Consider the following 65,117-nt stretch of genomic DNA (forward strand, 5'->3'; position numbering starts at 1 on the left):
TCATCCACCCTCTGCAAGGTCCTGGCAGGTTCGAATAAAAACGCCACTTACGCCGTCCCGAAAGCGCCGAACTGCGCCTTCCTTTCCGAGCCGCCCCCTTGAGAGCGGCACGCGGCCGGCTCTATTCCGACCGTGCTCGCCCTGTGCCCCTCGCCCCGTGTCGCGCTGCGACCGCGCCTCTGCTGCCCGGCAAAACCGGCCCCGCCGGGCCGCCCCCCGCGCTGTCATTCGTCGCGGTCACCGCCCCGCACGGCGCCCGCTCCTTTGCAGCGCTCTGGCCCCGCTCATGCACGCCCGTGTCCCTTGGCGCTCCGAACCGTCCTTCGCCCCTCCCCTCCGCTGCCAGACGCGGCCCCGCTCGCTCCTTGCCCTTGCCACGCTCGGCAGCCACCGAGGCCGCCGCCCTCTCGGCTCCCCCGGCCCCGGGCGGCAGCAGCGCCGGGGCGCCGTGCCGGGGCCGGCAGTGCCGCGCTCTCGCCACCAGGCGGCAGCAGCGCCGCCCAGCTCAGCCCGGGGCCGGGCCGCGCTGCGGGGCACGGACAGAGCAGAGGCAAAAGCCGGCTCAGAGGAGTTTTTTTAAAAGAAAAATTAGCTGGAATTAAAGACTAAAATGCACTAAGATTCAAGGAGGCAGAAAAAATTACAGTGAAAAAGAGTTTTGTATTGACTGAGCTGGCAACTTTTGTTCATATGCTGAATAAATTAAGATGCTAAATCCCAGTGGCAGAAGTTTCTATTTCAGAGAAACAAGTTGTTAAAAGCTAAGACTGAGAATAATGTAACAATAACTGAAATTCCAAAGAGTTCTCTTGTCTAATAAAGTATTTCCTGATACCATTCAGACTGAAACACTGAAGCTCTGCAATAGGATTCTATAAATCCAGACTGAACCTCACTGAATAGTACTAATCCATTTTTGTTACCTAGTTTGAAGAACTTGTAGAAAAAAACCCCAGTCCTAGATAAGGCAGAACACACGTGTTTTAATTTTTAAAGTCACTACGACAGACTTGTTAAGAAATGCACGTGCTTTTAGATGCACAGGGCTGCTGGAAGGAAAGGCTGAAGTTTTTTACAAATGCCTGTAGCTCATAGGTTAAGATTACCGTCACACCGATATCCTTCAACATTCCAACTTCAATACCAAAATTGTAAGAACCTCCTGCATTCCATTCCCTAGTACGGTAACAAGACAAAGTCCTCACCCACCCTGGATCGTCCAAACAATAGAATACAAGGTTGAAACGAGCCTTGTGGTTTGAGGGGCACCGTCTGCCCAAAAAGCCCAACTGTGCATCCAGATAAAAATAAACACCACAAATAGATCAATGAACAGCAGATACACGGGACACCGTCAGCCTGGACCTGCAATTAACTCCACCCCTGCCGCCGGATTGACACAGCAATGGAAAAAAGGGGGCACGGAGGTCTCATGAGAGAGCGCAAAATACACGGAACACCGCTTCCAGCAGGCGCCCTCGTCGGTCTTTAAAGGCGTGGCTCAGTTAAAGAGCAATACCACAAAGCCCCCAGGCAAAAAGCCTGGGGGGTCGGGATTGGGTTTTTTTCCATTCTTCCTTTCAGTGACTTTTGCAAGCCAGCTCTGAAGCGGACAAGCCACACGTGTCCCCCAGCACCCCTTGCCGGAGCTGGCGCCGTTCCACGGCACTCGGCAGGACCGGAGAAGCCACGCGACCCACGGCACCGGCGGCACTCGGCAGGACCGGCAAGGAAGCGGCACCGGGCCGAGGGGCACCCGGCGGCGCCCGAGCCCCGCGCACGGACGGCACGGAGCGGGCGGGACGGCCGGGAGCGGCGCGGCTCCGTGCCTCGCCTCCCGCCTGCGCTCGCCTCGGCTCCGCACGGCTCGGACCGGCGCGGCTCCGTCGGTCCCTGTCGGCAGCCCAGCCCCCAAATTGCCATTCCTCCTCAGAAAATCCCCGGGGGCCGGGAGTGCTCCCACGCAAGACATTCGGTGCCAGGGCACAGCCAGAAGCGCCCTCAAATGCAGCGGCACGCCACGATTTAAACCCTTCAAATACTGGAAGAGCTGGAGTTTCCTTCAATTTAACCCCTGGAACTGAGGCAACGGGGGGTGTTTACCACAATTTAAACCAATACAATGGCAAATAAATGGGTTCTCCCCTTCAGCTTAATCCCCTGAAATATCAGAAAGAGAGGGGCTTTCCTCAAATTAAATCTTTCAAATAATGGGAAAAGGGCGATTTTTTACCTCAATTAAAACCCTTAAAAAGCAGGGACAACAGGGCTTCCCCCTCAACGTAAACCTCAGGATGATGAAAACGCAGAGGAATTACCCGCAGTTCAAACCCCTAAAATGGCAAGACCCGTGCTCTCCTCTTCCATTTAAAGTGGAACGTGGGAACTCCCTGTCAACTGATAGCCCTAACACCGTGGAAAAGGCAGGTTTTCCTTCAATCAATACCCTTAAAGTTACAAATGAAGGGGCATCCCCCCAGTTTAAACAGACAAAAACGAAAGAGGAATTTCTTCCGTCAATTTACACCCCTTTTGTCCTCGCAACCCCCTTTTTTTTCTGGGGGTACTGGCGTGACTGGGGGGGGGGAGGCGGGGGTCAAAAGGAAAAAGGGGAAAGGAGAAAGATCCCCCTTGCAAATCCACACCGCGACTCACCTGCTGCTGCCTGGCACAAAGGTTCGTCCCTCGGCACCTCCTTTAAGCAACGCTCCACATCCAAGTGCTCCCCCAGACCCTGGGAGACGCTCTCACCGTCCTTCCGTGAGAGACAGCCCCCACCCGCCCCCCGGGAGCCCGGCATAAGCGCCTCTCCTCCAGCATCGCCACGCAAAAGTGAGCTGAGGAAACCCCTCCTAGAACAGCCCCCGGCAGGAGCTGCCCTCTCCTCACTGTCACAGCTCACACCTGGGGCTGTTCTGGGCCCTCATCATCCTCACAGCTCCTACCAGGGGTTGTTGCCGGTCCCAGGGTGAGGGCAGGTGCAGAAAGGATTTGCTGCTCCTTCCCTGGACAGCTCATCCTCTGCACCTGACACACTGGGGCACCGGGCTTTCCTTTCCATGGATAAGGACACCTCTTCTCCTCCAGGTACCCAAGGATTGGGATTCCACCTCCAAAATTCCATATGTCTGAGGTTAATAATTCCCAAGGTAATTCCCCACTGATCATAAGCAATCACCTACATTTTTTCCTCTGTTCCAGACTGCGCGTGAGGTCCTGGACATGTCTTCCCAAATCCAGACTGCACGTGGCCTCCCAGACACCTGTTCCAGACTGTGCATTCAGTCCTGGACAAGGTTCCCAAATCTGGACTGCATGTACAGTCCTGGACATGCGTTCCCGATTCCAGACTCTGCGTGCAACCCTGGATTCATTTTCACAGGTGCAGACCGTATGTTTGGTCATGGACGATTTTTCCCAATTCTGGACTGCATGTGCGGTCCTGGACGTCTCTTCCCAAATTTTCTGCACGTGCAGTCCCGGACATGCTCTCCCACTGCCAGACTGTGCATTCGGTCCCAGACATGTTTCCCAATTCCGGACTGCAGGTTTCGTCCTGGACAGGTGTTCCCAATTCCGGACAGTGTGTGCAACCCCGGATCCATTTTCCCAAATCAGAACCATACATTTGGTCATGGACGACTTTTCCCCATTCTGGACTGCATGTGCGGTCCTGGACGTCTCTTCCCAAATCTGGACTGCATGTGCAGTCTTGGATATGTTTTCCCTGATTCCAGATTGTGCGTGCAACCCTGGATCCATTTTCCCAGATCCAGACTCTTTGTTTGGTCATGGACATGTTTTCCTGTTCTGGACAGCCTGTACGGTTCCAAACGCATTTTCCCAAATCCAGACTGCATGTGAGGTCCCGGACATGTTTTTCAGTTCTGGACTGCATGGGTAATCCCGGATGCCTCTTCCCAAATCTGGACTGTATGTTCAACCCTGGATTTTTTTAATTGATTCCACAATCCCAGTCACATTTTCCAAGATCCAGACCGTGTGTTCGGTTCTGGACAATTTGTCCTCATACCGGGTAGCGCATATTGTCCCAGATGCATTTTCCCAAATCTGGACTGCACGTTCAGTCCCAGACATATATTCCCAGTTTTGAACTGCACGTGCTATTAAAGAGCTATTCAATAGATTTTTCTGTCTGATATGTCACAGGCTGGTTTAAATTTGAACGGAAATCTCAGGCAACTTTTCCCTAAAATTGGGTTAAAGGCAGATTCCCTCACAGAGACACATTTTTGCAGCACTTTGTTAGGAAGCCTGGAGAGAGATAGGATTTGAGCTGCCTTAGACTTGGAAACAGGTCCCTGTTTAGAAGCTTTCAGCAAATTCCTGAAGTTCTCCTGAGATCCAGCCTGTCAGTAGCAGCTCCCCATCCAGCCTGGGGAAATGGGCAGGGACTCCTCTGCGCTAGGCACAGCTTTTTTTTCCCGGAGAGATGCTCCAGCAGCACTTGGTGGTGAGTGTTGGGGATCAATGTATAGGAAGGCTTAAATCCATGAACATTGCTGGGCTCTTGGCAGCACTGAATTCCCAGCTAAGGGGAGAGGAGCCACTGAAATTGCCCCTTCCAGCACAGCACCTGCTTTGTGCCAGTACCTGTAACCTAGGATTGATCCTGATTGTCTGACTCTGGAGTCACTGAAGTGCTGGGCTACGGAAAACAGACGAGACAGTGGATCAACCACTTGTGTCATCCGATGGGTTTTGAGCAGGGCACAGCAATTGGCAGTGGGTGTGTTTAGGGGGAGGAGACACCGCTTCCCTTCCCAGCGAGGTGTGGAACAGGCAGCCCAGAGGATGAGGCTTGGGAAGTAATTGTGAGATGAGAAGTAGCTCAAATCCACCTTAAACTCCTGGAATGATCCCTGTTGGAAAGGACCTTACAGATCATCCTGTTCAATCCCTGCCACACCTTCCTGGGGTGTCCATGGAATATGCTCCGTGCCAGGCTGGTGGAACGGGCAGGATTTTCTCCCTGAGCCTAGTCCCGGGCAAGATTGGGGTTTCCATTGGAAGAGCTGCATTTCTGGAGCTGAGAGGCTCCATGCCTGGCAGTGTTTCCAGTACCGCTCTTTGGTTTTTTCCATAACTGGGCACTATGCTTCTCCCCAGAGTGAGGTGGGTTTCCCTGGATTGTTGGGGTTACACACTGGGTGTTGAACGGCTCTTTCTCCTGAATGGAAGAGCAAGGAAAAGGGGATGCTCCCAGCTGTCACAGAGATGTGGGAACAGCCCACTTCCAGTAAGGAATGTGACACCCAGCTCGTGGTGTGTGCCCTGAGATGGTCTTTCCTGCTGTTTTGTCCTTAGAGCCTATTGGAGTGCTGGCCTGGATTTGGGAGGAGCCAAGTAGCCTGGAGCAGTGAGGTTTTTCCTGTCAGAAATCCATGCTGGGGATGTTTTCCCTGGCTGTCCCAAGGGGCAGGAACAGCTCTGGAGTTTTTGCGGCCACAGGCTGGGGATGCATCCCCTGAAAACCAGTTCAGGATCGTTCATCTGACTCTGTCCCTGACCTGTGGCTTCCAGGGAGCCTTCTGGTCTTCTGGATATTCCCAGGAGAGGATATTCCACCACCTGACTTTTAAGCCAGGAATTGCAAACCCAGTAAGTCAGTCACATTCTATGGGAGCTGCCCCAATGGTGGGATGGCAGAGGGCACAGCCCACGCTGCTGTTTGGGACATTCCCAACTTGGAACGGGAGCCAGCTGGGCATTTTGGAGCGCTGAGGCCATAAGGGCAGACTTGAGTGGCATCCCCAGGGAATGCTGAGGCATCCCATGCCTGTGGCACTTGGGAACATATCCCTGATGTGGAGCAGAGAGAGGAGGGGAGAAATTCTGTGTTAGTGGGAGGAATGGAACTGGGCTTTCTGGAATAGAATTGGGATAGGTGCTGATCATACCATGGAATCATGGGGTGGCTTGGAAGGAACACAAAGACCCTCTGGGCTCTGTTATCCCATCCCATGGCAAAGAACACATCCAAAACTGCCTCCTCACCCTCATGGAATGGCAATGGGTGTTGGGAGCTCTGGCAGGAGCACCTGGAGACCAGGTAAGAATAGCAATGGGATTGTTTTGGCTGCTGCTGGATGTGGTTTTCTCTTTTCAAGATGTTCCTCTGATTGATGTTTTCACAGTAGTTTTTTAGGCCTCATTTGAGGGTAATTCCAAGAATTTGGAAGTAGTAGGAAAACAGTGAGGAAAAAAGGTGAACCTGATCCATTTCTAGTAGTTCTGAACTTCTCCCACAATACTGTTCTGTGGGAAAGCTGGTTAAAGGATAAAGATGCAGAGGAACAAGTGTTGTAGACCCCCCTGGCTCTCTGACAGAGCAAACCTTCCAGTAATCCCAGTAGATCTCTCAGAGGAGCTCACGGATCATACGGTTTTCCAGGAAAGACAAAAAAGGACAGAGATGAGGGAATAGGCTTCCAATGAATAATGATTTGATGGCTGTAGGAATGATTTTTGTATGTTTGACCCACCCCTTTTTATTCCTGGAATAATTTTAAAAATTACTCCTTTAACAAATCATCTAAATTTGGGGATTTGAATTTGAGATTAAATGATGCAAAATAAACTCAAGAAGAGATCATAGAATTATCCTGGAATCGCGGAAGGGTTTGGGTGGGAATGGACCTTATGGGTCATCCAGTCCCACGCCCTGCCATAGGCAGGGACACCGTCCACTATCCCAGGTTGCTCCAAGCCCCATGCAACCTTTCCTGGAATATTTCCAAGGATGGGGCAGCCACAGCTTCTCTGGGCAACCTGTGCCAGGGCCTCAGCCAGTTGCATGGAAGAAGTCCTGCCTAATACCCAATCTTTCCCATTTTTCTGCAGGAACTGGGCCATGACAAGGGAATTGGCTCCAGCAAGGCCAAAGGTCAGTGTGGGCTCTGCGGTGGGAACAACTCCGAAAGCCGAACAGGGAAGAGGACCTTCACCCACACTCCCAAAAAGCTGGGAAGGAAAAACACCTGCCTGCAGCGGGCTGTAGCTTCTGGTCCTCTGGGGTTTCTGGCACACTCAGGGACATGAGGGGATAATGCCAGAATCATTCAAACCTTGAGAATAATGCACTTAATACCACCCCTCAAGACTGTTCTGGGCAGGTATGTACTAGTGAATTGTCCCAGCCAGAGACTTTTTTGCTGATCTAAAAGTAGCTTTTAAACCCCAGATCCAGGGCTTGCAGTATTTTCCTGTAGCAGAGTGAGACATGATGGATGATCCTGTTCAGTGATGCAGCTGCCCACGAGGGCCAGGTCAGCTGGGACAGCCCTTGCTGTTGTTTTTTTCCTCTCTCAGCGAAAGAAAAATCACTTAGCTTTCCCATGTGGCATTGACTGAGGCTGTGAAGTGCAATCCAGAGCATCACCATGCTGCTGGTGCTCGGGGCTGTGGTGTTTGGTGTGCAGACAACATTCCAGCCTGTCTTCTGGGGTTGGATGTGTATTTCCTCAGTTACTCGGACTAGAAAAAGGCCAAGAGGGTGGTGGGAAGGGCTTTCTCCCAGGCCTGGACACCCTTGAGGCAGGGATGATTTTTTGAATGGTTTTTGTCTTTCATTTCCCAGCCCAGGGCTAAGTTGGTGTTGCCTGAATGGGACGTGGAATGAGGAGGTCTCTGTTGGGAGAGTGGGAGAAAGGGACACACCTGGCTGGTGTGTCCTGGGTGGGCAGAGAAATCTGATATTACCAGTATGTGTTTGTGCATATTTAGTCAACGCAGTGGTGCCAACATACCTCAGATGCCAGTGGTTCAGGGCAGAGGGGAGCAGGGACTGACCGACACTGGCACTGGATGTTCAGACATGGCTGGAAGTGAGCAGCTGGACCTCGCCCCAGGTTATTCTGGGTGTGGATTTGGGTTCTATCTGACCACAGAAGCGTGTGGCAGCTGGAGACTGGGCAGGTTTGGGGGCTGTGCTGCCCCAGCCTCTTTAGTTCTTGTCCCTGTTTGCTCCCTTTCAGTGGAAAAGCATCCTCGCTTGGCTGGCTGTTCCCTGCAAACAGGAACTCTGAGGTTCCTTGGCATTGGTGTGACCCACTGGCATTGTCACCTACCCTTGGAACAGTCAGCGGAGATGCCTTTGCCATCTCCCTGCCTGAAGGGATCTGCCCGGAGGCAGGAGCGCTCAGCAAGGATGGAGCTGCTCTTTCCCAGGAGGTGAGAGCTGGGGGGGCCGGAGCTGGAGGCAGGGTTTCCCAGGAAGGGGGAGCAGGGAGAATTTCAGCTCCCAGCGGCTCTCGGTGAGTGCTGGATGGACTCTGGGCTGAGCAGGGTGGAAGATGTGGGTCGTGCTCATGTTCCCAGGAACTCTTTCCCTCTCTGCTGGGATGAACTGCCTAGGGAATGCCGTTTCTGACAGCCCGGTCCTAGCCGTGGCTGCTGGAAAAGGGCAGAGGTAAAGAGGCGACTGCCAGAGTTCCTTGGGGACGATGGGGTTGTGGTGTCTGGCTGTGCCGCCCAGAGGGGCGGGAATTTAGAGAGATGACGCTGGCCAGAACATTCATGCAAGAACCTAAGGAAGATGGAAGTGGGATGTCCATGGATAATCCAGCCATGAGAGGGCAGTGAGACACAGCTCATGGTGAAAGCCATGCATTCAGAAATGACTTCAAAATTCCCCTGACCTTGCTCCACCGTGGAACAAATAAATACAAAGGTTTGCTCCTGCTCATGCTGGGAGGAGAAATTAATCCAGACCCAAGATGCTTTTACAGCACAGGTGGGAAAGATTCTAAAGATAAACAGCACTGCTCTGTGTGCGTCTTGTAATTGCAGTCATAATAGATACATAATATAGTGCACATGTAGCCTATGTAATATGCATTAAATATATCACATATTTATAATAAATATAATACATAATAAAGTTATAATATATGTTATTTATAAAGGATTATCAATTCAAGTTATCCTATCACACCTGATGCTTGCATTTAACATACAATAATATTGCATATATAATAATTCCCTGCTAATTACTGAAGGAAAACATCACTCTGGAGTTGGGTAACCACTGCAACAGGGACTCAGAGAGGTTGAGGGATCCTTGGATATATTCCAAACTGAAAGACCCTGGGAGCACAGGGCCCTGCAGAGGTCCTGGCCCAAGTATGTGACTGATCTTTGACCACTGGGAGCACTGCAACCACCCATTAAATTCTAATTAGTCCTAAACTGCAAGTGCCAAGCAGGTTGCAGAAGTCTTCTGCCATCCGTGTCTCTCTGATGCATCTCAGGTAGTTTGTGACCTGAGTTGTGAACAAAAGGAGGGAGAATGGAGACAAATAATCATCGAGGATCTGGTGTTAAATCCTCTGTGTTTATTCCATGCTTGTGCATTCCCCATTAATCATAAATACAAATTCGTGCTCCTCTACTCTGTAAGCAAATTATCAGAGTGGTTAAATTCAGCTGAGGTGACAATATTTAGAATTTCCCAGGTCTTATCCTCCCGGCCATACCCAGCTATGTCTCCAGACAGACTTTGTAAGGCTGAATCCAAGATGAGCCCCCGCATGGGCTGGACTTACCAAGCAATGAGGTCAAGGTAGGATAATGGGGCAAACTGTGCTCTGCTACAGGGAAATGTCATGTTCATAAATGCAACTGCAACATTTTTAATAAACAAAATTAATTCATTTGCTTCACAGTAGCTAATGTGCCGTTAATTCAAACCCCACAGAAGAACTCACTGGACACAGTTAATAGTCAGCAGAGCAGATAGGCCAGGCTTTGAAAGCATTTAATATTCACTGAAGTGCTGCTTGTATCCAATTATAACTCACTACTTGCCATCTTAATAATTTAAATCTGTCCACTCTTTAGAGAGGAAAAAAATGCACTAATCAAAGACATGAATGCACCTTTTGCTTTTGACAGCATTAAATTAAAACTAAATGGTAGATCTTGAATGAGTTACTCTGAAAGAATAAAAGCATTAATGAGGTAATTTCATTATAGAGGCTCATCCAAGCCTATGTGAAAACAAGGGAAGTAAATGGAGAGGAAAGCCGCCGAGGAAATTAGGGTTCCTTCCACACTAATTAATGTTTGGGGGCATTTAGTACAGGCACCAAATTAACTGCTCCAAAGAACTCCATTGACAAAAAAAAGACATTGTTGCCCTGCCGTGTAATTAGAAGACAGTACAAGCAGAACACTTAATGAGTATAAAGCCAGCCTTTAACTTATTCTGCCCAGCTTCTGAAAACATGCCTTTGTGGAGGCCTAAGTTTAAGGAAGCACTGGGCGTACAATATAGGATTGTTTAGGTCCTTCTGGTCGCTGAGCTGTAAACAGGTAGTCCTGAATGAGAGACTCTGAGACTCCTGGGAGGCCCGGCTTCCCAGAAAAAAAAAAAAAAAAAAAAAAAAGTCTTAAATGCACCCAGAAAGAAGCAAAAAAAGGTGAATAGGCCCGGCAGAGCCAGCACAGTGAATGCTCACCGCTGTCTTAAGTGATTACATGATGTTGTGCCACCCCCTCTCATTGAGTTATCTTTACACTGCTTTTGTCTCCTCTAATTGAAGCTGATGAGGTGCTAATTGGTTGCTTTTTTAAAAAAGCACTACTTAAGCACTGGCAAACAGAGTAAGACAGCGTGAGTGGAGTTAATGAGGGCTTAGCAAAAAAAAGAAAAAAAAAAAAAGCAGCCACCAAAACTAACCAACCTCAAAACCCAAACCTAAACCAACTGCTGTTGTTCGAAACTAAACCGAGAAGGGAGATGACTGTATGAGGGAAATGGCTGTGAGGGTCTGAGTTTTGAGAGAGAGAAAGGGGCAATTCCAGCACTAAATGAATGCCCCCACACTTTGGCCAGCATCCCTGGTATTCTCTTCTTTTTTATTTAAAGTGCTGCCATCAGAATATTAAACCTGTTGTCACTGCAGCTGGAGCCAGAGGTCCTGGCTTTGCCATACCCAAATGCATTTATTTAAAAAGTGTTTGCATAACATTAAATACTCTACATTTTCCATGTATTCTGTAGGTGCATTGAGATTGGCTCCTGGTTTTCAAGACCAATTATGAAGTTCCCAGCTACTGGGAGTATTCTGAGTGCTAAAGGAGAGTACAGAAAGGCTTTGCTGTATTGCTGATGTTGCCTGGCAAGACACAGAAATAATTCTGTGAGCTTTTTGAAGGTGGCATTGCAAATCCCTGTGTTAAACACAATCCTCTGCTGTTTCAGAATTTGTTTATATCCAATCTAGGCACACATGTGCGCACAGGATGCTTTTTCAGGCTGTTTGTCCAAGTAAGCAATACTTTTAGGGCTCCAGGAAGAGGCTGCCCAATGATGATGGGTTCAGAGTCTTCGGCACAGGATCAGGACTAACAGTCAACTCTCAAAATTCTTCAAAATCCAGCGGCTAAGTAGATTTTTTATTGGACTAAAGGAGGAAAGTGGAGATGAAACCTCTCCAGTCAGCTCAAGAAGTCGATGAACTTTTCAGTAAGACAATTTTGATTGTCTATTTATGTAAGCGAGCAATAAAGTGTCAGGGCTCCTCCTTTCCTCACTTCTTTTTTTTTTTTTTTTGCCTGTGTATAGAAAACCCAATCAGTTTACAAACAGTTTCTTGGGTTTGTGTTTATGCTTGGTAATTTGTAGCTCTATTCACATTCCAAATGGATTCTTTTCACTTTAACGCATGGTCACTTGCTTTTCCTTTGGTTGACATGAAAACGAGGGATTTCTTGCTGGCTGCTAGAAAGAAATTTCCTAGAGAACAAAGTTAAAACCAGTTCCTCCAAACGTGTTCCCAGAGCCATCTAACTATAAAGCAGCCAAGAAAGATGCAAAACTGGAAATCCTGCTTTTTTCTGCAGAGGCAGAGAGTAGTTCAGTGGCGGCAAAGCTCCTGGAGTGTTACGTGCCAAATCACCTTTGTAAGCAGCATTGCACTTACTAGAGCAGAGCATCTTTTAGTTTGTTTCTGGTGGGACCTGAGTGCATTTTCAGGCCATCTCATCCGTGGCTCCTACCATCAGGGGCCAATAAATCTCATTTTTGACCTCAGAGGGAATTTGGCAGCTATCCCCGCAGGAGAGGTGGCAGGTGGCAGCATATCCATCAATTGCTGACATCAATAAAGCTGGAGAAAGCAAGCAGCAGAGGAGAGGCTGGGAAGTGAAACTCCCCTGCTTTTCCCCGTCTTCCTTCCTGCTGCTTTGTCTCATAGTCTGAAATTGGCTTTTCCTCAATTTTGGTCACTCTGGAAATGTTAGTTCAGTAAGAATTCACTTGGGGTAATGTTTAATAGGTTTACAAATTTCATTTGAAGGCAAAAAGCACGAGGGGTGACAGCAAAGGACTTAGTGTGAGTGTCTGTGGGTGTGTCTATTTTCCCCTGAGTTCCACAGGTTTCCTCATGGTATTTCTGAGAGCTCGTCTCAATAAAACTCAATTGAAGGGGACTTTTCTCTGACTGGTTATTCCTTTGGGTACCAAACCCACTGAGAACTCCTTCCTGCTCCCATACAGAAATAGAGAAAAGTGGCAGTTATGTGCTCGCACTGAAAATTATCTGGATGGTTCTCTGTTCATCAAGAGATGCATTAGGAATCATGCCCTATATTGCCCTCCCCATGGAGGCTGGGACTTGTACTGCTTTAGAGAAACAATAAGATCATGGAAACATGGTCAAAGCTGAGGGAAGGCCTATGGTTAGTAGAGAGAGAAATGTGCTGGAGAAAGCAAACAGCAAAGGAAGGGAGGGGAGATAAAACAAGGGAGAGAACAGAAGAGTAGCAGAGGCGAGGCTCAGAGTCTGGGGGAGACATCTGACAAGTGACATGGACTTCTCACACAGCCGGAAGAGAGGCAGCAGTGAGAAATTGGGGTGGTTCAAGCTGTGCTGAGAATCACATGAGCAGCTCACCCAGAGCCTGCACTCCAGAAGCCAAAGTTCAAAGGCAGGGATGCTTCCATGGTTTTTATGGTTCACTTCTGGGTCATTAGATTGAAGAGATTCTAAATTTGACAACTCCTAATGTTCAAAGAGGTTTAGATGCTTTTAAATCTGTTCAGCTCATCCCTATTTGAGATAAACATGAATGTCTCAATTGTTCATTTTAATAAAATTCAAATAAAAAAAGAGCCATCCAGCACCACAGAAGGACAGGTTAGGAGGGGGTCTCTCCCTGAAGAGCAAAGTGAGGTTGGTGCAGCTTCATTCCATCTCATGATGGCCTAACTCTGGTCACTATCAAAGCAGTAATTGCCACCATGAGGCTTCTACATGCCAAATTTGGATTATGGCATTTGATTTTCCCAAGCATGTTAAGCCCTTTGCAGTTCCTTTAGTGGATTTAGCCACCCAATTGATGCATTCTTTTGAAATCTAGCCTCTTATATTAAGTGGCTATGGAAGGCATGATGGCCTTTATTAATTGATGCCCACTCATTATTTGTAAGATTTAGCCTCAATCCAGGAATAATAATTATCAAATTGTGTCTCAAAAAAAAAAAACCAAACCAACAAAAAACCTGTGATGGCATCCTCAAAAATCTTGTGTAGAGAGGCTATGGCTTTGTTGGGCCTCTCTCCAGGTATTTGGCAGTTGGAAGAAAAGCAAAATATCCCCTAGTATTTTACATAAATTCTCCTTGCCACTGTTCAAACCTGTAACTTATTTAAGGCCATTACTTTTTTTTTCTTCTGGCTACCTGTGGGCGAAGAAGGGAAATTCCCTCGTGGGTGTTTGTTAACTTGGTTTGTGGGGTTTTTTTTTTTGGTTGATGGCTTTTTTGTGCTTGGTTTGTTTTTGAATATTGTGAGGGGCTCAGGTTTTGCCAGCTCACCTGCAGCACAGTCTTATCCTTTACTGAAAGTCCTACAGTTCATATTTGAGAGAACCGGGCATTTCAATTCCCCCTGGGCAGACAGCTGGCCTAATGTAAAACCACCTGCTTTTATGCCAAGGCTACACAGAAAAAACCCCAGAGATTAGCTGGCCTCTAAAATTGCCCTGATTTATACATCCACATATTTCCAAAAAGCATGGCACCAAGTTCCTGTCACAAGAATGCCCCAGCTGTTACAGAATATCCTGTGATTGTCCCAAAAAGCAGAGAATGCCTGTTTGTTTCAAAGAAAGCTTTGAAAAATGCCTGTGCAACTTTTTTCTCTCACAGAGCAATGGTCCAAGTGAACTGAGAAAGCAGCAGATATTTAATGGGTCATTCCCACTTTCTGTACTTTCTAATATTCTTCAAGCACAATAATCTCATTCCCAACTGTTCCTTACGTCATACAGAACAAAACAATGCAAGATTCCATTTTGAAAATATTACTGTGTTTTACTAAATCCATCTATTTTGCTACAGATGAGCTGCTTGGCTATTTTATCCATGTCCATGGCATTTGTGTGTTTGCCCTGTCAAATCTCCCATGGGATTAATTCCCAGAGCCTAAAGCCCCAGGAGTGGGTTACGTCCTGAGCTCTTGGAAGAGCTGTCTTGCTTTTCAGTGTGCTAAATCCCCCAGGGTGATCTTACAGGTAGCAACCTCCGGGCAGGACTAACCTCGGGAGGAAAAGAGCACCCAGCACAGGGTGAGTGTGTCAGCAACGACAGCTGACGCAAACAGCGACACCTTCACACTGGGAAGCCACGAAATCCATCAGTACTGACTGAAGTACTTTGGGCTTGTCAAGCGTCATTGTTTTGGACTTCTCCTGACCTCACTTAGCAGAACGGTGCCACCGCCTGTAAGCTTTGTCTGCAATATTTGCGGTGGTAAGTAGCTCTGTAGGCATTTGTTTTCTCTCATCAAATCATTAAATGGTAATGCAATTGTTAGTTTGCATTGCCCAGTTCGAATACATTTTGCAGCCAGTAATCATTCCCAGTTCATTAAGTGCCTGACCTCAGTATTAACACCCCCTCTGCTCGGGTTGCCTTGGAAACAAAGCTTCCTGTGCGTAATCCAAGCTTATCTAGCTCTTTATCCTACATGTGACCCTTAATTACTTGCTAAATTAGAATGGTTTTCTGAAAATCACAAGAGGAGGTTAATATGTTCTTCCAGAGCTGGTCAAGCTAAGATGACACTAAATTCACAGGGAATTCAAATTCCATGATCCCTGAAGGCGTCTCTTTCAGGAGGAAGATGAACTTTCCCAATGGGAGGCAGTGCGCCATGATAATGCTCCTGTCACTCACTTTCCTTGCCCTGCTTGTCCAGACCCAGCTTAATCCAGTGTGAACAACGGAGTAAGTAAATATCAGGTTGATTAATTATGGTGCAAAGTTCAGTAACCACTTGTCTTCTGTAATTAACATTGTAATTGAAATTCAATAATACACTTCATACACAGATTGCTGGCCTAGGAGGAGGAACAAGGGAGAATCCTCAAGGTTGTGACAGGGAGATGAAGCATAGAAAAACAGGGCTCAAAATATTAATTGTCTCTTTAAAATTGTGGTACATTTTAAGAAATTCTTCAGTGAAAAAAAAAAAAGGCTGGATTGATGATCTTAGAGGTCTTTTCCAACCTTAATAATTCTATTATTCTAAAAAGAAAAATTGTTACTTCCAGATGTCTTGGAGTAGAGATGAAATGGGGTTGGATTGTTGAAATATGGCTTACAATTTCTGAAAACCCACCTTCCCTTCACTGATTTGATAAACAGACATCATGAGAAAAGGTAATGCTCTCTAAGATGCCCAGTGCTTTTCCTATCGATTTTTTCCAGTGGCATCTCAAGGACAGTGAGTCTTTGGCTTCTGTGAGTGGCTTTATAAAGCTGTGCTAAGGCTCAAATGCTAAGGCATGGTCTCAGGAAAAACCAGAACTAAAATCCTCTGTGACTTCCACACAGCATTTAATTAACTGCATATAAATTCAAGCACAGCCAGTGCAAAAATCCCAGTCTGCTTCAGCATTCCCATCTATTGTGACACAGAAAATAATTCTGCCTGTGTGCAAAAGCTTGTTTTCAGGGATATTTATAAAAATCATGGACTGATCACTGAGATGGGAAGAGATCAGACAGGTCCTCTGGATACAGATACAGCCACCTGCATTTCTGCTCAAAATCCTCAAGTTCAACACAAGATACCTCGGAAGTTTATTAGCACAAGCTGTGGTTCTCCCCACACTTTTTAGAAGAGTTCACTCACTGGAGCCTCATTTGTTTTCCTTTTCTCTCTTCTGCCCTTTCCAGTGTGGGCTTGTTAATGTGTCCAAAAGCTGAGAGCTCTGGAGGTTGAAGGAGAGATTTATAGTTACTGTGTGTTCAAGGGGGTTTGACTTCCCTGACAAGACCTATGGAAAATATCATGGAAGTTTTATAAGAATAATGACAGAAATGATACCAACTATTTCCAGGCAGAATTTAAGAAAATGAAGGTATTTCATTTGTTATGATGGTACAGAATTATGATTATACAGATAATCATCCTGCCGGTGCTCTCAGTCCCTGCCAATCCAAGTGGGTTTCAGGCCACTGAGCCATTTTCTGTTCTCTTTGCTCAGCCTTCCTTCCCCTATTACTGGGTTTGAATTCAAATGTAATTTTCAGGACAGAATTCAAGAAAGTTCTTACAAAGAGGAAACATTTTTTGTTTCCTCTAGTGAGCTCATGTAGCAAAACAACTTGAAGAGACTTAACTGGAAGAGACACAACTGCTAATATCTATAATTTTGGGAGTCTATGGATATTTTTCTGCATGTCACAGTGGATTGGAGGGCAGCTTTCCATGCCTGGGAAGAAGACTTTTAAAGGAATTTCCATTTTCAAAGGAGGTTTTACAAATCCTCCATGCACAATTGCTAATACAGCTTCTATGCCAGTGCCTCTAAGTGGCAAAATTTCAGCCTGCTTTCACTTATGTGGGTAAGAGGGAATTGTTTCAAGGCTTGTGCTTTCGGGTTCTAGTCTCCTTCAGCATGGTTCTGGTATTTTATTGGCATAAATTCTGAGGTTAATGCCATATGTAGGAAACAGACAGGAGAGGGCCTTGTGCTGCTCTGTTTGGATCTCTGGTACACACCATTTTATCCTCCAGAAGTAATTTCAGAATTTTACCTCAAAAATTACTTTCTAGATCTTTTAAGGACAGAAAAACAGCTGAGTTTTCTGTGTCTAGAAAGCTGTCAAGAAGAGACTCCCAATTCCCTTGACATCTCCCACATATATGCTCTAAAAAAGCAAAATAGATTCATAAATCGAGGATGTTTTAGAATATTGTTGGATGGAAGACACTATTAAAAAAAAGAAATCAAGCACTTCTTTCTCTATAGAAACAAGTGTTAACTGATCAAGAATACTCAGTATATTTATATATAGAAATTCTTCTAAAATTTATCTCAGAAATATTTTGCTTGCCAAGTCCCATCTGGTCCTGATATATTTGCTTACTCCTTTGTGTGGCTGAAAAAGAAGTGAGAATGTGAGGTTTTACTTTCATCCATGCTGAGGGAAATGTGTACCATTTAAAAAAAATAACTTAATCTCTCCTGAATGCCACCAAGATCATCCTCTTCTTTAGTAGGCTCTGAACCTACTTACAGAGTCTTAGATTGCTCATACTCACAGATTAAGAGGAAAAGAAGGGATGTCAGAATCAAATGGGTATGAAAAATGTAGAACAAAACCCAAGGGTGTAAAGAAGCTGAAAAAACCACAACCCACTCCTGATAATTATTTTTTCTCCAATAAGGCTGTATGATAGGCTGCTAAATTAAAATGGAGAGAATGAAAAAGGAAGCTCTTAACTGTTGGTTCAGTGCTTGATTTAATTCTGAGCCAAGCCCTGCCCCTGCTCCGTGATGCTGCACACTTAAAACAGCCGTGTTTCTCATCTTGGCAGTGTCGGGGGCCATCCCCACCTGTCACCACTGTCACCTGGCCTGCCTGCCACCCGAGGTTTGCTTTGCTCACCTCTGTGGAAGGCTGGCCTCGCATGTTGAGAGAAACAGTGTGGATTTTCCTGCGGGAGACTTCCGACTACCCTGCAAATGAACTGAAAAGAGCCCGCGGAAGTGCAGTCTTTGCTAAGAAAGTAATATCGAGGGGAAAGAACAGATTATTTATCCTTCAGACACTCTGTGCACTGTTAGCGGCTCGCAGCTGTCCGAGAGGCCGCACAAATGCGGCGGACCCGCGCACCCGCCCACAGCACGAGGCCCCTCGGACCCGGGGGAGCTCGGAAATTCGCCGGGAGAGACCGCAACCGGGGCCAGCCTCAGGCTCCCACGTGGCCACTGGGCACATTGGGAGCCCGCTGCCCGCCCCCGCTGCCCGCCCCCACGGCGGCCTCGCCCCCGCTGCCCGCCCCCGCTGCCCGCCCCCACGGCGGCCTCGCCCCCGCTGCCCGCCCCCGCTGCCCGCCCCCGCTGTCCGCCCCCGCTGCCCGCCCCCGCTGCCCGCCCCCGCTGCCCGCCCCCACGGCGGCCTCGCCCCCGCTGCCCGCCCCCGCTGCCCGCCCCCACGGCGGCCTCGCCCCCGCTGCCCGCCCCCGCTGCCCGCCCCCGCTGCCCGCCCCCGCTGCCCGCCCCCGCTGCCCGCCCCCACGGCGGCCTCGCCCCGCCCCCAGCCCGGCCCAGTTCCCGCCCCTCTCCCCGCCCCCCGCGCGCCCGCCCCCGCGCTCGTCCAATCAGGGGTCGCCCCGCTGGCCCTGTGCATAGCCCCGCAGCTCGGCCAAGATGGCGGCGCCGCTCGCCCCGCTGCTGCTCTTTCTCGCCCTCGGCGGCCCGGCGCTCGCCGCCGCGCAGGCCACGGAGGGCGCGGCGGCTGCGCCGCATCGGCGCTTCGAGTACAAGTACAGCTTCAAGGGGCCGCACCTGGTGCAGGCGGACGGCACGGTGCCGTTCTGGGTACACACGGGCAGTAAGTGCCGGACGGGGGTGGCGGGGCCGGGCCAGTGGCGTTCCTGAGGCGGAGGCAGCAGTGTCCGGTCGGGGGGTGCGGGGTCTCGGGGAGAAGCCGCGGGCGAAGCTGGCCGTGGGTGCCAGCCGTGCCCTCGGGCTCCACGTGGTATCAGAGGCGCAGAGGAGATGCTGCGGTGGCGGGGAAGTGCCCGGGCACACCCGGGCTCCCACCCGCGGTGCCAAGGTACCTATGGCCTCCTGGTGTGGCGGCTGCGGGCCCTGCGGAGGGGACTCGTGGCGCTGCCGGGAAGTGCTGATGTGTCACTGCTGCCGCGCTCGAGGTCGGCCCTGGCCGTGCTGCCAGAAAAACTGTTCGGTTTGATCGTCTCGAAGCTCGAAATGCAAAGTGTGCCTTGGCAAATAGGCTTTGGTTCAACAATGTTTGTACAGTTTCTGTGCCCTTTGGGTTAAGGGTTCCGTTGTGCTCAGAAAGGCTTGTCGTCCTTCCCGAGTGTCCCCCCTTATGAAAGGTGTTGACGTTTACAGTTCCACCTTCACATAGTTTCTCTGCAGTACCTTCTGCTGGGTTTTTTTCAGACTTTAATTTAGTTGCTACTGCTTAATGTAACTTTTTTACTTGACATTATTCTCCAAGTAACATGGAGGAAACTGTCCATAGATGAGGTTTTTTTTCTCCTGCTTTTTCAAGAAAATGATCCCCAAAAGAAATGTTACTTAATGCAAGCGAGTTTCTCTCTGAATGTATTCCTATTGTTCTGTTACACTGCTAAACAGAAAGTTAGAACATCTTGTTTGCTTTCTAGATGCCATCCCAAGTGCAGATCAGATCCGCATAACAACCTCCTTGAAAAGCCAGAAAGGCTCAGTGTGGACAAAAAACAAATCAATATTTGAATATTGGGAAGTGGAAGTGACCTTTCGAGTTACAGGAAGAGGCCGCATTGGAGCTGATGGATTGGTAGGAGCAGTTTGACCTAACTGAGAAAAACAAATGTGCTTTAAAAGTGAATCTTGACCTATGACTTTTTGCTTTCTTCATAGGCAATCTGGTTTACAGAAGAGCAAGGCTTGGAAGGTCCTGTTTTCGGGGCAGCTGATAAATGGAACGGTGTTGGAATTTTCTTTGATTCCTTTGACAATGATGGAAAGGTTGGTTGGAAGGAAACTCTTCTAGAAAAGATGATAAATTAATTTCCTGACTGTTGAGGAAAAAGCAACGATGTTGTTTTTCTACTCTTCCCCTGTTTCACTTCAAAGGGATAAAATAAAGTAGTCAAGTTTCCCTTATAGTGGAAACAGCAATTTCTATGTGTGTCTTCAGAGATGCTCTTTTTCTTGGAAGAAATCTGCCTTGAGTAACTCAGCAGCAAAGATTTTGTATCAGATGAGGATGACAATTGCTGTTTTCAGTTCTCAGTTTCCCAGTCCAGAATGATCCTGAAGCTTAAACAGTACATAATAGGTCTGCTTTGCTGCTTTTGCTTTCCCTGCACAATTTTGGCTTGCTTTTAGACATTTTAGACAGATTTTAGTAGAAGACTGTCAGGGATGTTGCTGATGCTTCCCTTCAAATTAAACTAATCCATTTGTGTGCCGTTTCTTTCCCTAGAAAAACAATCCTGGAGTGATTGTTGTAGGCAATAATGGAAAGCTTCTGTATGACCATCAGAAGTAAGTTTATTTTCAGTGTTATTGCTGAATGCTTGCTTTTAATTGATGAAATGTTCCATGGAGAAGCATTATAAAGGCTTCTTTCATACGAAACTTTGTTGTTTCCTTTACATTTGAGGGTTTCTACTTGTTAAAACACTGCTTTGGCAGTAACAGCAGAGAAATTGGCAACTGATCGATATTTAAGTGGCATATGCCCTTTGGGATGGATGAACTCAGATAAATAGAGGTACAGTACAGACTTTATTGCTTATGGGGATCCTCCACACACAGCTAATAACTGGCAGAAGTGACTAACTGAAAGCTAATGGCTGTTACTAAAATTAGTTGGATTAATTTTGATTTCTGATTGTTTATCAACAGCACAATGGACACCTTCTTGGATTTCAAAGAGGACAGGTGTCTAGCTCACTTGGTGCAGTCACTGCATCTTATTTCCATCTAGGTTCCCACGTGCAGGAATATATCTGAGAATTATATCTTAGAAAACAGATTTCCCCATTCCTGCATTCCCTCTGCGTTGTGTCCTGTGTACAGCATGCAGTACTGGAGATCCCAGGCTTGAGAAAGCTCAGTGCAATTACAGAACAGCCTTGGAAAAGCTTGCAGATTGAAAAACTGGGATGAGGTTGCTTAGTGAGAGTCAGACACCTTTTTGGCCCAGCTGATAAACCATAACACCTATTTTTATTGATGTTCCCTTTTTGCACAGTGATGGATCCACGCAAGCACTGGCATCCTGTCAGAGGGACTTTCGGAACAAGCCCTATCCTGTGCGAGTCAAGATCACATACTACCAAAAAACACTGACTGTAAGTCTGAAATAACAGAATTACTTGTGTTTCTCAACTTCTTAAATGTGAAACTGGTTTTCACAGAGTTGCAACAAGCGTCAGTTCCGGTGTTAGAAATATGGAGCTTGGCTGCAGAGGTTGGAAGGAGGTGTTGTGTTTTAATGCTACACAGGTTCTTTTGGCTACATTAGAATGCAGGTATTGCTCATTTTTCTGATGTGACTTAGGAGGCAGTCGTGCAAACACACTCATAATGTGCTCAAACCCTTCTGTTGCTCTTGATTTGCCTGGAGAGGTGTCCCAAAGTCAGGATTTGTTTAAGCTTCAAGTGATTGAGCAGCTCCTGAGCTTGGTATTTCTTAAGCTGATCTAAGAGTTGCAGAGGGTTTTGTAGCTTATTTTTTGAACCAGAGGTTCTGAGGTGTGGCTAAAAAAATGAAACTATTTAACAGTAGATTTAAATTTGCTACTTGAGGCTTCTCACCTCCAAAAAATAGTAGGGCTTTGAAGACTAAAGGTTAAAAACCACTGGTATAAGGGAGTCTTTAAGACTTCTTAAATACTATTCAGCTGATTGTGAATTCCTTCTAGGTAAGGAGAGAAAAATACTAATGCGGTGCTGGGTTGTGATAACTACAAAGTGTCTGTGTGTTGTCTTCTGATTCCTTCTGGAAAGGTGCTGTTCATATATTCACAGGTAGCAGCCATAAAGTGCAGAGCTGTCATTTTGTAGTAGAAGTTTCTCTAAAAGTAAACGTGACTGCACCTAAAAGAGGGCAGACCTTGTACTGTGTTGTTATGGGAAAAGCTGCCTGTCACTCTTGAATGAAAGTTAAATTTCAGCCTCCAAGGCTGCTCTGTTTTCACCTGGGCCCTGATGCCTCCTCTAGGAACTTCTCTGTCCCAGATGTTGCTGTTAAACTTAACAGTTCTCTCTTTCTCCGGGGATGCATTTGCAGAGTCTCCCTAAGCTTTGAATCAGAACTGCAAGGGATGACTGGTGTAGATCAGGTCTGTGTTGCCCAAAACCTTTTTAGGATGTGGACTTTTGCAAGTAGAATGCTTATGTAAAATGTTGGTAAAATGCCTCTTTCAGAAAAGAAATAGTTTTTGGTTTCCGGTTTGAGCTTCTGAGTTACCCAATAAGTTGTATTTTGTGAGCATTACTGCAAACTGACAAAACAATTAACACAGATGTGGTGAAAATCCTAAGTGTTTGTCCTTTTAGGTATTAATTAATAATGGCTTTACTCCGGATAAAGAGGACTATGAATTTTGTGCCAAAGTGGAAGATATGGTGTTGCCATCACAGGGGTACTTTGGAATATCTGCAGCCACAGGGGGACTTGCAGGTAGGAAATGTTAAAAATTATGGCAAATGTTGTGGGGACTTGCAAGGCTTGCAAGAGAGGTTGGTTGGGTGGTTGGTTTTTACTACTAGTGTTGATCCATTATACCAATTTTTGACCATGATGATGTAATTAACCCTCTTGCAGTCCCAAATTAATGACATGCTTAGGTAAAGACTTTTTGGTTTTTCCTGACAAAGCCCCTATATACTCTCATTCCCCGCTGCACAAACTCTTGGGAGGATGCTGTTTTTTGAAGATCATTTGCAAGTGGAAGGTTGTCTTGGGAATTACAGGAATTGGTAAGGCGGTTTTGTTTTGTTTGTTGAATACAGATGACCATGATGTGCTGTCATTTCTGACCTTCCAGCTGACTGAACCTGGGAAGGAAGCAGTAAGGATTTTTATGCATGATTAGTAAAATATTTTATTGTTCATGTTATTTTATGTGCAGCACCAGATTATGGTATTGCCTCCACGTGGCATTCCTGTTCCACAGTTTTGCCATGTAGCTGTGCTGTCATCTGGTTTAGAAAAATTAAATACCAGATTGTAATGTTTTGGTAATATTGTCATTAATATTCTCAAGACCAGAATTCTGAAGCACCACTGAAGCAACAAAACTCGTGATGTTAAATCAAACCATGCAGTACTACAAAGTACATTTTCTTTGGAAAGTTGGAAAATATCTGTTCTCCCTTTCAACTTTTCCTACTTCTAGAATGATTCTGTACTGCTAAACAGCATTTATCCATGTAAAGCTTGTTTTAATTTTCTATTGGGAAAATTTTCTATTTGTTCTCCATGAGAATGTGTGGTTTCTCACTTCAGCTAAATGTATTAATGTGCTGCAGTAATTTTATTATATCTTCACATCTGAAATCTGAACAGCCTTGCTGCAGAATCATTTGTGTTAAGCATGGGGGGGGAGAACATGAGAAAAATCTCACACATGCCCTTCCCTCCAATAATGTTTTAAAGCCAACACCAGATGCAGAAATCCCTCAGAAAGATAAAGAGAAGTATCAAGAAGAGTTTGAGCACTTTCAGCAAGAATTGGATAAGAAGAAGGAAGAATTTCAAAGGGAACATCCTGATGTGCAAGGACAGCCAGGCAAGTTATTTGAGTAATTTTTCAGTTGTCCAGGGAAATGTTTGTTTTCCAGGACGTTCAGAACTAGGGATACTCTGGTTGATCTTGCTAAGCTCCCACTGATGTTACTTACATTATTTAAAAATCTTTACTGTAAAGTGCTTCCTGTTTCTAAAGTTATTTTAGTGGTGTCTGGCTTGAGAACAAAATGAATGACTGGAAACATGCTGGGAATTAAGAACAACAGAAGGGAGAGAAGGTAATGCATCCCTCTGTAAAGTGGTGATTAAGAAAGCATGGCCTTTTTCATTATTTAAAGGACATCTTTTTGGTCTGTTTCTCTACATTCACAGAAAACCCTTTAAAAGATGGGCTAGTGCATATCTTGGATCATGTGCTTACATGGAAAAGCTTTTTAATGCTTGCCTAATGCTGGGCAAACAAGAACCTGATTATTTGAAAATATAATGGAAGCCATTTGTTACTTCTGTGGATTTTAATAGCTGTATGTGAATGCAAATACACTGAGAATGTACTTTATCTAGACGTGAAATGCATCTAGACGTGAAATTTCAGCTTGTCATCTGTATTGCACAGTTATAAGTTATGACTCTTCTAAAGGTCCTATACATTATTTTGATCTGCATTTTTGAGATACAGTTCAGCCTTTTATTGATCAGAAATAATCTCCTTGCCACAGAGTCTTTTGGACTTTGGGACGGTGAAGTTGTAGGAAAAGGTAGATGGATGTGGATATGTTAAGGGAGCAAGAGAAATGATCCAATGCAAGGAATTGTGAGGAATGTGCACGTGTGTAAGAACCCCCTGTGCTTTTTTCTTAGCAGCGGATGATGTTTTTGAAACTGTGAGTGATCGTGAACTGAGGCAAATCTTTGAGGGGCAGAATCGAATTCATCTGGAAATCAAACAGCTTAACAGGCAACTGGACATGATTCTGGATGAGCAGAGGAGATACGTCTCTGCAGTCACAGAGGAGATTGCCAAAAGAGGAGCTGGGTTTCCAGGTCATCAGGGACAGGTAAATAAAACTCATGGTGATTCAGAGCCCAGCCTGATTTCAGCAGTGGGATCCATTTGCTTTTTCCAAGATATGTTGATCTTTTTCCTCCCCCTGCTCCTACCAGGTTTCCCAGCAAGAGATAGAGACAGTTGTGAAAACTCAAGAAGAGGTCATTAGACAAGTAAAGGAAATAAGGTAAACACCTTCCAAATATTAAGGGTGTGTTTTGAATTTTACGGTTTTCCTTTTAAATCCTGTGTGTTACTTCAGTGGGACAATATTGACAAACTTGATGTTTGTGTCAGTTCCTCAGTGAAGACTCTCTGCATATATTTAATTTCTGTAGTAAAGTCAGTTCATGCCCCAAGGATTGCTAAGCACCCTAATTTGTCTCTGTTTTTATCATGAAATTCCACTTCAACAGGTAAGTTCCCCTTTAAAAACAATGAAGTAAAACCATTATCTTGAAGGTGCTGTTTGTACACAGATTTGTGAAGATGCTTGTGTTTGATGAGGCTGTCTCAATACTTCTTTAATATATTACTGTTGCTGTCTTAATCAGGAATGCCTTTAAGCTGGTTTAGCCCTTCATTTGTAGCAGCTAAAACCTTCCTTACCTTGTATTTTTTAAAAAAAGGAGAAAACAGTTCCTTCAGTTGTGCTTCCCCCCCCCCCCGTATTAGTTCAAGGGCAGCTCTTGTGATTTATCTAAGTAGGTCAGTTTTTTGTAGAATGAAGATTAGAGTGCTTCCATTTTTGCACTTGTTCTTCCACGGAAGCTTTTCTGTTAATATTCTTGACAAATCTTTATACCTTGCAAGCAAATTAGATTTTCTTGTTAATATTGGCAGTCTGCCCTTTTAGTGACTACTTACCAGCTTGGAGTTTGCATAACATCATCTTTATATTTTTCTTAGATTAAAGAAATGCTTTATTTAGAGAGAGAAATAAACAGCCCCTTGGTGCATTGCTTGTCATCCTGCAGGAAAAGGACTTAGGGGCCAAGTAATTTTCTTGGCAAGATTGTGGATTTCTTAATCATCTGATTACAGAAGAATCTTGCATGTTCCTACAATAGAAACTATCAGCAGGATATTATTAATGCAAAAGTCAATATAAATTCAGTTTGATACAGCCTGTGTCTATTAAGGGAAGTTATTTTGCTTTTAACAAAGACTGAATCAGTCTGGGGGAAGGTGAGTGTGCAGATTGCTACTCATTATGTAGATACGGTTCTGTTAGGAGGGAGAAGAACTAAGTGAGTGTCCCACTTGTGTTGTAACACTGTGAGGCATGTGGAAAGACAGAATTACTATCAGTGGTTATTAGGCAGTGGGCATGATGGGTTATTTAAGATAAAACCTTCCAGTGAGAAATTTACTTCTAAAATATATTATTATAATACTAATTGCAAGTCCAGGTAAATGAAAAATTGCTGACCACTCTACAAAGAGTTAGGAGTGCTCTGTGAAAGCATTGAAGTAAGCTCCCATCTGAACCAAATGGAAAGTTTTAAGTAAATTAAAAAGAAATCCAAAGGCATACATTTTGATTGTCTATTCTGTTAATAATGAGGAGATTATCATTCACATGATAAATATTTTAGCTGTAGAATAATCCTCTTTTGCAACTCAAAAGAAACAGCACAGTACAGGAAAATTATATAAACATATTGATTAGAGATTAAGGTTTTTTTCTCTCATTGACTAGTTTACCTCAAACCAAATTAGTTATGAAACCTCAACTTTTTCTGGATTTAATTTCATTTGTTGTAGAAGCAAAATGAATTCACAATAAGACAATGTTAAGTATTATGACAGTGCATATGGGAAATGAGTTCCTCATATAAATGGTAATCATGAAACAAGGATGTATCTAAATCTTTTCTTATCCCTAAAGCCTCTTTGTTTTTATTTCTTTCATGACTGCATTTATTTATTTATTTATTTATTTATTTATTTATTTATTTTTCAAACAGCTTTTGGTTTTCTTCAAAGATTGCATTAAACTCTGCTGATCCTAAAGCCTTGGCAAGAGCCTCAGACAGAACTCTTGTTCTATAGCCCTCATCAGTCAGGCAGGCAAAGGAGAAGTTCTGGCAACAGAATATTTGCTAGTTCTTATTCTCAGCGTGACCGAGATATGGGGCACTCTACAAATGGCAACTGTCTGTGCAATTAACTATTTTTAAAAATCATAATTTGACTAAAGGATTATTTCTTGAGAGGTATTCTTGAAAGCTAGAAGAAATTTGCTGCCTTTTGGGGCAGCTATATATTTCAGCCTAATTCTAATGAACTAAAAAATGTCCAGAATAACTGCTGCTTGTAGAAAAGCTGATGTGTTTTGAAAGTTGGTTTGCTGTTTGTCTTGCTTCAGAAGTTCTGTGACTGATGCTCTGAGATCCATCAGTGGAGCTCAACACCCTGGCTCTGCAGGAGTCTATGAAGCAACTCAGCACTTCAACGACATCAAAGAACACCTTCATGTAGTCAAGAGGGACATAGAGCATTTAGTACAACGAAACACGGTAATTTATGTGCTGGGAGTGTAAAGCATGAGTGTAACACAGCTTTCTTTGGCTGTTAGTGAAAAGCTAGGATGAGCCAGCATGCAGTTTAGGGAGCAATTAATCCTTCATTAAGCTGCTTCGCTAAAACTATGCTGCCTTGACCTAACTGCATGATCTGGGTCTTGATGAGAAGTTTTGCACAAAGAGCATGATTTTTAGTCTTAATTTCCTGTGGAAACAAGGTCAAGCAATTAGGTTTTCTGGGTGCTTTTTTTTTTGTGTTTGTCCCCCTATTTAACAGCTCTATACAGAGGAGATTCTGTGATGCTTCTGCACACAAGGGAGAGCTTTAATCAGAGGAAACTCAGGCAGACTCTGCGTAAGGTTTCTAAGTGCAAAAAAGACTGTGTTCATATTCAGGAGTACCTTAGTCTAGCCTAGGTAGCAATTAAGCTGAATACGCTTATGATCCATAGAAGGTCCTTGATTAATTTACCATATTTATGTATTCTTTTCTATATAACCCTCAATTTAACATCAGGCAATTTATCTGAGAAACATAAAAGCGGAAGGGGAGAGTGAGATGAGGAGTAAGATTATTTTTCAGAGTACTGTAATTTCTCTCCATTTTCTGCTTGTGCTCCAATTTTTACATCACATTGCAAAGCCCTTGTTTTGTAAGTCTTTTGATAGGATGTCTTGTTTGGTCTTTTCTTGGTTTTTAGCCATCCAGTGAGAAACCAAAATGTCCAGAGTTGCCACCGTTTCCGTCCTGCTTATCTACAATGCATTTCTTCATATTTGTGGCGGTGCAAACTGTGTTATTCATTGGTTATGTCATGTATAGGTAAGTCTTGTATGGCTTAAAGACAGCAGGGCAAATAGTTTTAGAACTGCTGACTGGTAATGTCATTGGAATGGCATCATTGTGTTAATCTTGTTAAAACAAGCAATCATTCAGATTGGAGGAGACCTTGGGAGGTCTCCAGTTCAATCTTCTGCTCCAAACAGAGTCCAACACTGAATTCAGACAAGGTCACTTGGAGTTTAAACTGGTCAGGTCTTCAGAACCTCTGAGAATGCAAAATTTACCACTGTCCCAGAACTCATTGGAAATGTTGAATTATCATAATGAAGTTTGGTTTATTCTATCCCCACTCACCCACCGGGTATCAAGTGGGAACCTGACCTGTTTCAGCCTGACTGTTGTGTCTTTTTTTTCTTTTCTTTTTTTTCTATCTAAGCTAATTGGGATGGTTTTTCTGTTCTCTTCCTTCTCCTTGTGATGTCATAATGTTGAAATTCTATTTGCATTGATGGAAAAGACAACCTCCATGCTTGGTAGTCTTTTTGCCATTGGCTGGAATGATGATTTCCAAGACAAACAAGGAGCTGTTCCCCTCCAGTTCTTTGTGATGTTTTTGTAATTCCAGCACCTGGATGTGGTTGATCCATAGTGTCTGTATCCACTAAGAAAATTAATGATCTGTGCCAGAGGGAAAAGTAAATCCCATTTAAAGTAAATTCTTTCCCTGAATAGTTGCATGGGTTTCCTTTTCTAAGGTGATCTTTTGGCCAATCAGATACTGAGAAGCTTCAGAAAATGTTAAGAGTATTTTAAAAGTCTGTTTGTTTGTTCTTTCATTGTTTCTGGCTTCTGTCCAGAATGTGGGGTTGTTTGTTTTTTCCTTTTGTGTCTGATGCAAAATTGGAACTACAGTGATGCTACCCATATCTTTGTGAGTAGAAAAAATTATATCCTGTTTTTGTGATATGACTTAACATTTCCTCTAAGTCTCTGTTGATAAGGAATGGAATCTTCTAATCCTCAAATAAATGAAAATTTAAAACAGTTAGCTAGTTTTAAGTTAAAAAGACTTGAAGAATTCTTTTCTGCCTTTTCTTTCAGGAGCCAACAAGAAGCAGCAGCCAAAAAGTTCTTTTGATGACCTGTTCCTTTTGTGTGTATGTAACAGCAGTTTGTATGCACAGAAAATTCTACACTTCTGTAAATGAGGGAAATTTTAGTGTTGGATATACTTCAATATTATAAATTATTGAATTTTGTTAAATAAAATGAGTTCTCATTTAAGGTGTTGATGCTAAAACAGGGAGCAACTGCTGGATGGGGGAAGACTGCACCCTATCTAGGTCTGTGTTTTCAGCTGACTTTTTCATTAATACTGAAAGGCAAGTTCCCGATTCCTCTGCTTTGTTAAGATTGCAGAGGAGGAGTTGAAACACCCAGGCTTGGTGTTTGTTCAGAGTGTGAATTGCAGATGGATGATTTGTGCAGAAAATTTGCTACTAAGTGTCCTGACATAGCAGTTAAAAAAAAGAAAAGAAAAAGAAGGTAGAAAAATCCCACACCTCAAAGAACTGTTCTTCTGTGGGGTTTGGTGGATTTTTGGCAGGTAAAAACTTACTATAAACATTTTATTTGTTTACCACTTGGATTTAACAGTGTAAGAATATCTTCTTTAATTCTCATTTAAACATTTTTTAATATGTGGACACAAAGACAGGCCTTTAAGACCCTGACTGTTGATACCTGATGTAAAACACCAATTATAGACAGCATGTGAAGAAAGGCTTTTCTCCTTATTTTGCAGTCTGATTTTGGGCAGTGAGAGAAAATGTGATAAAGTAATTTCTTCAAGTATATTGTGGGGCTGATTTCTTTTTTCATAGTTTCAAGTCTGTCTGTAATTTTTTGGGGAGATTTGTGGAACTTTTCCAGCAAACATGATTGCTTTATCCGTCTTCCAATCTGATTGTATCAAGGATATGTTTAGTGTGTGAATTTGTCTTTACTTTCCTAAAGCTGTCTTGTGTCTTTCATGTATCAAGTCCAGATGCTTTGATTTAAATCTTGACATGGTGCATATTGTAAACTGCAGGTATTGAGTGTTAACCCATTTCTTCACAAACTAGCTTCAGACATGTTTGTTAATCTGTAGAACCAGTATTTTGTGTCAATTCCTGCCTGGATATCAAAAGCATAAGGCTGAACATGTGACTTTGATATTGCTTACCAAGTGAACATTTGCTTCAGGAAAGAAAGCAAGCAGAGGGCCCAACTTAGGAATGTGAAATTAATTAATTTTACCTTGTTTACATATTGGTGGTAACTTTGTCCTTGAGTTGTGTGTAGAATTAGAGTAAGTATTTCTGTGGTTTCCTTAATTCTATAAAATATACAAATGCATCAGGATATTTCACTTAGAACTGTTAATTTGTTTGTCTGAATCTGCAAAAATGATCTGTAATATGACTACTCCTATTGCATTTCTACAGTCTGCTCCCTTGGAGTGCAACACGTGCTGCCAAATTCACTGTAATGAAGAACACTTCAGTATTGTGCCTGTCAGTTTGGAGAAATGATAAATCTATGCAATATATTTTGTTACTTCAAATACAGTGTCCAAAAAGTGAATGTCTGTGCTATACGAAGAAAATGACACTGCCTACACACCAATTAACACATCTGCAGTATGGAGGATACTCTAAGTGGTGTAGCTTTATAGATTCATTTCTAAATTTGAGCAGATTTTGCTGGACTAATGACAGAAACTATTGCCTCAGGCTAATCAATGAATAAACAACTTTTCAGATAAAGCAGAATAACACATTGGAATTTATCTCTTCAGTTCTTTCAACACCAGCAAATATTTCCAGGTGCCTTGAGTCTAAGCTATTACAACCCTGACTCTTGTAACTAAATGTAATATATTTTCTTAAATGGTTCTGAAATTGTGCAGTGGTGGTTACTTTCAGTTGCAGACCTTCTTTTATCCGTGCAACATCCAAACAGAGCTCCTTCTCTCACAGCAGGCTTTGCAAAACCCCTTATGCAGAAAGTATTTTGATAAATATCTGGCAAAATGAGGAGCAGTTGCCAATTGGAATGAGCCTGGATTTTTGTTACTGTGAATTTACCCACCCATTCCTTTAGTTTAAAGCTGGAGCAGCCTGTACTTCTGTTTGTTTGGTTAGAAAGAAGAGCAGGCTGGGGGTGATGTCTAGGGGGAAACTTGAAACCTACAGTTTTCTCTTCAGGAGGAGGCTGCTCGATCAGACACGTCTCCCACGTGCAAGGAGAAAACTTCTGTGGTAGGGAACAGAAGGTCTAACATGGAACATCAGAAGACTGGTAACTTTGCTTCATGATTCATTTCACAATCGTCTCTCCTTGGAGCTTCCATAACTCACTGGATCAAAAGAAAACTCCCAACTGCCCAGCTCAGATTTCATCCTGTCTGTTCTTGAAGTAATAGCATGAAATTTGGATTTTAAGAATATTTTTTCAGTCAATGTAGCCTCCTGTTAGGAGGTTTCTTTCAACAGTGACAGTGTGTTTGATTCTTATCCAGTAAGATTTCACAGCTAGGAGGAAAAGATACCTTGGAATGGAGTTGGACATATTAGAGAGAATAAGTTATATTTGAATTGTGGATGATAAGTAGCAAATATTTGGCAATGACAAGAGAATGGGATTGTACTGGTGGGGGGTTGTTAAACAGATGGTGATCCCTGAATCTTTCACAAGTCAAATGCACAATACAGTTTGTAAATTAACTGCTCTGGTTTGTAACTTCTGTGGGAAGAAAATCTGACCTTTCTCAATGGATCAATTACTGTAACACCAAAAAAATGTCTACTGTTTTTTTATTTTATTTTAAATTCAAACAGCTGGCAGTTTCATGTTTGTTTCTGACTGATGTAAATTGATACTTGGAGTTCAGAGATAACCTTGTTTGAATAAAGGTGCATATTTTTAGTAAGCCTTTTTCTTTTCATTTGGTACATGTCCATGAAATCTAAGCAAGTGTATTTGAAGCATTCTTTACCCTCAGTTCAGTCTGAATACTTACAGACCTGGGTTCAGTTCTACCTGACACTGGAGAGTTAATGGTATTCTGGGGCTGAATTCCCTCTGTCATTTTTCCCCAGCCAGGAGCAAGATTTTAGCAAGTGGAGGAGAGGGATCTTGAATTGAATCTATTCAAGCTGACTAAACCCTAAAATGCATCTTTCTGATGGTCCAGCTGCTAGAAAAGGCAACATCCTCGTGGTAGAGGGCTGAATCAGGGCAGAATCCTGATTCTTCCAAGAACTCCTATGTATTTTTGCATTATGTGACTGCTAGGAACACAGAATCTAGAAAAGACTGGGAGTTCGGATGGCATTTTTGGGCTGGCCTCTCTGTGAGGCTTTTATCTTTAGCTCTGGAATTTGCCTGTTTCAAGACTGAATGCTGGGGTAAGAGATCTGTGTGTTCCTTGGGTGTGGAACACAGACTTTTTTATATCACCTACTTTTATCAGGTAAAACAGGAACAGAGTCTTGAATTTTGATTTCACTTAAGCTAGATGGAAAAGACATAGATTTAAAGCAAAGGAAGTGGCAACATGAGTACTTAATTAGCTGCTGTCTGTATGTTTTCATGAAGTGTGGGATTCCTGTCATCAACAAAAAGTAGTAAGTTTTTTAACTTCAATAGAGCACCTGCTTGAAACAGAATTATTCTGGGGGTACTGGCTGTGTTTTGCCTTTTGTCACCAGTTTCTCTTGTGTTTCTCAGCAGCTTCAGTACCAATAGGCCCAGTAACTTTTAAAGCCCTTTTCGTTATCTTTGATGTCAAAATTAACATTGGAAAGCCTTTTGCTGATTGCAGGGGTGAGACCTGGAGGGCAAGACCTCTCAGCAGTCCTTCCCCAAGCCAATTCTCGCCTTTCTCAATCCTGCGAAAGCATCACTTTTAGGCACAAAATGATGTTAGAAACATTTCTAGAGGGATCAAAGCCTACAGCCAAGTTAGGGAAGCTTCAGTCAAGACCAACAGCGAAAAGCTTAAGAGGTACCACTTCCCATACACTTGGGGAAGACTCTTGAGACCTAACACTGGAAAAAACAGTGCTCCATGTAGTGTTTGCAAAGTTCCAGCTAGGAGAATTTTAAATAAAGATGAAGTACTTGTTACTTGGATTTCATGATTCTGAGTGAGAGTTTCAAAAAGAAAGTTAAAGTTTCTTGTTTAGTTACTAGTAATCCAGGACTTCAGAACGTCCTGGGGTTTGTTTTTGGTTTTGGGGGGGGCTTTGGTTGGTTGGTTTTTGGTTTTGTTTTTTTAGTAGTTATAGGTCTGCTTTAATTAGAAAGGCTGCAATATAGATTAAGGCATTAGGCAAACTGGAATCCTCCCATCTCTCAGTTCTCATTGAAATTATGAGAGTGCTGGGAGAACCATTTAGATAATCAAAATTACAGAATGTTGCATTAAGGCATGTGCAGTCAGTGCAGTAGGATAAATGCTCAAAACCCAAACTTATGAACTTTGGAGACCTAGCAGGTGATTTTCTTTCCTAAAATAGTCTATGACCTAGATAGCAGATCCTGGAAATCTTCACCTGGGTAGATCTGGTGAGGCTAATGATGCAAATAAAAGCTTGAAAGATGAGGACCTACAGAAACAATCTACACCCAAAAGGTATTCAGACTGTTTTATGGCATACACACTCAGATTTATTTATTCTTTATCAGCAATTAGGATTACAAACAGCAGGTGTTCTATGCAGCACCAAAGCAGGGATGTAGATGGAGACAGCCTCGGCAAGAGCTGACAGAAACCCAAAAGAAAGAACAGTAAGAAGATCTGACTTGCTTCCTTTGGGGTTACTTTCTTGAAATAAAGTAATCATAGCAGTGATGCCTCAATCATCTGGGAGGTAAACCAATCATGTGAAGAAGGGCTGAAGAAAAACTGTACCAAATACTTTCTGTCCAGTGGGACAAAAAGAATCAGTGTTTTTGCTTAATGAAGAATGCAAGTTTTCAAATCTCAAATCTGAGTGTTTACCACTCAGCAGCCTGAATTTTGCTGTTTTACTATGGCTATTGAGTCAAGCAGGTTTTCAATTCAGATCAAGGGAATGTTGTGATTTCTGTGAAAGTGAGAGAGAGCTTCAAAACTGAAGATGTCAACATTACTATTGCACACTATAATTGATTTGTGTGTGTGCATGTACAATTAGCTTAAAGTATTAATGGAAAAAGTAGGTAGTTGCATCTAATGATTTTTTTGGAGTAATCTGAACCATCTGCCTCTATATATTAAGGAGTTCACTCTTTAATCCAGATTATGGCTGACAAACTGGTTTTGGCATTCACGTTTCACTAGCACTGTGCCCTTGAAGAGCTGATGTGGCTGTAGAAACTCTCTCGCTTACAACTGTTGTGTTTGAAAACATTTTTTGTTTGGCATTCTTGTAGTTGTTTTCTTATAGCTCCTTTTCTTTTTCTTTTCTTTTTTTTTTTTTTGAGAAGATGGCCTTTCTAATGAAAAGTATGTTGAGCAACCAGGTAAAGAATTTGGGACTTGGAGGTGGAGGGGAAGAAAGCAAAGAAGAAAGCACTCCTTCTGATCCAGCAGCAGCTGCAGGAATGACCAGAGAGGAGTATGAGGAATATCAAAAGCAAATGGTTGAGGAGAAGTGAGTACCTGTTCCCTTATTATGAGCATGAGGCTAATTCTTGGTAACTTTATGCAGATAAAAATAACCCAAGAAAAAGCCAAACATGCAGCTCTTCAGTATTTTTTTTTTTTAGAAGCAGATGAATCTTTGCTAAAAAGACTTTCCAGAACAAAAGTTCCCCAACTGGAAATGATAAAATATTACGTTCGTTCTTCCTGCCCCCCCTGCAACTCTCTCCTATGCTTTCCTGCTATCTCCACAGCTTCATATGCTGAATTCTTTCCTAGGTGATGTTACTTTATCTAGAAACATTTTCCAAGATGTTTGTAGTGCAGGATTTAATTCTCAAATGTATATGATTTGTTCTCCTAGAGCTCCATGTCGAGTATTCTTTCAATATGTAATATTTCGTTGTACACATTTATTATGGCAGACCTGAAAAAGTACTGAGTGCTATATTAAATGCTCATTTATCTTGATCAAAGGTTTAAGATGGTTGTTTTTTTCTAAAATCCACTAAATAAAGCAGAATTTTAAAATTAATTAAGTCTCAATTTTGACTGTAAAAACAATCTTTATCTCTTCCTATGTTTATTAAAACAAGTAAAATGGAGGACTTGGCATGCGGGAGTTCAAACTATGCATAATTATAAATAAAACGATTGACTTTTAAATCTCAAATGCATCTGTTCCTCTAATGGTCAATTACATAATGGTTGTGTAAATCCTTCTTGTAAGATGATTATAGGTACTGGGTTAATGAGTGACAGAATTTGAGGTATCCAGGTCTGTATTTAGCATCAGACATTTCTATCAGGAAGCCCTGAAGAGGTCTTTTTTAGTCTGGAAAAAAACACAGAATGTTTTGCTCTGCCTCATGTCAGGGGATATTTAAAAGAGAAATGACCACCTGCTGGCAGGAAGATGTTTTATGGAGACTGAGAAGCAACACAGGATTCCTGGGATAGGGAAATGCCTGGGAAAAGAATTACTTCCATACTGTTTTTAAGTGGTGCATGTGTCCTTTCCATACTGAACTGTACTGAGGAAGCAGGGCAGGAGTACCGCTATAGGACTGTTAGAAACTCTAAGAGAAAAGATCATCTCAGGAAGAGATGTGGTTCTGTGTCAGAAATCTCTGGCGTGGGCAGAGCATGTTCCTGTTTCAGGGGTCCCTGGATTTTGCCCAGTGTTCAGCTGTGCAGGAATGGAGACCAGAAAAGTAAATGTGCCTTGCTGAAGTTGTGCTCAGGCAGTTTTGAACCTGTAACCAACCAGGCTTTGGGTCCTCCTCAGATTTTAGGTTTATTTGTGGGGGTTTTGTTTTTAGAGAGAGAGAAATCCAAAAACTCATTTTGGAAACAGAGGAAAAGTAGTATTTCATTTTGCCAGTAGCTTTTATGTGCCAAAATACCTATGCTGAAACAAGATCAATTTTGCAATAGAATTTCCATGAAAATGCTACCAGGGGAAAAAGGAAATTAAAGGGAGAGGGAGGGTGAAAGGTGAGTGTTATCAAATGTTACCAAAAATCTTTGAGGAGATACATTTTGCAAGTATGTAATATGCACATATGTAATCTAAAAAAAAATTGTGAAGACCAATTCTTAAATCTAATGAAAACATTTTATAAAATCACAGATTAATTCAGTGCTTTTCCATACAGGGAAGCTTTAGAATTCATTGCCCTTGTGAAACAATGAATGGACAAGGAAAGACCAGGAAAATTCACAGGTGACAGAAGCACAGGAAGTGTGGCCCCTTGGCATCACTTTATTGGTATTGCTCCTTTTGTGCCTTTGGACAAATTACTTGGGGAATAACTCCCATGTGTAACTTTTTGCAGCCAAGCAACTGGTTCCGTGCAAAAGATTGTATTTATCAACATCTTGAAGGAACATTTGTTCTGATTTCCAGGATGGAAAGAGATGCAGCATTTGCACAGAAAAAAGCAGAGCGAGCCGTTCTGAGGGTTCACCTGAGAGAAAAGTACAGACTGCCCAAGGTAAGCCTGTAGCTCATGAGCTCATCTAGTCCAGAGGCCAAATTTCAACCAATTTTAAACTGCCTGTTCCTTTTTCCTTAGTGATCCTGACACTGTCAAATATTCCCAGGAAAACCAAAATATTGAAAGCAAAAGCTTCAAGCAGCAGAGAAATCTGGAAGCTTTTTAAAAGCAGGCAGCAGCTGCAATAGCTTCTGGATCATGACAGAGAGCACAGTTAGATTGACAGCTTTTTCCTGACATGAAAACACCTGGATACAAAAAAGGATAGCTCTCTACGGTATTCAAAGTAGTTTCCTGGTTTAGAGGGGAGACTCACTCGTTATTTTCTGATCATCTTGTTTTCAGGGTTTTGACTGCAGAACCCTTATTTAGCAAAAGTTTAGCCAAGTACAGGCTTTAGCACTAAACCTATGGTAAACATCCATAGATCTCACTTATTTAATTTTTTTTTTTTTAATTATTGTGTTATTTTGTAAGCTTGTGCCATGGGCAGGAGAGAGGTAATACAGGACAGAATATTTCTCCAGGGATTTGGATCACACATTTGCTCTGACCTATCACTAGTGGGAAGATGTTGGCATATTTCATTTATACCCCTCAAGGAAATGTGTGGTGGTTCTTACCAGTTTGGGAGTTTATTTGTATTACTCACCTACCAGCTCATTACCACGCATTTTCTGATCAGTACTTTCCAGTGCTTTTGATTAATTAAAATGGAGGAAGGTAAAGAATCCATCTCCTATAATTTAACTGCTAAAAAATGTAGTGCTTAATCCAAACACATCATTTAGGGACTCATCATCAACAGAAAGAGACCAGCACTTGTAGCCTCATCTAGCCAAACTTTTAAACAAGCATTTAAGATGGAGTTGGGTCACCTCCCAGTGGTTATTTCTCTTCCAGAGGTAGGCCAGGTGACAGCTGAAGTCAGGTAAGATGTATTCCACCCCTAAGGGCCTGGTTCTTCTGGTGCTCTAGCTGGACAACACACTCTGAGGGTGAGTTTAATTACAGAAAGATGAATTATGCAAAAAAATTAAGTCCAAGATTCTAAGTGACTGATTGGATTGGAGGCCTAAGTCTCTAAACACCAGCATTTTAATTAGCAGCTGAGGAGTAAAATATCATTAGGCTTTGCTTTCCTTTTGGAGGCGTATGCTGAAACAGCTCCTGAGTAGCACTTACCCAGCATCTTGCCAGAGCTTTCAGCTCCAAGAGGGGCTGCTTTGGAAATCTCCAGGATACTTGAGTGCCCAGGTCTCAACTAAACATCAGTGCAGCTGGGTGTCTCTGTGGTTTTGAAATTCTCCCACTTGTAGTGCTTTTTTCAGCTTAAAATGGTGACCAGGTCTCCAGTCCCCCTTGGCTGAGCACCTCAAGCCCAAGACAGACAAGCATGCAGTGGTGATCTGACCTGTCTCCAGCAGGATCTCGGCTTTGGCATATACTAAGTTCCCTCTGGAGCCAAATTTCAGTAATGGCAATAGAAGACTTGTCTCCAAGGTAGGAGAGTAGCCCTTAGCCAGCAAACAATATTGCAGGATACGTTTTTCCACATTTGTTTCTCCCTATATAGCATGTATCTTGGTTTTCCTCAGCCCTTACAAAAACATGTTATAGCAGGAAGAAAATTAAATTATTACATGCACACTATATGTCCCTGAAAAAAATTCAATGCTGTGATACAACATGCTGGCAGCAAAATGCTCTCAGACTTGTGATAATGCATTAATTATTTTGAAAATTAAAAGTCATTTCAGGTAGCCTAGTATGGACTGGAAACACTGAATATTACCAGTATCAATCACTAGCAAGCATTTTAAGTAAAAGTATGAATTTCAGGACTAAGCAGGGCCCCCTTTGCCATGTAAAATCTAAAGCTCCGTGCTATCTGGGCCAGATTTATAAGAGAAAGTAGACCCTTAATGAAACTAATCCTATTAACAGAGTTGTCAACTTAGGTTTATCATCAGAAAGATGTTTTTAGCCATGAGACATTTGATCTATGGACAACTTTTTCATCTGTGGAGTATTCAGTGCATCACATTCATACAAAACATTTTAAAAATATTATGTACAGACATTGATATTTTAATAATAATTAAAAAAAAATAACAAAAAACCCAAAAAACCTCACCAAACTCTCTTATCCACTTGCTGCCTTTTTCCTGAACTGGGATTCAGTAATCAATGAATTTCTGCAAGGTCTAAGCACAGGGGCATGAGCTGTGGAAAAATGGAGTCCTAGTGCAAATATTAGGAGGGACCAGTCCCCACTCACCAGGTCTGTGCTCCAGGCTGTGATGTCCGGAATCTCTAAGGGCGTTTCTGGGGGGGAAGGCTGCTGGTTCCAACCTATGGCTCCTCGTACTTGTGAGGTACTTGCAGCCCTTCATTGGCATAAGGACTGTGGGGCTGCTGTATTGCTAATCAAAAATCCCACCTGCAGGTCAAGGCAAGGTGAACTCTGATTTTGTATGTTACTGGTGCATTATAGGTGATGAATCAGAGGATCAGGTCTGGAGCCAGCTACCTAAGGCTCTCTGTACATCAGCATAGGTAAATGTTATGACAGGATAAGTTAGGCATAAGGAAAGCAGTATCTCACACAGCGATGCTGGAAAAGAGTTTGCTTCCCCTGTGGATTAGTCTGTGAGCTTTGATTTTTTTTGTTTGCAAGGAGACTTCATATAAGCAGTGTTGAACCAGCATTTGGTTTTCTTTGCTCCTTAAGTTGCACAGAGGACGTCAACATCATTGGTCAGAGAACTGAAAGTGCCATTTAACAAGCAATACCAAACTTTGATTGTTTGTCTCTCTGCCTGGAGGGCATCATCTCCCTTTGAGGGAGTTTGACAAAACTTTTAGTGGAAGAAGGAAGAAGCTGTCTCTCCCTGAGGGAGATTGCTCTTCCCGCCAGGTGGTCATGGGGCTGTCTAATGTTAAACCATGTCCTTTACCTGTGGTAGCTAAAGAAGGAACTTCCCCTGTGATATCAGATGGTGACCATCTCCTGCTAGCACTATCTCAGTCCTCTCTCTCTCTCTCTCTCTCTCTCTCACTCTCCTTTTTTCTCATTTCTGTACACAATGTGTTACAAAATAAAGTTGGTATCCTTGAACTGGACATTTGCACCTTAATTTAGGCAGAGGACTTTACCAACAAATTGTAACAAAGCAGATATTTAGACAGTTTTCTGCGTGTATCACTGTATATGTAAAGAACTCTATTGCATCTATAGCAAAACAGATTTGGGACTGACTACATCAGATGCATAATCAGCGTCAAAAAATATTACCATGCACTCAGACACTATTGCCTATGCTGTTGAATTGTCAGAATAATATCTGACCCAGTTTTGGCCTGGGCACCCTCCCAAGCAGTTCCCAGGGCCAGTTTGGGAGTTAGGACAGGCATTCCCAATCGGCAGTTTGATGGGACCACCCTGTTCGGCAGGGCGACAGAGTTCAATAGCATCCCAGTGGGTTTTTCCAGGCCAGCTGGCCTTGGGGCAAGAGACCTGTGCCAGGCATATTTAATTTAGTAGAATACATGTAGCTTCTGTGTTCACTTTTCCATTTCAAATCAAAGTAAGCAAGAATCAAACTGTCAAATTTTAGAAGGAAGAGAAGAGGCTACACATATCATGTGCTTCTTTGCTTCTTGTTGAGCAGCCCCACCCTTTTGAAGCCAAATTTAGGTCTTTTCAAGATAAATGCCAAGTGGGTAGAAGCAGGTGGCTTGGCAGAATTGTACTGCTTTAGACTATATCTCAATATATTCTTTTTTGGTCAGAGAACAATTTGAAGCCCCAAACTGTTGCACATCACGTCTCAGACTTCCACAGGACAGTGGGCTTTGGTGCAAGAACATGCCAGACAATTGTTTACATTGCCAAAGATGTTAATCACTACAGTAGCATGCAGTGATGATGCCTTAAATTAGAAATAATTCTAAAGAAAAGAACATGTGTGATTGTCTGGTTAGGCACACTTTTTCAGTAATTAACAGTGTCATTTTTATCATCCTCTACTGCTACTGGTGAGGATTTCAAAAGGGCTAACTCCTCTGGTAGCCTTCAGCTGCCGAATAAAAGCTTAACACATTTTTTCCTGCTACACAATCAATAAAGAATATCTCTTCTGATTGGGAGAGTGTTTCTAGTTCCCACAGATCTGACTGCAGCAACCCTTACCCAAAAAGGGGAAGAGATGTCCTCACCCATTTTATCCACATAGCAGTAACAATCCCGCTAGAGCTCTCCACAGTTCCACAGGAGATAATGGGGAGAAATCAGATTAAAGGGAAGTACAGTTATTGCAAACATAAAGTATGGAAATATGGAACAGTAAATAGTGGTTATGCAGCCAACCACCCCTAGTCTGCCTGTCCTTGCTAAGGCCTACAACAACACAGACATCGCTCATATATGTCCTTGCATTCATTTGTCCTTTCATTCATGCAAAACCCAGACCCCTCACTCTAAAAAACACCTCCTGCTGATAGCATTGCTGCTTATTCATATCAGGCCTTTGCTGCTGTCATGCTTCATTTTGGAGATGTAATGAGGCATTAATGTTCATCTTTGATGTGTGAACTGTGTCAAAATATCCTGTTCTGAGCTCTGGATCCATCAGAATCCACAAGAAAATGTGAACAAAATCACCATTGTTTGAAAAATTGACATAATCCCAGTGATGGAGTGTTTCGGGGGGCAGGCAGGAAGCAAGTGTATGTAGTGCTTACTGCAATCTCAGCCCTTTTAATTGTTTAACCAGTTTCTTCTCCTGCCTCCTTTTGCTTTCTCAGACTCACACCCAACCTTCCTCCTCTCTTTTGTTGTCCAGGTCCTCCTATTACCCCACTTACCAGCACTGCAACACTGATTATGTGCCAGGCAGCCCCTGCTCTTCATCACAACTCAGAGAGGCCAATCAAAGATCTAGACAGAGTTTAGACACGGTTTGGGAAGATGGGGGACCCTTTTTCCAGTAATTCATTCCGAAGTTTAATGCATCTTTCTTCCAGAAGGCTTCAGTTCAGTGCTGATACCTTAAAAATCCCCTCCCAACAATTGAATAAGGAAATGGTACCACAGCTTTTCTAGAGCTCTTCCTTCGTTGAACAGAAGCTGACAGGCACAGCAGAGCAGCTGACAGGCTTGGGGGTATCTTGCAGCATGGTTTTGGGGGATACAAATAACTTGGAATGGAATTCCTGCACTATCAGCATGGCAAAGGTTTCTAAAATGGCAAGTGACACTGAGGGCTTCAGTTTTGACAGTGCTGAAGACCTTCAAAGAAATATAATTGACATTGCCTGAAAAATCTTATAACTTGCACGGAAGCTGATTGAGGCCCTGAATTCACAAGTTGCACTCAAAAATTTTGACTGAAAAATTTGTGTATCTGTTTCCATTCTCCCTAAAAACCTAAAAAAAAAGAACAAAACAAGAGGCTCATTGGTAGATCCTGGGAGAACAGAAATACTCTCATTTGCTGTTTTTGTTTCCTGCTTTAGAGTGAATTGGATGAGAATCAAATACAGATGGCTGGAGATGATGTGGGGTTGCCAGAAGACCTTCAGAAGATGGTGGCAGAAGATCAGGAGGAGGAAGAGGACAAGGACTCTATCCTGGGCCAGCTGCAGAACATCCAGAATATGGACATGGATGCCATCAAAGAAAAGGCACAAGCCACCTTCACTGAGATGAAACAGGCGGCTGAGCAGAAATGCTCCATGATGTAGAAGAGCCACCACTGCCCAAGGGCTGTAACTTCAGTCTTGTGTTCCTGGGGCTGCAGAGGGAGAGCAGGCAGAGGGATGCATGTAGCTCTAGAGCATTCAGTGTAAATATAGAAAACTGATGAGAGAGAGACTTAAAATCCTGAGGGGAGAGTGAAAATGTACCTGCTGGGACTGCCTAGAAGGAAGTTAGAACTGATCCTCAGTTTTGAACATAACCTTTTCTCCCATGGAAAAAATGGCTTTAAAGAAGTTAATATTGGGGAAAAAATGTGCCTTTTCCCATTTTTTCCAAGAGATTGAAATGCTATTAAATGTGTATGTTTGAACAAAATTGTGCTTCTGATACATCACATGGAGGTAACCGCATATTTAATCCTGCTTTCAGAAATAAACACATATATTTCTTATAAAAACATGTCTGTTTCAAACATCTTGAGGCAAACACAGTGTTCAAATATTGACATTGGCTGAAAAAACTTGATTTTTTTAATCATCTCTGTACTAAGTTTAGCAAAAGGCAAAAAATGAAGCATGTAACTCAACAGCATGGGTCAAAAATGTTGTCAAATACACTGAGTGGGGACTTGTAGGAAAGTAAGGCTTGGTGGCTCTCAGTGAGCTCTGCTCTGGAGCAGTGCAGGCTTCTTCAGTCTTCTTTCATTTCCCAGCCTCTCAAAGACACAAGGGACATCAAACATCAAGGAACAGCAGTGACCCTCTGCTTGGCTGCTCTGTGTGCCAAATTCTGAGGCTTGAGGTACCAGCACAAAACTTGGATAGGCTAAAACCAACTCTTCACGCTGATTCTGGGAGTTGTCTCCATAGAAGGCTAAACATGGAAGGTTATGCCAGGGTAGGGCACCTAAACCTGAGGAAAGGCATAGCTCTCACTAATGCTGAATCTGCCTGAGGCTATGAGACACCCAGGCTTTGACTCCCAAGGAATTCTATGAAATGAATGGCTTCGTAAGTTCTCCAAGAGCTAGCCCAGGAATTAAGTTTGGAAATGAATACATGTAGCACCTTCCTACAGGTTTATAAGTCTCTTTATCTCTCTCTCTTTCTGTCTCCACCCAATCAAGTAAAAATATTCATTTTAAATTAACAAATGCACTAAGTATGGTTTATCTCCTTTCTTTCTCTTTTCCTTCCTTCCTTGCTTGCTTCCTTCCTTCCTTTTCTCTTTGTCTTCTCTTCTCTTCTCTTCTCTTCTCTTCTCTTCTCTTCTCTTCTCTTCTCTTCTCTTCTCTTCTCTTTTCTCTTCTTTCTTCCTTGATCCTGGCCTCACATATTGTTCTGTGAAGTGCACAAGATACAACCACAGCACACTCCAGGTGTGAAAACCATTCTGTGTTGAGCCCCCTTTGCCTGTTTTGGGTCATGTCCTCCAGCCCCACTGTTCTGGTTTGGTCAAATTTAGATATATATCCTCTGAGAGAAGGCACAACCACCGCTCCTCCCACCAGGTTCGGGAAAAATAAATTTTCCTCGAAGGAAAGTGAAAGAGATAAAAACTATTTATTTAACAAACACACAGGAAAAGGAAAATAATGCTAAATAATAAAATCTTTCGCTATGAAGAAAAAAACCTGGCAAAGTGTTAGAGTCCTCCCTTTGGTCTCCTCAGAGCCGGGGCTTGGCCCAGGGCCAGGCCCTCTTTGCTCAGTGGAAAGTCCTCCTGATGTGCTCTGATATTGAAGTAGTCCAGCAGAAAAGGGAGAAAATCCAAAATTCCAGGGAAGGAAAAAAAAGTCCAACTCTCAGTCTCTCTCTGGAGAAAAAGAAACTGAGAAACTGGCCAAAAGCTGACTGGAAAAAAAGAACCTGCAAGCCGGGTGCTTCCTTGCTCCCCCACCGCAGCTGGAAAAAAAAATCACTATCTCTGTGTGACCTTGAACAAGCTGCCAACTGCTTTGAAAAAGTTTTGCTCAGTTTTTCCTTCCTCCTCTCAGGCTAGTTTAAAGGCTTAGAAAAGCACAAGAATTAATTTCTGGGCATAGGGCAGCAATATGGGATACACATCATAAAGTCACCCCAAGACACCCACAGAACAGTGGGGGCTCTGCCAAGCCCCAGGGAGTTACAGGGCTTTGTGGAGAGAAGTTAAGTCATCCCATGGATCCTGGAAGATCCCATCACCACCAGGGAGGATCCATCCCCAGGAAGAGGTACAGGAAAAGTCTGGATAACACAGATTCCACAGGTAAAGCAATGGTTGCAGCAGGCAGCCCACCAAGCCTGAGCAACGCCATTCCACACTTGCCTGCGACAGTCCCTGTTCCTGCAGATGGGTCAGCAGTCACCCACAGCTACATGGGGACAGTGACAAGAGGCAGACAGACAGAGCATCTCAGGGAGGATGTGAGCCTGTGCTATGCCTGCAGTGTTTTACTGGTCACTTGGAAAGGAGGCCAAATTATCCTTTTGGCAAAGTCACCTCTGCTGTGAGGCAGAGAGAAGGGCAAGCGAGAGAGGTTCCCCTCCCTCCTGCTCCGACAGCTGCTGGGTGCCAAGGTGGCGAGGGAGAGTCTCCCTACCACCTCCTGGTGCACTGCCACAGACACTGAGACACAGAAAAAGGCCAGAGAAAAGCTGCTGCCTTTAAAAACCTCATTATCATTGACAGTCACAGTGGTGTCTGCCTCCGTGTCTGCCAAAAACAGAGAGGGCAGCACACAGCTTTGTGTGTTCATCATATATGGAACGTTTGATTAAGGCAAATTACATTTATTTGGCAAATACATTTATTTGTATGTCTTTACCTATTTTCGGCTAGAATCCTTTGTCACATTTCAAGTTGATTGCCAGTTTTCCCCTAATGTTTCTGCTGAGCACACAAGCACTTTCTAAAAACACTCCTCCCAACCATATGTTAAATGTTCTTGTAGGTAGTTTCTAGTTTCCCTGAACACAGCCAGTTTGCTAACAGTAAAAGGAAGCTGAGATTCCTTCCTACAAATAGAGCTTGGGAAAATTCTTTCATCAATCACTCTTTAAATATAAATCGAACAGACTTGCTTGAAAACCTGCTATCCAATATTTTCCCCATTGCAGCATCAAGAAAATACACATTTTCTTCTTGCTCATTTCTTTCTTACCTAAGAAACACAGAGTTGACAAGTTCAGACCTTCCTTGCTTTTTCCAGAGGATGTCCTGGTGCCTTAAATGGCTCTTATCCAACAGGTCATTCCTTTACTGAAGAAAACCTATCTTCAGTAGGTCCCTCAAGCATCAGAGTTATTTTGCCTAAAACCAACAAGACTTCTGATCCAATTTCTCCCTCTTGGGATCCTGCTCTCACATGGCACCACGGAATCTAATTATCTATCTGGAAAGACAAGAGGGGTCTTTTAGGAGGTCTTTACATAAAGTAGATAAAAGAGTCACCAGCTCAGCTCAATCAGCCTGAGGTTTGTGAGGCTCAATGCATTTCCCTCTGCATTGGTATAAAACTCTCTGGTGTCTCCACACTGTTGTGTTGCCTTACAGACTGAATTGTCCTATCTATAAAACAACAAAATAAACAATCTTAAGGCTTTTGACCTTTGAATTAAAATGTGCCTGGGACAGCCCGAAAATCTTACTGAAAGCATCTGGTGCTTTAAAGGATCTAATTAAATTTGTCAGCAGATATAGGATCAGCATTTTCACAGTTTAAAGGGTCAGAGAAGAAAGTACAGTCAGAATCACCAAACAAGCAATTAATGAGATTCCAAAAAAATGTCTGGGTTGGCAGAGACAAGCAGGACTGGGAGGTGGCTTGGGGCTGGTGCAGGATGGGAACCCAGCCCCCATGAAGTGCTACTGGCAAGAGAGTAAGCTGCCTTAAGCACCACTGTTAGACCAGAGGCTCCCACACTCAGTCTGGAGTAGCAGAGTCAGGGCAGGGTGGCAAACCTGTGCTGCCCTCAGCAGGAGCCTGATCCTCAGCCTGCCGGAGGTGCCTGCCTGCTCCTGGCAGCACCTGCAGGGCTCATCCCTCCAGCACCAGCTGTTCCGGTCTTTACCTGCCAGCCGCAGGCCTGGGGAGGCACATGGGTAGGAGGTGGCAGGGGAGGCCCTGTACCACCCCAGGTACATGCAGCTCTCGAGGTGCTTAGCCTTGGGGACAGGTCACAGGAGAGCCACTGCATGTGTGCGCATGTGCACGTGCACTGGTATGTGAGTCTGGGAATATTTGTGTCCATTTCTGTGCACAAATGCACATGTATGGGTGTGCATGCAGCTATGCACATGTGAGAATGGACGGAGACGTGTCTGTGTGTCTGTGTGTCTTTGTCAGGAGCAGATTAAAGGGTTAGGTCACATGGCAGCTACTGCTGGACGGACCCTACCTGGGATTTGGGTTCTTAGAGTTAATAGGATCGCTGGAGCTCAAGACCGTCATCCCATCAAGATAAATGTCTCTAGTGCCCACTTTTAAGCAATCTGAATTCAATTAGGCTAATTGGAAAACAAGTAAAGAAGGATTGCATTAATATAGCCTCATAGCATGAACCTCCCCTCCCTCCCTTTGAGCATGGTGAGCCTAAATCCCAGCACCATCGCACCTAGTCTGTGGTGCTCCCACCAGAAAGGGCTGCCTGGCTCCCAGAGCCTATTCCACAGCCTGGACAGACAGCAGGACAGCAAGATCTCTGTGCAGTTGCTGGGTGCCAGACAGGACCCTGGGAGGTGGAGAAAATGCAACTGACTCTCCTGGGCAGATCAAGAAAAGTCTCAGCAGAAAAACAAGAAAGGTGTGAGTGATGCAGTGACAGGAGGAGGCAGCAGCTTCCTCATGCATTATGCTTTCAAGAAAGTTCTGAACCTGCACCCTTAGGAATTTCCGGGGAGGAAAAAAGCAAAGCCTTTTTTTGGTTGTTTTTAACAATCTGTTGGATAATACAGAGCATGCAAACTGCAGGAGGGTACAGGTTCCCTCTAGGTGAATATTTCCTCCTTTTCCTTGCTTCCCTCCCATTGATTTGCAGTCTGACCTTGGAAGCCACGATTATCTTTCAGGGATGTATTCCCTGCTGCACTTCTTTGGTCTGGAGAGTGATGTCTCTCCTGCAGTGTGACTTCAGTTTCAAATCTCTGCTCTGCAAGGCAGTAATTATTTCACCTGGACATAAAGAAAAGGCAGGCGAAAAGGAAGGAAGAATCTGTGGCATTTTATGGTGCTGACTTCACTGTGTGAAACCACGTCCCATGCATGTGTCTCAACAGCAACAACAGGATGAAAACTATTTCCCTTTAGTCTTCACTATACATGTACAGGAAGGAGGTACAGCAGACAACTGCACTTGACAGATTGTCCATCTTGAGAACTTTTGTTACTTTCCAGGCATAACTTCAGCAGAAATTTCAATAATGCATTGCAAAAAAAATAAAAAAGGTGATGGAATGGGGGCATCCCTTGGAAAAGCAAGTAACATACCCTGCCTGTTTCATCCCCTAACGAATACTCTCAAATTTGATTCTGGTTGCCCCTGTAATTTTCCAAAGGTCAGTGGTCTTTGCAAATCTGTGATGTACCACAGCATCAGTTTCTGAGGCTTCATTCTAATATGACACGTATCCCAGAGGGATCTGTGGCAGCAAGGGATTCAACTGACAGCCAGGACATCAGACCCAAAGGGAAATGTTCAGTTACCGTTCTTTGCCATTCTAAACCCTCTGTGTAATCAGAGGAACCATTAGACTTCCTCCCTCCCTGGAGCAGTGTAATAATGCCTCATGTGTGTCACACAGTGTGTGCCTGAAGCATGGCAAGAGAGAAAAGAGAGATCTAGAGTTGGAAGAGTCAGAGCTCTCTCTGCTCTGCTATGCAGTTATGGGGATTTTTGTCAGGTATTTTTTCAAATTGGGATCAAGAGAGAGGCTTCCTCTGAACAATTCCACTTGCCTGCAAGGAGGATGCTACAGTGACAAATGCAGCTCTGTATGGAAAATACAATTGGAGCAAAGAGAGCAATCTACTGCTGTGGAAAGAGGAGCCTTCTCTGTCAAGGAGGAAGGTCTCTTGTGTCCTGTGTGGGACTCGAGCACCCTGCTTCAGGGCTGGAAGGCTTTTTTTCTACCTTCACATTGTAATTAATGGCAAAAAAATCGATTATTGATCCTGTAACTGACAACTTTGACAGGTACCCAAAAAGCAGCATCTGTGCCAGGATCCAATGCCCTTTATTGCACTGACTAAAGGGTTTTTGCTCCTTCGTCTCACATTCCTATCTTCCTTAGCTACAATAAGCAAAACTGATTCCCAGTTTTGCCCAGGGCTTCTGGAGGGACAGGTGTGTTTTGTGCTGGTTTTGAGGGCTGTAAACCCCCAGTTTCAAATTAGAAGAAATTAGGGACATTGCACAGTTCATTCATCTTCACTAATAGAGTTCCTGGGAAACACACATGTAGATTAAGGGAACACAATGGCCCCTGGCTGATTGCTTTGAGTACCCTCCAATGCCCTACAATGGTATTGACTTGCTTTTTATAGTGTGCACAAAAGCCACACTAACCTTTTTTTGTCTCTTCTGTTAGCCTCTTCCCTCTGTGCAAACGGATGGCTGAGTTCTTTCGGCCTCAAACTACCCCCCCAAGCAGTCAGTGAAGGCAAACCTCACCTGGATCTAGGAAAAACCGTGCACTCCTAAAAGAAATCAACTCTGGGACATCAGACTATAAACCTGCAAAAGGTGTGGACATTGGCAGAAGCAAGCACTGCCAATCTTTGAAGTGATTCCTCTGGGAAAATCTACATGATATGGAGCCTGTTGGGGCAGGAGGGGAAGAAAAAAATGCAGATTTATTGAGAGAGGTCATACTTATTAGACTAGCTAATATATCTGGAAGAATGAGCAGCAGCAGTGGTGTTTTTCATTCACATACACTCTCCTCAGCCTTCAAATGGAAGCATCTTCAAAGCTAAGTGTAGGCTGAAAACCACTCTGGATGTTACTGGGTTTGTCATTTAAACCAGCTGGGACAAAAGGTACAGAGGAACTGGGAAGTGCTAGTGTGAAAAGTGCTAAAGTGACAGAAAGACAAAAGCAGGAAAAATATCGATGCAAGGAGACGTGATGCTGTTACCTGGTTGGTACTGTGGTGGGTCCACGTCTTCCACCAAGCCAAGTACAACGTGATGTGTGGAATCTGTCTCCCTGCCTCACCTTCAAAACATTTTGTACATCCCCCCATGAAGCCATGCCCTGCCTGCTACCCCCCAGCCCCACTTGCACCGTGGAGTACAGGGTCACAGAATCGGTTCTTCTCACAGGCTTTGTCCTATAGCAGCGTACTGGAAAACGTCCTCGCAAATATTGCTTAGAGCTTCCTCGGGCTTGTGAAGTCTGAAAGGCTGAGCCCACCTCCTGCGTCCATCCTGCCCAGAAGCACCTAGTCTATGAAACGCCTTTGGAAGCAACCGGGCGCAGGGCGAGTGTCCCGCAGAACACCAGCGCAGTGGCGCTTACGCTAGTGCTCGAGTCGGCCCGGGGCCGCGGATCGTCCCGCGGATCAGCTTTCGAGCGGTCGCCGTGAAACCGACGCACCACCAAACCGTCCGGGAGGGATCTGGACTGCAGCCGTCGGGCAAGAGAAACGCGGCGGGGCTCCGAGAGCCGCCGAACAGCGCGGGGCCGCGCCGAGGACCCTCTGTCCTCCGGCCCGGCACCCCCGGGCTCCAGCCCCTTCCCGTCCGTTCGCTGAGTCCCCTTTACCGAGCCCCCAGCAGCGGTCCCGCGGCTCCCGCCGGCCCGGCTCTGTGCCCCCGTGCCCGGCGCGCCTCTCGCCGCCCGTCCCACCGCGATTTTCGGCAGTGCTGCCCCTGCCCCGGGGCTCCGGCCGCGGCGCTCGGTCCGGGCCGGCCCCGGCTGCAGCGGGGGCCGCCCCGCCCCGCCTTCGGGGGCCCCGGATGGCATCGCCCGGCGCCGTCTGGGGCTGGGGCTGGGGCTGGGGCCGGGGCCGGCGGGGCGGGGCGGGGCGGCCGGCGGGGGCCGGGGGATGCCCTGCCTCCCCCTCCATGCCGAAGAGGCGCGGGGGCCTCGCCTTCCAACTCGCCTACCGCCCCCCTGCACTCCTCCCCCGCCCCAAGGAGGCCAGCCCGCCCGGCGACACCGTGCCAGACCTGCCCGCGCCGCCCGGGGGCCGGGTGAGACCGCAGCGCCGCGGCGGAGCCCCGGGCCGGCCGCCTCATGCACCCGCCCGGCGCCCCGCTCGCCATGGCCGAGGGCGCCTTCTCGCTGGCTGCCCCGGCGGCGCGGAGCCCCGGGGGGAACCCGTCGAGGCTGCACAGCATCGAGGCAATCCTGGGGTTCACCAAGGAAGACGGGCTGTTGGGCGCCTTCCCGCCCGACGGTAGCGCCAAGGAGGCGGACCGGCGGGGGCCCCGGCACTGCCTGCCCAAGATGCCCGGAGAGCCGCCGCCGGCCGAGCCCCAGGGCCGCGCCGAGCGCTTCCAAGGTGAGCGCTGTGGACGAACGCCAGGCGTCGGGGGGCGGACGGGTGGACGCCGCTCCCCCACGCCCTCGGGCGAGCCCCGCGGGGCGATCCCGCTGGTGACCCCCCTGTCTTCCCCTCGCAGAGCCGTACTGTCCCGGCAGCGCCAGCCCCGAGCTGCCCGCTGGCAGCAGCGGCGAGGGGAAGCCGTCGGACGAGGAACAGCCCAAGAAGAAACACCGGCGAAACCGCACCACCTTTACCACGTACCAGCTTCACGAGTTGGAGCGTGCCTTTGAGAAGTCCCACTACCCCGACGTGTACAGCCGCGAGGAGCTGGCCATGAAGGTCAATCTGCCCGAGGTCCGCGTCCAGGTAACGCCCGGCCCGGCCCCCCGCGACGGTCCGGCCCCTACGACCCTCCGAGCCGGGAAGCCGCACACGGCCCGGCCCGACGCGCCTCGGCGCAGCCCCGGGGTCCCGGCGGCCGGAGCAGCCCCGATGCGGCGCGCGGGCCCGTGACCGCAGCACGGCTCCTGCCACACTCGGCCCGGCCGGTGCGCTGCTGAGCGGCCACGCGAGGCCCCACTGGAGCGCGGGGTTCGGGGCCGGTTTGCGTCCGGCAGCCGCGTCGTCGGTGCTGCTGCCCTCTGAGTGGCGTGTCCCAGCCCGGGGCCGCTGAACCTGCTGTGTGCCAGGGCGGTGGCGGTGGATGGGCGGGCCAGCTCCGCTGCGGGGCTGTTTTCCACTCAGCGCAGGGCTGTGAGTCGTGGGGGAGAGCCCGAGCCCTCCAAATTCCCTTCTGCCCTAGCTCGGCAAGGCGTGTTTCCCTCGCTCTGTTTTGTGTGCACCACTGTACCCAGGGGCAAGCCTCTGTCCTCCGCCTGGGGCCTGGCTGATACAGCTCTGCTTGCAGGTTTGGTTTCAGAACAGACGGGCTAAGTGGAGGCGGCAGGAGAAACTGGAGGTGACCTCCATGAAGCTGCAGGACTCGCCCATCCTCTCGTTCAGCCGCTCGCCACAGGCAACACCCATGGGTCCTCTGAGCAGCAGCCTGCCCCTGGAGACGTGGCTCAGCCCGCCAGTGCCCAGCAGCACAGCCCTGCAGACCCTGCCTGGCTTCGTGGCCTCACCACAGAGCCTGCCTGGCAGCTACACACCACCACCCTTCCTGAACTCTCCGGCAGTGACCCACGCGCTGCAGCCCCTGGGGGCCATGGGGCCACCGCCGCCTTACCAGTGTGGGGCCACCTTTGTGGACAAGTTCCCTTTGGAAGAGGCAGACCCACGCAACAGCAGCATTGCTGCCCTGCGGCTGAAGGCTAAGGAGCACATCCAGTCCATTGGCAAACCCTGGCAGACAATCTGAACTCCCTCTCAGCACCTGGGAGAAAGCCATGGGGAAGGTGCGTCCCAGAACGCCCGAGGGACACCCTTACCCTGCCTTGGCTGCCCCGGATGGCCAGGCACAGGAGGGCTATCCCTTGCACCAGCCTTTCCCCCCAGCCTTGACTGGCTTTTGTATTTTGTGGCCCTTTTAATTCCCTTTTCCACAAGCCCTGCAGAGTTAGGGGCCTGATCATAGCTTAGGAAAACCAATCTCTTTTGCTCTCCCTCCTTGGCTGGATGCTTTAGTTGCAATAAAAGCTGCAGTAGGGCAAAGAGCTGTGTAAGGTGGCTGGGAGCCCAAGATGCTGTACCTGGAGAGGCGGTTCTGCTTTTGCACCATTAAATGGCACCATCTGCATGGAGGCTGTGCATCGTGTTTCTTCACCCATATGGGCATCTCAGGCTGGACCCTCCACCCTGTGTGATGCACAGAGGGGTAGGAGATGCCTGGCTGTGGGCTCTTCTCTGTCCTCCTTCAGCAGCAGAACCCTGCCCAAGATGGCTGTGGCACTGGAGGCTGTATGCCCAGATGAGAGTGGGCACAGAGGGGCCGGAGCCCTGGCAGTCCTTGGGCCAGGCACACCACTCCCACAGCTGCTCTTGTGGAGCAGTGCCCGGCTCAGGTGGGCTTTGCAGGCTGGAGTCAGTGGCAGTCCTTGCTGCCTCTGCAGAGAGGGGGAACAGCAGGACCCCCAGGGCCCCTGGCCCCTGCAGCCCTGCTGCCACAAGGGGAGACAGACGGTCACTGGCTGGGCACTGACACCCAACTGGGGCCTGGCAGGCTCATCCTGCCTGCTCTGGCTGCCCAGCACAGCCCCTGGAGGCTGGCACAGAGCTGGACCATGCCTGCTCCCCTGCCCACCCAGTGCCCATTGCCAGGCTGCTGAAACTAAAACTGCGGCATCTTTATTTTTCATTATCTCCGTTACTGCCTGTAATGGGGCTGAGAAGCTGTAATGAAACACCCCTTCTCCTCTGCTGGGCATGGGGTGCTCTACACACTCAGGAGGTTGTGGCAATTAACGTTTCTCATTAGGGAAGAGAGAAGGATGCACAAGTGCCCTCATTGTGTCCTGGGGATGATTCAATGCAGACTGGGAGACCTCTCCTTTCACCATTTCCCACTCGTTGTGGCCAGACAAAGGCTGGCATCTAATTATATTTTCACAATCTGTGCGTATCTTTTAAGAGTCCTGTCAGAAACAAGTATGTCAGCTTTGTTCAGCTTCACTTCAGAGAGCTTTTTAACCTTAGCAGTTTCTAAACATCCCTTCACAGCCTTCTCCACAGCAGTCCCCATCTATTGTATGGAGAGCTTCTTTTACAGATAATAATAGGAATCCCTCTTGTTTTCAAATGCCTTTTCCTCTGTCCCCAGCCTCCCTGCACATCCAACCTGCCTCTCTGGACCAGAGAACACACTATGTTCAGCACCCCCAGCTTCCCTTCCCTGAGCTGTGCTGGTCTAGGGTATGAAGGGAAGCCAAGTGAGTGGTACCCCCTGAATTTGGGGGGAATGAAGCCCTGCTGGGGGAGACCCTCCTGCTGGGATCTGGATTTGACAATTCTACAGTGTGTGCTTTTGTGGTGGTGCCCACCCTTCCCAGCACACAGCTCTTTGCTTCCTTGGCAAAGAGAGGAAGAGCTGCCAGGAAAAGAGTTGCTGTTGCTGTCAGGACCAGGGAGGTATTTTGCTAACCTCTAGTAAGGACACCTGAGTAAAAGAGGAGAACAAAAATCATATTGCTTCTGTTTTTAGGTCTTATTCTAGTGGTCCTTCCACAGGCGAGCTTTGCTTGCATCCCCAGTGATGCTGGAGTTGCAAGAAGGCACGTCTTTTCTGGTGGTTACAAGAGAAGGATTCCTCTTGGTGTGCTTGAGAAGTGCCTGCATAGCCCAGCCTGTATCAGCAAGACACACACTAATGAGTGACTGCACAGGCTCTGCACACTCTTCCTTCTCAGGGTAGGAACAATCTCACTTGTCATTACTTGGCTGTGGTCCAGCTGTGGCTCTGAAGCTGAAAACCCCCCTGCAGGTGAGCACATTTAATCGCTGCCCAAAAGTTCTCACCTGTGCTTATTGCTCATGTCTAATAACCAGCTCCCCAAGATTTCAATAGTGCTTTTCCACATTTGGCATTACTACCCTCCTTTTCTCTTACCTACAATTCTTCTGTATCCTGTAAAGCCATTGGAAGAAGCCCCTGACTTCCTGATCAGCTGTCACCAGCGCTGACGCTTGGTTACTTGAGATAGTCAAGGACTGGCAGCAGATAAAACCATAATGACAGAGCAGCAGAAGTAACAGCTGAAGATACCTGCTCACTTTTAATAAGGTCCTGATCCAGCATCTGCAAACAAATAAAGAAAGATTATGGCAAGATATGGTGGTTGTTCTTTTATTGGCATATTAAACAGGTCTTTCTTATACCTTGTACATGTGAACCCTGTAGCGGATCGGCTGTGCACAGACGTGTCCTTCAAGGAAAGCTGTGAGTTTATTGCTTAAAATGAATATTTTACCAGCTACACATTAAGTGGGCAAATAAAGAGACAGAGGCATAGGCAAACTCACATCTTTCTTCTACCCTGTCTAGTTTTCAGTGCTCCTACACTTTCTTTCAAATTGTCCCATTCCATTTTAAAAGCCCATTTGTTCATTTTGTTGTAAATATCTTCTCCTCCTTAATTGGGTGCTGAGTCTAATAATCCTGCCTCGGCTTGTTAACTGTACAATACCAGTCAGAGTTAATGACCCATTAGTGATTAATTCCTTAAACAGCATCTAATTGCTCACTGTAAAACCTTTCCTTAAAACTGGATTAAATCATCTAGATCCTTAACCACTTCTTTACTCTAACTTTGCTAAGGCTATTAGCTTGGCCTTCTGAGTGGTCTGTTGCTTCTTTTGCTTAAACTGTATTAGCAAGATAGTATTTTTAGTGTCCATACTTGACGTCTTTGCAACACCTGAAGTTCTAAGGAAGAATAATACAGATAAAAGACTGCCAGGGAATTAATAATTATGAGGAAAATGCCATGATGGAATTCGATCTCAAAAGTGTATTCTGGTCTCCCTTCCTTCCTATCTCTGCTCAAAATCCTGTCAGTATTCAAGAAAACTAGCAGATACCTGAGCTCTTTAAGCCAAACAGAATTTGGACGTGAGGTTCAGGTCATTGGCTCCCTGGTGGAGCAGGACTGTCTCTGTGCGCAGAAGGGACCCTCAGTCCCTGCCGGATGGCTCGGAAGCTGTCATTCCCTCTGGAGAAGCAGGCTGGCTGTCGTGTGTGCTGCTGCCATGGCAGTTCACATCCTCTGTGACATGAAAACACACATTGCTCAGCCATAGCTTAAATTTCTGTTACTAGCTGCTGGGTCGAGGGCAGCAGGAAGTTGTGCGGGAAGTTGAACGGTTTTGTTTCCTTCTGCCGCGGCTACATCTGACAGGCATTGCAATTACGGAGTTTCAGTTTCTTCCTGTTGAAATGTCTCAAGTAGCTGTTCAAAGCTCCTGGTTACATCTTTCCTCGTCTCTACGGACGTACTATAAAGTCCAACAGGCATTAATTCAAGGGAATTCCCTTCAGCTACAGTGTTTCAGCTTCTCTCTTCTATGCAGTCAGCCTCCTCCTTTGTCACTGTTACAAACCTTGGGACTTCCTTCAGTAGTTTGTCTGCTACATTTTGCTAGCAAAATGCTAGCACAGGAGAAAACAGCGGAATAAAACAAACAAAAGAGAGCGAAACGAAAAGCTGGTTAGACCAGGACGTTGAGATTACCAGTTTCTCTGGTAGAATTAATACCGTGTCTCCTCTCTGAGCATCTCTTGTGTTCTGCCAAGGCATTGTCAAAACTGTCTGACATTTGGCAGTCATCCGTGTGTCATATGACACTTCTGCCCCACTAAGATTGGAATTGCAGAGCCGGGCAGAGTGGTGCGACTAAGATACGGCAAACAGCCGCGGTCCCGGGGCTCACGCGGCACCGGAGCGCACCGGGGCTCCCTGCACGGCCGGGGGTCAGACGGTCCCGGGGCTCACCCGGCACCAGAGCGCACCGGGGCTCCCTGCACGGCCGGGGGTCAGACGGTCCCGGGGCTCACGCGGCACCGGAGCGCACCGGGGCTCCCTGCACGGCCGGGGGTCAGACGGTCCCGGGGCTCACCCGGCACCAGAGCGCACCGGGGCTCCCTGCACGGCCGGGGGTCAGACGGTCCCGGGGCTCACCCGGCACCAGAGCGCACCGGGGCTCCCTGCACGGCCGGGCTCAGGCGGTCCGGGCTCAAGGGAGCGCAGCGGGGCTCCGGCAGTCCGCGCTCACCGGAGCGCTCCCCTCACGGCCTGGCCGAGGGCGCCGCCTGCCGGAGGCGGCGGGAGTGGGCGGTCGCGGCTCGTCCCGGGCCGAGTTCCGCCCTCGGGCACAGCGGAGCTGCCGCCGGCGGGCCGGGGCTGCGAGGACAGCGTCATCTCCTGGGCACACACGGAGCACTGAGGCTCCTAACAGAGCGGCTGGAAGCGCAACACACGCCCTGTCCTGGGGAAGGCAGTGGCCCTTGCTACTGGCTTTGACACAGCCAATTTCATTGCTTATCTCAAATAAAAGCATAAACTCCACCTTTTTCTTGGTACTATTTATTGCGAATGTTGCAATGTCATGTAATTTCCAACTAAGAGATGAACTGATTCAACAGGTAAGTCATATAATTAATTGGAAGACCCTTCCGTGACAATTATATATATATGTATATCAAAGCCATTTGAATGAGAAAATGCAACCTTGAAAATGAAGTAGAGGATTTAGTCCTTGCTGAACCATACAAGAATATGTGTATTTAAGTATTTTACACAAAGGAATTCTTGTGTACAGAAAAGAGACCTTGTTGATTATCTGATACAATCAAGTGTTTGTGAAATATAGTCTCTTACAGAAAGCATTCAATTTCTTCATGATTTAGAGACCTTCTTTCAGCTTGGAGTGCTCTCTTTCATATTCACAACTTGAAGCAGATAGTCCATCATCTAATAAAAAGAGAAACACATTATTTACAGACCCATCCTGAAAAAAGTAATTCACTAAGTTAATAAACCTACTTTAAGTTAATAAGCCTAATAGATAACTGCTCTGTGCATTCACGTAACAAACATATTCCTAATAATCCTTCCAAAACAGACCCCATTTGTCTTGGTTAGTGTAATAACCAACTGCCAAAGTAGGAGGAAAGTCATTCTCCCAAATAATTCTGTTTGCCATCTCATTTATATCCTGTCTCATTAGTGCTAAAAAGCCAAGTCATAGAAAAAAATTAAAGTTTATTTTCCAACTTGCTTTTGCACTTAGTCCAACTTGCAGGAGAGATTTCCATTCCCTTTTACTACATTAACTGTAATTTATTCACAGAATAAAGAGCAGGCAAGGTATTAACCAAAAACAAAATAACACAGGTGCACCATCTTAAGCTAGACTCTGAAAAGTACTGTGCTCACCTCTTCCATTTTTTGACTATTTGTGTGTTACAGCCATTTCCCTACTCTGGGTGAGTCCTTTAGAAAGAATTCTTTTCTTCTTAAGAAATGTACAGTCCAGTGTGAGCATTAGTGGTGATGCACTGGATGATTTGTGCTAGTAAGGAAGACCCTGAGGTACTTACCTGTATTTACTTCTAGCTTTGGGCCTTCCTGATCTTGAATTTAAAATTCAAGCTTTAAATAAAATCAGCTAAATTTGAAAGCATCCATGAAACAAAGTTCTTGGAGTCTGTTTGTTCCCAACCCAGCTAGTGTTTGCTGTGTGCAGCAGGTGGGACACAGGGCTGCAGACACAGACTCCTTGTGTTTGGCATCTCTGTGAGTGCATCGGAATTGCAGGCCTCGGAGGGACAGCCATTGCAGCAGCTGTCAGCAGGGTTCATTATTTACCTTCTTTTGGTCACATTTAGTACCTCAGTCCAACAGGCCACTGCATAGCGAACAGTAACCCACTGCAAATCTGGTGTCCGGTTTCTCCTAGGACAAGTTTCCATTCCAAACTCACGTGAAATGTGCCTGGAAAAGTATTTCATGCCAAGGACAAATTTTTTGGATGTGCTGTGCCATCATCCTTAGCTTCCTGTACCTAGTAATCCTCTCCTCTGCATGGACACCTTCCACAGCTGTGGTACAGCCGCACCTTACCCCGAGGGGCTGTCTAACCAAAGTCTGTGCACCTGAAACCCCTCACATCCTGACAAATCTACACAATCAACCCCCAAAGACCAGTTATGGTTTTGTATCACTGTGCTCATAAATGTCACAATCAGTATATCAGAGTTCTGCCTTTATAAATAAGGCCTCTTTTATTCAAAATAACTTTTAAATTAAAAATAATTCTCATTATTTAAATGTTTAGGAAACTATCACAGCCCTCAAAAGAGTAAAGCACATTCCTTTTGATCTTCATGTTTTCTTCATCTGAAAGGAAGATCTCAGAAATACCTTAACTTTCAGGTGCTTTTTTGAAGCCAAGGGGAAAACAGGGCATCATATCTTATCTAGGCTGTGTAACATCAGGTATTTGTGTCCAACAGCAGGAAAGTACAGCTACAGCTACTTTCATTAGATTTTACTTCAGGGTGGAGACAAAGATGCTGTTGAATGATGGAAATCAAAGGTTCTATGGCCAAATGAGGCTCTGCAAGTAGTCCTCTATCTTAGTCACAGCAAAAACATGAGGTTTTTACTAATCCTTGCAGAAATCTGGGTGCTTAAGCCAATAACCTTATTATTCCGTAAGGATGTTCGATGTCTGACCACAAAAATGTGGATGTTAATTTATAGTGAAAGTACACACATATGGATATGATTCAACTTACCGGAGGCAACTTCCAGCCTTCCTAAGTAGGATTTATTGACAGATACTTTTAGAAGTCAGAACATTTCCCTCTTTACATTAAATAATGGAATTTGTTCATTTAATTTGATTACAAAGCTGCACACTGAAGAGCTGAAGATGGAATAAATAGTTTTAGATGGTACTAATAATCAGTTACTATGATGCATCACTATCATAACGCCACAGCCAAAAAGAAATGTATAGGCAGCATTCATATCACTGGCGTGAGAGACTTAAATCACAGCTTAATTTAAAGAGTGAATTTTTATCCACATTCAAATAAAAGCTTAAGTATTCACTGATTTGACTGCACCAGGATTTCAGGAAGGAAACTGGGCTTAAGTTAGCCCAAGAGTATTAATGACATCATATTGCAGTAGAATATGGGATGGGAAAAAATCTTCCCATTGATGTCTTTAAGGGGGCGTACTAATCTTTTTACTCTATTTCATTGTCACCCAAAAGAATTCTGCAGCTTTATCACCATGACTGTGCCTGAGGCATTATAAGGAAAGGAGTTTTCTTGTGCATTCCGTGATTTACATTAGACCCCAATTACTTTCTGTTAAACCTGTTATCCTTCCCAGTGTGTTTTATAGGATTTCCTAAAAGAACAGGGATTAATCTGTTCCAAAGCCTTGTTGTCTTGTGAAGCAGCACTAGGAAGGATGGGATGTTGAGGGATGAGGAGGGGCAGCTTATCAGTAGCCCCAGACTCATTTAGCAAACCCAGGAATGACCACAGCAGCAGCCCGCACCACAGGCTGGTGAAAAGGCAAAGGAGACAGGGAGAAAGCTGGGACCAGAGAAAATTCTGCAGTGCTGTGGCTTTATCCAGCCCAAAGTGGAACATCCTGAACAGTGGTGGAGGGGGACAGTCGGTGTGATATGGTTCCTCCTGCCCTCACAGATGTTTTTCACACTAGCTTGGCTTTGCTGGGCAATACGTGCTGCTGATGTGATCGCCTAAGCATGAAGAAAAGAAAAGAATGGCCCAACCAAGCAGCTTGAAGGCAACCCAGACTCTAAACTCTGCTGAATGCATGCTGTGTTCATGCCCAGTAGCAAATGAAGTCATCAAAAATACAATTGGTGAGTGACAATCTGTAATCAAGAGCAGAGTCTTACTGTACTGAATGCCTAACACATGAGGTGCATTTCTGCTGCTTTTCTGGACAATCCACAAGTTAGAGGAAGCTGATATGTTACTGTAAAGCAAAAATTGAACACATGGAGTATCTTTACATGTTTTATCTTACTTACATGTTTCCAACTGCTATTGTCGTCTGTCTCCCAGGTGCTCCTGGTATACCAGGGAAGCCCTCCTTTTAAAAAGTGAGCACTTTTATTTTCATTCCTTTCCAGCAGCCATAGCAAATATTTTGAGATTTCTTCCCACTGCAGATACTCTTCCAGCTGCTTGATATTGTCAGGTAATGCTGAAAATGGTGTCTTGTTTTCTTCTTCAAAACCATAAGGATAATCTCCAGTGCTCTTTTTCCCCATTAAATGTCCTGTAAGAACAATCGAAGTAGCACAAAATTAACCGAAACGGGTAAAGATTGGATTGTTCAAACATCGGCTGGACTTTGCTACTGATGAAGGTGCAGGAAGGTGCGGGAAGGTGTGGTGCGGGAAGATGCGGGAAGGGGAAGGGGAAGGGGAAGGGGAAGGGAGTAGATAATGTCAAACTGAAGCACTACTGGGACCGATGATTTTGTCAGTGTCACACTCAATTAATTTATTCTGTCTCTTGTGTTACATTGTCAGAGAAAACGTGGCTGAGAAGGGTCAGCGATAACCAAGCACTTTGCCTGGAGATAGAGAGGCGCTTGGTAAGATTTGCTGGAATAAAAGCGGACGGAGAAGCTGGAGGTTTTAGACTTACCCTGCTTCGACACGCGACGCAGGAACCGTGCGTTCCAGTGCCTTTGTAGGAGTTAAACCGCACTTACCCACAGCCCAGTGGCTGCCGCGGGGGTAGATCTTGGTGAGTGCGGGGGTCCCGCCGGGCTGCAGGGGCGCCGCTCCGCCCTGCGCCGTCAGCAGCGCCAGCGCCAGCAGCGGCAGCGCCGCGGGCCGCCCGCCCCCCATCCTGCCCTGCTGCCGGTGCTGCCGGTGCTGCCCCAAGCCGCGCTCCGCTCGGCTCTGGCTCCGAAGCGCTGCCGCCGCCGCCGCCGCCCCCCATTTATCGGAGCCGGGCCCGGCGCGAGCGGAGCCCCCGCGCCTGACGCCTCCTCACGGGCCCGCTCTCCGCCCCCCCGGGCGCCCGCGGGGGGAGCTGAGGCGGTGCCGGCCCCGGGCGCTGCCCTGGGCGGGGGGAGCGTTCTCTCTCTCGGTTACCTCCGAAACACGGCCGCGTCCCACAAGTTCTTGTTCCCCCGGTCCGTTCGCCGGGGGTCGGTGCTGAGGGCGGCCCGGGGCATCTCGGAGCAGTGGTGCCGGCAGCGCCCAGGGCACCGAGAGCTCCTCAGAGGGCGGCAACAGCAGCGGCGGGGCCGCTGAGGGGACCCGGGAGCTGCAGGGGGCGAGGTCACCCCCGCCCTGCGGGACCGCACCGTGCTGCCTTCGTTCGGCTGCACTTGGGGCAAAGGGTCTCGTTGTCCCTCACGGGAACAGAAAATCTTGTGCAAAGAGCTTATTTTAATTTCAAGTATCACCTACATTTCCTGTCACAAGCGACAGTAAAGTGGATGCGCATTTACAGGACTTTCTGCTTTCCTTGCACAGGGACCCTGTAAACTTTTCAACACCCCGAGGCACCTGGAACTGGCCAACTTTGTAGTAAATGGATGAAAATAATTGCAGCCTGAAGAGGCAGTGCAGGGAAAATATGCAGACAGCATATCCCTGGAAAGGCCGTGAAGTGGAACACTTAGTGGTTTCACTGGAGTGAAGGTGGGTGAGCAGCGATGGGATATGAGGTCCTGATGTGCCGTTTGTCACCCAGGCGAACAACAGGGGCAGGATGAGGCCATGTGTAATGAGTGCAGTTTGTATGATAATTTTGCTGTCTAGAGAACTATGGCAGGAGGTGGGACACACAGCGAGCAGAGCTGACTGTAAGGAACCTGCCAGCTCCTCCAGCTAGCCCCACATGACTGGAACTGAACTATCCCTACTGGAAGCTCCCACGGATGTGAATTAACATAATTTCCGGGCAAATGCTTGTACAATCCCTTTTGAAGTCAATTGTGTATCCTCCTGTATTGAGCTAAATTATTCCCTTGTTTAGTCACAGTTTATTTAATCTTCTTTTACTGATTAATGTGATTCATTCTTTTCTTTTGGTTATTAATTATGCATTCCTGCTTAATTCACAATAGTATTCTCACGCCTCAAGTTTCACTGTGCAGCCTGCAGTACAGCTACAGACATGTGCTCTGTGCTGAGTGACAGCTGATCAAATAAAATATTGCCATCCAGCAAAAACTTCGAACTGTTTGGAGCAATCAAGGCAGGAAATTGAAAAATTCAGGAAACTGTCAATTTTCAGAAAACAAAACCAAAACCAACCAAACATGAATTCTTACTCAGTTCCTTGTTGCCCGGTAGTCCCAAATCTCTTTTACTGAAAACACCATGCAAACAAATAAACCTTTCTCATCTGTTGTATATGTACTCTGTCTTTATTATTTATTTACTTGTTCATAAGAATTTATTCTAATTCTTATTTTTATTACCCTTTTAAGAAAAAGAATAACTTGACAACATAGAGAAATATTATTCTGGACCCCCCCATAACAGAAGAGGATCCAGATACAACCAAAGGATGCTAGAAACTGTGAGTGACTCAACTCACTCAAGACAATCTTTCTCTTAAAGAAGAAACCTGCTAACATCAATTTGTGTTTGAACATGAAAAAACAGCTCTCTGTGTTTTAAAATACCTTTCCCCTGGTACGTACATCTCATGGCAAAGCAAAATGTTGCAGTGCTCCATGGCAGGAAAACATTCACAGTTTTTAAATGCTATTACTACGATAACACTCTTTAATCTGCTTCCTTTACATTTTAGACAAGCATCATTGTTCTATCAGCAATGCAGATCTGATGGCTATAAAAAGAGATAATATAAGAATGGTGTGCCTTTCATCATTTTCTCTGTACGGATCCTGGTGTTAGACACAGCCAAGATGTATGTACAGAACAAACACTGGTGGAAGACTATCTCTAATGTAATAACAGGCACGATCACTGAGGAATACTCTGTAAATGTTGAAGATGCTGAATAGACTAATCTCCAGAATTTCCAACCTGCACTCAGGGCAGGTGTTCTGCAAATAACCTGAACACTGACTCAGTGCAGCAACAGTTCCCTGAAGAACTGAAGACATTTCACAGAAAAGAGCTCCACAACTTTACAGAGGCTGAATAATATGAAATAATAACATTTATTTAATAAGGCCCAGTGTAAGACAGTTGATACTGTTTGTGCTGCATTTTGGGAAGCCCTGGATAGTTGAAGCTTAACCACAGTGATTGCTCACTGCACATTTAATGTGTACCAGGCTGCTGCGGCAGCCATCACAAGTTACAGTTTATGATTTTTGTGGTGGAGGGGTTGAATAATTGGAGAATTCAAATGGGAAGCATTTATGGACATACCTGTGACCAGAAGAACCTACAGAGACCATCCAGCCCAACAGCCTGAGCCCTTCCAGGCTGCCCAGAAAGCTCAAGGGCATTGTGTAAGTGCTGCCGGAATGCTGAGCCTGGGGCATCCACCTTCTCCCCAGGGAGGCTGTTCCAGGTCTGAGCACCCTCTCAGTATGGAAATGCTTCCTAACATCCACTCTGATCCCCCCCCCCAGGCACAGCTCTGAGCCACTCCTGTGACTGGATCCCAGTGTCACATCTGCCAGCTGCAAAATGTCCAACTGCACTCTCCAAGTCAGAGCTGACTGTGCTCGCATTGGGGTAGGTGGACAGCATAAATCTGGATTTCAGCAATACCAAGAGAAATAAAAAAATCTTACTGCACATACACTGTCTCCAAACAAGACATTATTTTTTCTTAACTGGGATGATACACGTCCAGGAAGACTGCATTAAGGATCCCAGCATTATTCTGCCATGCCATCTATTATACTCAGTTTTATTTCTACACAATTTGACACAAAATAAGTAATTTTCATAATACAGTTGGACATGAAAACCGCTTAGTAGGACACAAAAGAAGTAATATTACTTGAAGAAATTCAGCAGTTGTCTGCTGAGCATGAGCTGTTACAACAGAAAAGGTGTCATTATTGTATAATAAGAGTATTTTTGCAGAGGTAAGGGATTACAGAAGAAACAGAACTCCAGAGGAAAAAAGCATCATGCTGTTCCTTATCAAAGCTACAAAAACAAAGCCAGCAAGGAAAACAAGTTCTGCTTTGTTGAAGGTACAACACTGACATTTGAAGAGAAGAGAAAAATACCAAAATTCATAAAACACAGTTATCAGGTAAGTTTTTAAATGAAAAAATCAATTTTATGTTTAACACTACTCAGGTGTTATATGATAGGAGAGAATAATACATTCTCCAAACTGGCGTAAGAGTTCTGGTTTCCCCTTCTTGGCAATATCCCTGAAGTGTACTACTGTGCTATTCATTCAGTAACTTACAAGTGTTATTAAAGCCCCAGAAAACCTTTTTGATAGGTTTGTTTAAGAGCTAGAACACAAAAGGCAGAATTGTCAACAGCCTGAATACTCGTAACACACACAGTCCCTAAAAATCAGGCCCCTAAAAATCAGGCCATCTGGGCTTTTTTCCCTACCCCATGAAGGAGCAAGTTTCAAATTCAGGGAAAAAGCTCTGTGTCCCCACTGCTCAGCACCAAGGCAGAGTGAACCACAACCTCAGGCGTAACTCTGACTAAACTCCTCCAACTCA

The 65,117-nt window shown here is 45.3% G+C and overlaps 4 protein-coding genes across 6 annotated transcripts; 3 read left to right on the forward strand and 1 right to left on the reverse strand.

Moving 5' to 3' along the window:
* The first annotated feature begins 18,661 nt into the window (after positions 1–18,661).
* Positions 18,662–32,103, forward strand: LMAN1 (lectin, mannose binding 1). Of its 3 annotated transcripts, XM_069001025.1 has the most exons (14): positions 18,662–18,877; positions 19,683–19,837; positions 19,921–20,028; positions 20,489–20,550; positions 21,263–21,362; positions 22,573–22,696; positions 23,029–23,087; positions 23,675–23,807; positions 24,629–24,825; positions 24,932–25,002; positions 27,187–27,337; positions 28,045–28,166; positions 29,229–29,284; positions 30,617–32,103. In XM_069001025.1, the coding sequence occupies exons 1-13, from the start codon at positions 18,694–18,696 to the stop codon at positions 29,263–29,265; spliced, it is 1,503 nt and encodes a 500-aa protein (XP_068857126.1). In that variant the 5' UTR covers positions 18,662–18,693; the 3' UTR covers positions 29,266–29,284; positions 30,617–32,103. The 3 variants fall into 3 exon arrangements, with proteins under 3 accessions (XP_068857126.1, XP_068857125.1, XP_068857127.1); XM_069001024.1 differs by having other exon boundaries at positions 29,229–32,103; XM_069001026.1 differs by having other exon boundaries at positions 24,632–24,825; positions 29,229–32,103.
* A 2,516-nt stretch (positions 32,104–34,619) lies between these two features.
* On the forward strand, positions 34,620–42,963 carry CPLX4 (complexin 4). Its single transcript, XM_069001027.1, has 3 exons — positions 34,620–34,813; positions 36,713–36,800; positions 42,324–42,963. Exons 1-3 carry the CDS (start codon positions 34,647–34,649, stop codon positions 42,549–42,551), a joined length of 483 nt encoding a protein of 160 aa, XP_068857128.1. The 5' UTR covers positions 34,620–34,646; the 3' UTR covers positions 42,552–42,963.
* A 7,736-nt stretch (positions 42,964–50,699) lies between these two features.
* RAX (retina and anterior neural fold homeobox) lies at positions 50,700–52,687 on the forward strand. Its single transcript, XM_069001810.1, has 3 exons — positions 50,700–50,994; positions 51,116–51,345; positions 51,887–52,687. The coding sequence occupies exons 1-3, from the start codon at positions 50,727–50,729 to the stop codon at positions 52,337–52,339; spliced, it is 951 nt and encodes a 316-aa protein (XP_068857911.1). The 5' UTR covers positions 50,700–50,726; the 3' UTR covers positions 52,340–52,687.
* Positions 52,688–56,991: 4,304 nt separating this feature from the next.
* Positions 56,992–61,476, reverse strand: GRP (gastrin releasing peptide). Its single transcript, XM_069001596.1, has 3 exons — positions 61,188–61,476; positions 60,496–60,746; positions 56,992–57,383 (listed from the first exon to the last, which is right to left on the reverse strand). Exons 1-3 carry the CDS (start codon positions 61,324–61,326, stop codon positions 57,330–57,332), a joined length of 444 nt encoding a protein of 147 aa, XP_068857697.1. The 5' UTR covers positions 61,327–61,476; the 3' UTR covers positions 56,992–57,329.
* Positions 61,477–65,117: the final 3,641 nt, after the last annotated feature.

Source organism: Aphelocoma coerulescens (assembly GCF_041296385.1).
Source record: "Aphelocoma coerulescens isolate FSJ_1873_10779 chromosome Z unlocalized genomic scaffold, UR_Acoe_1.0 ChrZ, whole genome shotgun sequence".
Lineage (NCBI taxonomy): Eukaryota > Metazoa > Chordata > Aves > Passeriformes > Corvidae > Aphelocoma > Aphelocoma coerulescens.

Excerpts from the sequence above, each read along its gene's own strand:
- LMAN1 (XM_069001024.1), top strand. The coding sequence starts at position 18,694 with ATGGCGGCGCCGCTCGCCCCGCTGCTGCTCTTTCTCGCCCTCGGCGGC. Across the intron at positions 27,338-28,044 it reads ATTTAGTACAACGAAACACG|CCATCCAGTGAGAAACCAAA; the intron begins GTAATTTATGTG and ends CTTGGTTTTTAG. Across the intron at positions 28,167-29,228 it reads ATTGGTTATGTCATGTATAG|GAGCCAACAAGAAGCAGCAG; the intron begins GTAAGTCTTGTA and ends CTTTTCTTTCAG.
- CPLX4 (XM_069001027.1), top strand. The coding sequence starts at position 34,647 with ATGGCCTTTCTAATGAAAAGTATGTTGAGCAACCAGGTAAAGAATTTG. Across the intron at positions 34,814-36,712 it reads AAGCAAATGGTTGAGGAGAA|GATGGAAAGAGATGCAGCAT; the intron begins GTGAGTACCTGT and ends TCTGATTTCCAG. Across the intron at positions 36,801-42,323 it reads AAAAGTACAGACTGCCCAAG|AGTGAATTGGATGAGAATCA; the intron begins GTAAGCCTGTAG and ends TTCCTGCTTTAG.
- RAX (XM_069001810.1), top strand. The coding sequence starts at position 50,727 with ATGCACCCGCCCGGCGCCCCGCTCGCCATGGCCGAGGGCGCCTTCTCG. Across the intron at positions 50,995-51,115 it reads CCGCGCCGAGCGCTTCCAAG|AGCCGTACTGTCCCGGCAGC; the intron begins GTGAGCGCTGTG and ends TTCCCCTCGCAG. Across the intron at positions 51,346-51,886 it reads TGCCCGAGGTCCGCGTCCAG|GTTTGGTTTCAGAACAGACG; the intron begins GTAACGCCCGGC and ends CTCTGCTTGCAG.
- GRP (XM_069001596.1), bottom strand. The coding sequence starts at position 61,326 with ATGGGGGGCGGGCGGCCCGCGGCGCTGCCGCTGCTGGCGCTGGCGCTG. Across the intron at positions 60,747-61,187 it reads CGGCAGCCACTGGGCTGTGG|GACATTTAATGGGGAAAAAG; the intron begins GTAAGTGCGGTT and ends TTGTTCTTACAG. Across the intron at positions 57,384-60,495 it reads ACAATAGCAGTTGGAAACAT|ATGATGGACTATCTGCTTCA; the intron begins GTAAGTAAGATA and ends TCTTTTTATTAG.